General features: G+C 44.5%; 4 protein-coding genes across 4 annotated transcripts; 2 read left to right on the top strand and 2 right to left on the bottom strand.

Moving 5' to 3' along the window:
• Positions 1 to 12012: 12012 nt before the first annotated feature.
• LOC125544680 (probable peroxygenase 4) lies at positions 12013 to 15102 on the bottom strand. The gene is made up of 6 exons (XM_048708428.1): positions 14980 to 15102; positions 14756 to 14869; positions 14180 to 14265; positions 14000 to 14094; positions 12755 to 12877; positions 12013 to 12581 (listed from the first exon to the last, which is right to left on the bottom strand). Exons 1-6 carry the CDS (start codon positions 15059 to 15061, stop codon positions 12431 to 12433), a joined length of 651 nt encoding a protein of 216 aa, XP_048564385.1. The 5' UTR covers positions 15062 to 15102; the 3' UTR covers positions 12013 to 12430.
• An 18551-nt stretch (positions 15103 to 33653) lies between these two features.
• Positions 33654 to 36295, top strand: LOC125544679 (BURP domain-containing protein 3). The gene is made up of 3 exons (XM_048708427.1): positions 33654 to 33811; positions 34428 to 34542; positions 34630 to 36295. Exons 1-3 carry the CDS (start codon positions 33770 to 33772, stop codon positions 35991 to 35993), a joined length of 1521 nt encoding a protein of 506 aa, XP_048564384.1. The 5' UTR covers positions 33654 to 33769; the 3' UTR covers positions 35994 to 36295.
• Positions 36296 to 39671: 3376 nt separating this feature from the next.
• On the bottom strand, positions 39672 to 44855 carry LOC125544678 (NADPH-dependent diflavin oxidoreductase 1-like). The gene is made up of 12 exons (XM_048708426.1): positions 44456 to 44855; positions 44298 to 44375; positions 44101 to 44205; positions 43621 to 43712; positions 43304 to 43485; positions 43119 to 43207; positions 42119 to 42193; positions 41920 to 42030; positions 41437 to 41571; positions 41177 to 41296; positions 40805 to 41021; positions 39672 to 40643 (listed from the first exon to the last, which is right to left on the bottom strand). The coding sequence occupies exons 1-12, from the start codon at positions 44633 to 44635 to the stop codon at positions 40123 to 40125; spliced, it is 1905 nt and encodes a 634-aa protein (XP_048564383.1). The 5' UTR covers positions 44636 to 44855; the 3' UTR covers positions 39672 to 40122.
• A 2329-nt stretch (positions 44856 to 47184) lies between these two features.
• Positions 47185 to 50956, top strand: LOC125544677 (probable WRKY transcription factor 75). Its single transcript, XM_048708425.1, has 2 exons — positions 47185 to 47731; positions 50479 to 50956. Exons 1-2 carry the CDS (start codon positions 47241 to 47243, stop codon positions 50654 to 50656), a joined length of 669 nt encoding a protein of 222 aa, XP_048564382.1. The 5' UTR covers positions 47185 to 47240; the 3' UTR covers positions 50657 to 50956.
• The last annotated feature ends 20763 nt before the right edge of the window (positions 50957 to 71719 follow it).

Here is a 71719-nt window from a genome sequence, read left to right as displayed (position 1 = left end):
CCTGTCATAGTTTTCGTAGTGCTTAGGCGAAGCCCTGCGAAGATTGTTCTTCACCAACACCGTCACCACGCCGTCGTGCTGCCGGAACTCATCTACTACTTCGCCCCTCTTGCTAGATCGAGAAGGCGAGGACGTCACCGAGCCGAACATGTGCAGAACTCGGAGGTGCCGTGCTTTCGGTGCTTGGATCGGTCGGATCGTGAAGACGTACGACTACATCAACCGCGTTGATATAACGCTTCCGCGAACGGTCTACGAGGGTACGTAGACAACACTCTCCCCTCTCGTTGCTATGCATCACCATGATCTTGCGTGTGCGTAGGAATTTTTTTGAAATTACTACGTTCCCCAACACCATGTACATGCATTAAAATTAATAAACATTGGATGCAAGCATGAGTAGGATATAATCTACCATGAACATAAATATCGTGAAGGCTATGTTGATTTGTTTCAACTACATGCGTGAACATGTGCCAAGTCAAGTCACTTAAATCATTCAAAGGAGGATACCACCCCATCATACCACATCATAATCATCTCAATAGCATGTTGGCACACAAGGTAAATCATTATAACTCATAGCTAATCAAGCATGGCACAAGCAACTATGATCTCTAATTGTCATTGCAAACATGTTTATTCATAATAAGCTGAATCAAGACTCATCATATTTACAAAAACAAAAGAGGTCGAGTTCATACCAGCTTTTCTCATCTCAGTCAGTCCATCATATATCATCATAATTGCGTTTCACTTGCACGACCGAACGGTGTGAATAATAATAAGAGTGTACGTGCATTGGAATAAGCTAGAATTGTGATGAAGAAGAAGACTCTAACTGCCTGCTGACAGTCATATCTGGATCCCAAGAATAAACAGGTTGTCGTGGAGGCTCATCTTGTGGTTCCTGTTTCGGGGCTGGCGCAGGATTCTTGTAAGCTTGGATGGCAGCCCACGTAACGAGGTAGGGTCCTACAAAATTAAACAAGGAAGGAGCAGGCAGGATAATAGTCTCAGGATGATGTTTGTTAAAGAACAATTGATATTTAAGCTCTCTTGCCCTATTCTTAACAATAAAATCTTGTGCCACCATACTTTTATGATCTAGATAAACACGGGCAGCACCTTTTCTTCCTTCTCAGCATGCCTAATAGGTATGTTAAGATGTGCAGCTAGGCGTGTGGCATAGACGCCTCCAAAGATGGGACCCTTAGTACGGTTCATACTTAACCGTCTAGCAATAATATCGCCCATACTAAAAGTGTTATCACTGTATAAACCGTGGTGCAGAATAATTATATCAGGGATGCTAAGGTTTCCACAATTTCCGCGTCCAATTAAACAACGACTAGCAAATAATGCAAAGTAACGTAAAACAGGAAAATGTATGCTAGTGATTCGTGCATCGAAAACCTTCCTAGTTTCTCCTACAGTGATAGTATCAATAAACCCAGCCACATCATCATGATGTGGTTCTTCTGTCTTGCCCTCAAAAGGGACTAAACAAATCCGACAGAAATCATAAAGTGACATCTCTTTATGCTCATCATATAAATGAAACTCCACCGTAGGTGGTGAGTTCCTAGAATGAAAATGAAAGTTTTGCACAAAAGTATTTGTGAGTAAGAGATACTGATCGCATTGGTCGTGGAGGAAAGCGGTGAGGCCTGCATTGTGAGCCAATTCATGAAAATCTTCATAGATACCGGCTGCTCTCAAGAAATCATCAGAAGGCCATTCACACGCCTGAATCTCCGCGGTGCGCGGCAAATTATACTTAGGCTTCGGTGCCTTTTCCTTTGAGCTTTGGCTCGATGAGCCCCTCAAAAATCTCCTCATTATTTTTCTGAAATAAAATGAAATTTTTAGTAACTTCAAACAAAAGTGAACCAGCTTAAATAAAACTAATAGCAACTACTCCTACAAGTGCCTAGAGCCTATATCAAGCATTAGAACTACTTAGAACCATATAAATTTGACATGCAAGCTCAAGAACATGGTCACCTATGCAGCACAAATTTGCAAAGAATAAAGCACTAGAACAAAAACTAATTGGACCAATGGAGGAGTCACATGCCAAGGAACAATCTCCCCAAGCAGTTTTGCGAGAGGTGCTTTGAGCAAGGAGATCGAAAATCACAGTAAAAGTTGCTGGAACTCGTGCTTGAGTTGGTTTTTCGGGTTTGTGTGAGACAGAGGAAGAAGATGGGTGCTGGAATAAGTGGAGGAGGGCCACCGTGGGCCCGCGAGGCAGGGGGGCGCGCCCACCACCCTCGCAGCCAGGTGGCAGCTCCTCCCGCGGTAATTTTTGCACAGTAAATCCTCAAATATTCCCAAAAAAATCATATTAAATTGGCATGTCATTCTGAGGACTTTTATTTTCGGGATATTTTTATATTGCACGGATAAGTCAGGAAACAAACAGAAAAATACTATTTTTACTTTATTTAATATAAATTACAGAAAGTAAAAGTGGGGTACAGAAGGTTGTGCTTCTAGTTTCATCCATCTCATGCTCATCAAAAAGAATCCACTAACAAGGTTGATCAAGTCTTGTTAACAAACTCATTCCGATAATCATGAAACCGGAGAAATTTCGAATAACACTAAGTTACCTCAACGGGGATATGCACATCCCCAATAATAAGAATATCATATTTCTTCTTGACAGTAGGAAGAGGAAATTCAAAACCTCCAAATATAATCGATGGAATTTTTCCAATGGAGTTGATACTATGAACTTGAGGTTGTTTCCTCGGAAAGTGTACCGTATGCTCATTACCATTAACATGAAAAGTGACATTGCCTTTGTTGCAATCAATAACAGCCCCTGCAGTATTAAGAAAAGGTCTTCCAAGAATAATAGACATACTATCATCCTCGGGTATATCAAGAATAACAAAGTCCATTAAAATAGTAACGTTTGCAACCACAACAGGCACATCCTCACAGATACCGACAGGTATAGCAGTTGATTTATCAGCCATTTGCAAAGATATTTCAGTAGGTGTCAACTTATTCAAGTCAAGTCTACGATATAAAGAGAGAGGCATAACACTAACACCGGCTCCAAGATCACATAAAGTAGTTTTAATATAATTTCTTTTAATGGAGCAAGGTATAGTAGGTACTCCGGGATCTCCAAGTTTCTTTGGTATTCCACCCTTAAAAGTATAATTAGCAATCATGGTGGAAATCTCAGCTTCCGGTATCTTTCTTTTATTAGTAATGATATCCTTCATATATTTAGCATAAGGATTTGTTTTGAGCACATCAGTTAATCTCATACGCAAAAAGATAGGCCTAATCATTTCAGCAAAGCACTCAAAATCCTCATCATCCTTTTTCTTGGATGGTTTCGGAGGAAAAGGCATGGGTATCTGAACCCAAGGTTCCCTTTCTTTACCATGTTCCTAGCAACAAAGTCTCTTTTATCATAACGTTGATTCTTTGATTGTGGGTTATCAAGATCAACAGCAGGTTCAATTTCTACATCATTGTCATTACTAGGTTGAGCATCATCATGAACATCATCATTAATATTTTCATTAGGTTCATGTTCATTACCAGATTGTGTTTCAGCATCGGACATAGAAATATTATTTGGATTATCAGGTGGTTCAACAATAGGTTCACTAGAAGTTTGCACAGTTCTATCATTTTTCTTCTTCTTCTTTTTAGAAGAACTAGGAACATTAATATTATTTCTTTTAGAATATTGCTCGATTCTCTTAGGGTGGCCTTCAGGATACAAAGGTTCCTGAGTCATTCTACCAGTTCTAGTAGCCACTCTAACAGCATAATCATTTTTCTTACTATTCATTTCATCAAGCACTTCTTTTTGAGCCTTAAGTACTTGTTCTACTTGAGTGGTAACCATAGAAGCATGTTTGCTAACAAGTTTAAGTTCACCTTTAATATTAGCCATATAATCACCCAAGCGTCTAATCATATAAGCATTTTCTCTTAATTGTCTACCAAAATAAGCATTGAAGTCGTCTTGCTTAAACATAAAGTTATCAAACTCATCCAAACACTGACTAGCAATTTTAGTAGGAGGAATTTCAGCTTTATCATATCTATAGAGAGAATTTACCTTTACTACCTGCGTCGGGATATCGGGATCAGGAGGTTCTTCAGTAAATAAAGAATTGAGATCATAAGTTTCTTCAACAGGCGGTGAATTAAGACCATGTATTTCTTCAATAGGAGGTAAATTCTTAACGTCTTCAGCTTTAATACCTTTTTCTTTCATAGATTTCTTTGCCTCTTGCATATCTTCGGGACTGAGGAATAAAACACCTCTCTTCTTCGGAGTTGGTTTAAGAATAGGCTCAGTAATTGGAGCAGGAGTCGGCTCAGGAGCTGGCTCAGGAGGTGCCCAATTATTTTCATTTGTCAACATATTATTCAATAGAATTTCAGCTTCATCCGGTGTTCTTTCCCTGAAAAGAGAACCAGCACAACTATCCAGGTAATCTCTGGAAGCATCGGTTAGTCCATTGTAAAAGATGTCAAGTATTTCGGGTTTCTTAAGAGGATGATCAGGCAAAGCATTAAGTAACTTGATAAGTCTCCCCCAAGCTTGTGGGAGACTCTCTTCTTTAATTTGCACGAAGTTGTATATTTCCCTCAAAGCAGCTTGTTTCTTATGAGCAGGGAAATATTTAGCAGAGAAGTAATAAATCATATCCTGGGGACTACGCACACAACCAGGATCAAGAGAATTAAACCATATCTTAGCATCACCCTTTAATGAGAACGGAAATATTTTGAGTATATAAAAGTAACGCGATCTCTCATCACTAGTAAACGGGCGGCTATATCATTTAACTTAGTAAGATGTGCCACAACAGTTTCAGATTCATAGCCATAAAACGGATCAGACTCAACCAGACTAATTATAGCAGGATCAACAGAGAATTCATAGTCCTTATCAGGAACACATATAGGTGAAGTAGAAAAAGCAGGGTCGGGTTTCATTTTATCTCTAAGTGATTCTTTGTTCCATTTAATTAATAACCTCTTAAGCTCATATCTATCCTTGCAAGCTAAAATAGCGGCAGAAGATTCCATATCAAAAAGATAGCCCTCAGGTATAACAGGCATATTTTCATCATCACTATCATCATAGTATTCAGATTCAATAATTTCTTGTTCTCTAGCCCTAGAAATTTGTTCATCAAGAAATTCACCAAGGGGCACAGTAGTATCAGGCATAGAAGCAGTTTCATCATAAATATCATGCATAGCAGAAGTGGCATCATCAATAACATGCGACATATCAGAACGAATAGCAGAAGCAGGTGTAGTTGTCGCAAACTTACTCATAACAGAAGGTGAATCAAGTGCAGAGCTAGATGGCAGTTCCTTACCTCCCCTCGTAGTTGAGGGATAGATCTTGGTTTTTGGATCTCTCAAGTTCTTCATAGTGTCCAGCAGATATAAATCCCAAGTGACTCAAAGAATAGAGCTATGCTCCCCGGCAACGGCGCCAGAAATTATTCTTGATAACCCACAAGTATAGGGGATCGCAACAGCTTTCGAGGGTAGAGTATTCAACCGAAATTTATTGATTCGACACAAGGGGAGCCAAAGAATATTCTCAAGTATTAGCAGCTGAGTTGTCAATTCAACCACACCTGGAAACTTAGTATCTGCAACAAAGTGTTTAGTAGTAATATGATAGTGGTGGTAGCAGCAACAAAAGTAAAGACAGCAAAAGTAATGTTTTTGGTATTTTGTAGTGATAGTAACAGTAGCAGCGGAAAAGTAAATAAGCGTAAACCAGTATATGGAAAACTCGTAGGCACCGGATCAGTGATGGATAATTATGCCAGATGTGGTTCATCATGTTCATCATGTAACAGTCATAACATAGGGTGACACAGAACTAGCTCCAATTCATCAATGTAATGTAGGCATGTATTCCGTATATAGTCATACGTGCTTATGGAAAAGAACTTGCATGACATCTTTTGTCCTACCCTCCCGTGGCAGCGGGGTCCTATTGGAAACTAAGGGATATTAAGGCTCCTTTTAATAGAGAACCGGAACAAAGCATTAGCACATAGTGAATACATGAACTCCTCAAACTATGGTCATCACCGGGAGTGGTCCCGATTATTGTCACTTCGGGGTTTGCCGGATCATAACACATAGTAGGTGACTATAGACTTGCAAGATAGGATCAAGAACTCACATATATTCATGAAAACATAATAGGTTCAGATCTGAAATCATGGCACTCGGGCCCTAGTGACAAGCATTAAGCATAGCAAAGTCATAGCAACATCAATCTCAGAACATAGTGGATACTAGGGATCAAACCCTAACAAAACTAACTCGATTACATGATAAATCTCATCCAACCCATCACCGTCCAGCAAGCCTACGATGGAATTACTCACGCACGGCGGTGAGCATCATGAAATTGGTGATGGAGGATGGTTGATGATGACGGACGAATCCCCCCGGAGCCCCGAACGGACTCCAGATCAGCCCTCCCGAGAGGTTTTAGGGCTTGGCGGCGGCTCCGTATCGTAAAACGCGATGATTTCTTCTCTCTTTCTCTCTGATTTTTTTCTCTCCGAAAGCAAATATATAGAGTTGGAGTTGGCGTCGGAGGGCATCCAGGGGGCCCACGAGGTAGGGGGGCGCGCCCTAGGGGGGCCGCCCCCCACCCTCGTGAGAAGGGTGTGGGGCCCCCTGGTCTTCATCTTTGGCGAGGATTTTTTATTATTTTTTCTAAGATGTTCCGTGGAGTTTCAGGTCATTCCGAGAATATTTGTTTTCTGCACATAAAACAACACCATGGCAATTCTGCTGAAAACTCCGTCAGTCCGGGTTAGTTCCATTCAAGTCATACAAGTTAGAGTCCAAAACAAGGGCAAAAGTGTTTGGAAAAGTAGATACGACGGAGACGTATCACCTACCTGCCGTTCCAAGTAAATTTGTATGTGCCAAACTCTAAACCTTAAAATAAACATTCTGTTTTGTATGCTCGAATAGCTCATGTATCAACTAGGGTTGTCTGTATCTTCCATGCTAGGCGGGTTATTCTCAAGAGGAGTGGACTCTGCTCCTCACTCACGAGAAAAAGGCTGGTCACCGGATGCCCAGTCCCATGCTCAAATCAAATCAAAATAATTGCAAACAAAACTCCCCCAGGATTGTTGTTAGTTGGAGGCACCCGTTGTTTCGGGCAATCCATGGATTGATGCTTGTTGGTGGTGGGGGAGTATAAACTTTACCATTCTGCTTGGGAACCGCCTATAATGTGTGTAGCATGGAACATATCGAGATCTCTTGGTTGTTATGTTGACAATGAAAGTATACCGCTCAAAATATTATTCATCTCTCTTTCAAAATCGAGCTCTGGCACCTCTACAAATCCCTGCTTCCCTCTGCGAAGAGCCTATCCATTTACTTTTATGTTGAGTCATCATTCTCTTATTAAAAAGCACCAGCTAGAGAGCACCACTGTAATTTGCATGTATTATTGTTAGTTTACATTGAGTATGACTTGAGTGGATCTCTTTTACCATGAATTATAATGTCTAGTCAGTCCTTGATCTTTAAAGGTGCTCTGCATTTATGTTTTGCGGTCTCGGAAAGGGCTAGCGAGATACCATCTTGTTATATCATATTATGATTGTTTTGAGAAAGTGTTGTCATCCGAGATTTATTATTATTGCTCGCTAGTTGATTATGCCATTGATATGAGTAAACATGAGACCTAAATGTTATTATGAATAAGGTTAGTTCATAATCTTTGCTGAAAACTTGAATGTTGGCTTTACATATTTACAACAACAATAGCAAACAGAGTTTTTAAAAGTTTTTCTTTATCACTTTCAGTTTATCAACTGAATTGCTTGAGGACAAGCAAATGTTTATGCTTGGGGGAGTTGATACGTCTCCGTCGTATCTACTTTTCCAAACACTTATGCCCTTGTTTTGGACTCTAACTTGCATGATTTGAATGGAACTAACCCGGACTGACGCTGTTTTCAGCAGAATTGCCATGGTGTTATTTTTGTGCAGAAATAGAAGTTTTCGGAATGACCTGAAAACCAACGGAGATTATTTTTTGGAATATATAAAAAATGTTGGAAGAAGAATCCACATCAGGGGGCCCACACCCTGTCCACGAGGGTGGGGGCGCGCCCCCTGCCTCGTGGGCCCCCTGACGCTCCACCGACCTCAACTCCAACTCCATATATTCGTGTTCAGGGAGAAAAAAATAAGAGAGAAGGATTCATCATGTTTTACGATATGGAGCCACCACCAAGACCTAATCTCTCTCGGGAGGGCTGATCTGGAGTCCGTTCGGGGCTCCGGAGAGGGGAATCCGTCGCCCTCGTCATCATCAACCTTCCTCCATCACCAATTTCATGATGCTCACCGCCGTGCGTGAGTAATTCCATCGTAGGCTTGCTGTACGGTGATGGGTTGGATGAGATTTATCATGTAATCTAGTTAGTTTTGTTAGGGTTTGATCCCTAGTATCCATTATGTTCTGAGATTGATGTTGCTGTGACTTTGCTATGCTTAATGCTTGTCACTAGGGCCCGAGTGCCATGATTTCAGATCTGAACCTATTATGTTTTCATGAAAATATGTGAGTTCTTGATCCTATATTGCAAGTCTATAGTCACCTATTATGTGTTATGATACGTTAACCCCGAAGTGACAATAATCGGGATACTTACTGGTGATGACCATAGTTTGAGGAGTTCATGTATTCACTATGTGTTAATGCTTTGGTCCGGTACTCTATTAAAAGGAGGCCTTAATATCCCTTAGTTTCCAATAGGACCCCGTTGCCACGGGAGGTGGGACAAAAGATGTCATGCAAGTTCTTTTCCATAAGCACGTATGACTATATTCGGAATACATGCCTACATTACATTGATGAACTGGAGCTAGTTCTGTGTCACCCTATGTTATAATTGTTGCATGACTGATCGCATCCGACATAATTATCCATCACCGATCCAATGCCTATGAGCTTTTCATATATTATTCTTATCTTATTTACTTTTCCGTTGCTGCTGTTACAATCAATATAAAACCCAAAAATATTACTTTTGCTAACGTTACCACAAGTATAATATTACTTTGCTACTAAATTCCTTGCTGCAGATATTAAGTTTCCAGGTGTGGTTGAATTGACAACTTAGCTGCTAATACTTGAGAATATTCTTTGGCTCCCGTTGTGTCGAATCAATAAATTTGGGTTGAATACTCTACCCTCGAAAACTGTTGCGATCCCCTATACTTGTGGGTTATCATCTGGTGTTGTCCGCAAACATGCCATGGTGCATCCACGGACGTTCAGGGGGGCAGATGTGTGAAATCCAACTATAGATGCTATAACCGCATGTGGGAGGGGGGAGGGGTGGTTCTCGCCACTCAACTACCTTTCGAATGGTATGAAAGCCACTAGAAAGAAGATGGCACAGTAGGTCCACATCCACCAGGATGTCATGAGATACATGCTTACCCATGCTCATTAGTGGATCTTAGCACGACGAGTCTGCTCCTCTTCCATCCAGGTACCTAGCTCCGACGAGGGGAGAAGTGGCAACTTGTGCTCATCGTCTACCAAGAGAAGGTTGTGGACTCACGAGCGTGGCGTGATGGAGATCTGTTCACAACAAGTACTTTGGTTTCATTCCCATGAGTACGATTAAACTAATCAGTTCCTGGATCATTGATTCTCCATTTTGCAACTAAGGGGGGACAAAAGGTGTTGGTGCCGGTGGAAAAAGTAATAGAACAAGTAGCAAGTGTAGTGTCCCGAGCGTCAAGTGATTGGAGACCTGTAGTTCTTTGAATTGGTGGCTAACATGTTCTTATGATTGGAACCATTAGCAAGCATATGAAAATATTAAATATCCATGAAGGTAAACCCAACCATAGCATTAAGGTTTATGGTCCTCTTTATCGCATGTCCATCAACTCTAATACTCAGGCACGATAATATCTATCACTCCGACCCTCTTTGCATATTCATCTCAAAATACTGCTAAGCCTAAAGTGTGATCCAACATACGCACATGCTCATACATCAGGTATCGAGGGATAGCAACATATGATAGCATATAGATCATATAAATCAAAGTAGATCACAAATAAACCACATGACTAAAGAAAACTACTCAGAAATAATAGTACTACAACAAATCATTGGATAATAATTTATAGCATGAAACACCATTTTTCAAGTAGGGGAGGGGATTACAAAGGTTTATGAATGTGTGGACCACCGTACAGAGGGAGGAGATGGTGCCGGACGCAATGGAGACGATGGCGATCATGATGGTTCCCTAGGGACACTCTAACATTGTTGGAAGAGAGGGGAAGAGAGGCCTCCTCCCTCTTATTCTTCCTTGCCCTCCTCATAGGTGGGAAAAGGTTTTCCCCTGGTCCATGGCACTCATTCCCCCCGAAGGGCGAGAGCCCCCTTTCGAGATTGGATCTCTCCTTGATAAGATTTTATTCTGGATGCTGACATCTGAATCTCGTCACCTTTTTATTCGCCATAGGAGTTCCAAATCAGAAAAAAAATAAGATGGCGGCATGAAAAATTCATGCATATTCGGAGTTAGGGTTTGGGGATATATATAAAAAAAACCCAGGACAAAGATCTGCCAATGGGAGCCCTCTGGGCCCCACCCAATGACGTGGCACGACCAGACCCTTCGTCGCTGGGTGGGTCGTGTGGGCCCCTGGCTCACATTCCCTAGTCTATTTTGGCCCAACTAATCTCACGGTGCTTCTTTTAGGTAGCATATGTTTACTTTTTGGTCCTGGAATATATAATATTTCCGATGCACAAAAACAAAAACAACAATTATATACAAATGACCCGAATATAGCAAGAACATAACAAAAATTATAGATATGTTGAATATTTATTAACGAAGACCTCAAATCATAGAACATGGTCCTAGTCACAGTGAGATCACCAAGACTAGTTCCAAAACGGTCACTAGTTTGGTTACTAGGGTGTTGGGTTGGAGCTGTAGTAGTAGTCGTCGTAGTCAACACGCGGGTGCGGCTTTTGTTTACAACACATCTTGGATAGTTGTGTGTATCACGATAGCAACAAGGGATAGAGGAGAGAGACGATGAGGTGGCGAGATAAACTCAACTTGCATGATTGTATAGATCAACAAGGAGGGCTTATAAAGCCAATTACAACATTGACTTAAAAACAACTCTAACATAATTTGGAGATAGCAGGAAAACATTCTTCGAGATGAATCTTTCCATATCTAAACTCTTGCTCCAAACTAATATTGTCTAGGATAACTAGAGATGTAGTACACATCTCAAATTGGTTGGTTACCTAGAGCGACCTAAATTCCTAGTGTGGTCGGATTGCGCCTATTCCATCACTGGCATGTCACCCCCCCCCCTCTCCCACATTACATCAAGTTCATCACATATCACATCAAGAAGGGTTCCTCTTCTTCTCCTGCCTGGTAAATGACCTTCCATCATGTATACCTTATAAAATTGTCCTTGTGTAGAAATTCAAGCCTATCACTTGCCAGCGTGAATATTAGCCCCCACTCTACCCCGGTGGCGCCCTACAAATATAAGAGAAAATGCAGACTGGGACAACTTCAAAGCTCCTTATATGATTACTGCACCCATTTACTGAATTCCTTTGAAATTATTCTAAAAGAAATTATTGTCTAATTTATATGAGAAACTAAAATTTCTTCAAGAATGTTAGTGATGATGTTCAAAGACAATACAAATAACTCGTCAATACGTAGAGAAATATTATCATTGTCTAATTTATATGAGAAATTAAAATTTCTTCAAGGATCTTAGTGATGATGTTCAAAGGCAATAAAAATAACTCGTAAATACATAGAGAAATATTATCATCACAATATCACATGTAAGGAATATTTCAAACAGTAGTTGTGGTGAACTGGTGGACGAGGCTGGATAGGCGCCTAGGGCGTAATAATAACAAGGGGCACATTAGAGAGAACACACGGTAGGAAAATGTATTCAACTTGCCTGATCATATTGATCGACACTGGGGGGGGCTTATAAAGCAAATTACAACTTGGAGGAAAAGAAAAAACTCTAGTTGAATTTGGAGATAGTAGGAAAACCTTCTTCGGGACGAACCTTTCCATATCCAAACTCTTACTCTAAACTAATACTTCCTCCATCCCAAAATAAATGTCTCAACTTTGTACTAACTTTAGTATAAAGTAGTATTAGAGTTGAGACACTTATATTGAGACGGAGGGGGAGGGTATTAACTATGGTAACTAGAGATACAATATGTATTTCAAATTGGGTGGTTGCCTGCAGTGACATGGTCTCCTGGTGTGGACGAATTGGGCCTTCTCCGTTGCTTGTATGTGGGTCCCACATTACATCAAGTTCATCATATATCACTTTGAGAAGGGTTCCGTTTCTTCTCCAACTTGGTAAACACGCTTCCATCGTATATACCTCTAACACTGTCCTTGTGAAGAAATCCAAGCCAATCGCTTGCAAGCGTGAATAATAGCCCCCACTCTATCTCGGGTGGCGCCCTACAGAATATAAGAGAAAATGCAGACTCAGGCAACTTCAAAGAGTCTTAAGCGATCATTGCACCCTTTACTGAATTCCTAGTTATTCCGAAGGAAACTATAATCAAATTTATATGTGATATTCTACTTCGAGAATGCAATTTTCACAAACAATTGGTAGACTAAAAACTTACCATGATATCGGGTCTAGATCTCGTTTAGCAAAGAGCATCGCATGCATCTCTGCAAGTGTCAACGCATCTGGACGGAGTATTGCATATGTTTTGAATAATTGCTCAAACTTTTGGGGAAGAAACCTGCAGCTTGTGATGTTAGAACATGTATGAACTTGAAATTTTCAAAACACACACAAAAACTTTAGCATTTCATCACTAGAGTAACATAATAAAAAGGGAAGTATATCATAAAACCAAATGACAAAAGCCAACTCATATTTTTTTGTTGACGAAACCAACTCATGTATATCTAAGTAAGAAACTACAGTAGGTGTTACTTACTGAGAATGGCGTTTTGGAGGCCGAGCTCCATGGAGGCCTTTATTTTTCAAAAAGTCAAATTCAAACTTTTATGTTTCAAAAAATTCTGAAAAAAATATGCATGTATGTAAGGATGTAACCCACATGTGTGTAAAATTTCATGATGAAATACGTTGAAATGCGACCTGTACAAAAAAGACAAATTCATGGTCTGGGAGGATGAATAGTATCATGTGTTTTGCACAGCCCTCATTTCAATGGGTTTTGCCCTGAAAATTTACACACATGTGTGTTATGCCTTCATGTATATCTGTACTTTTTCTCAGAATTTTTTGAAATGTAAAAATATGAATTTTGATGAAATTTGAATTTTGAATCTGGAGGCCTCCAGTGAGCTCGGTCACCAAAGGCAATTTCCGTTACTTATGCATGTCTATATATGTTTCTAAAAGAGTCCATGGCTATATAGAGGTATAATTCCTTTGATTTGTAATATAAGTAGCTTCAGGCATTGATGCATGTGGTCTCTAAAGCATCAATTTAACCATTGTTATTTTCTAAAAAAAATGTGTTGTTCCAAATAAAATAATTTACACCCCATAAAATGAGGAGGTCGATGCTGTGAGGAAAAGGGAGGGGTCGGGGTGGCAGCAGCTAGGGTTCCGCTTAGCCTCCCGCGAGGAACAATGCGAGCGGTCCATCTCCTTATTTTTGGGTTGACAGATGGTCATAAATATTGCAAATATATGTAATTTCATATGGTTTATGAGATGATGAACTTTTATAAAATTTGACTATAGTTAAACTCCATACATATTAGCAAAAACCAAAGAAATTCGAGCTGCCACCACTGTTTTCCCTTCAATTTTCAGCATGCGTGGGCTGATTTTACTAGATATGAAACCGGACATGCACTTAGGTAAAGCAAGTGATTTTAACTACCTTCCTTTAGGATCGTATACACCCGAATCACTTCCATGCATAGCTTTGTGGATATTCTCCACGTATATTGTCAAGTGAGGCAGTGGTGTACCAGCCTGAATTGAATAAGACATCATAACACATCCGAATTAGTTATCTGCAGGCCCACATGTTTCTGTATGTGTAAGACAGATGGGCTACCGGGGTTGTTTGAGGAGCAAGGGCACCATGAATGGAGGCTGAGGCAGCAGTAGCAAATGCATACTCGCAACCGATTGCAACAAACCCTGCAACCTCAAAGATATGTTTAATATATACAAATAAAAAATAAATTATTATACGTAGGATTCCATGTGAAATTGTAGACAAGCTTTATCATTTGTTGCTACTCCGAAAGCTATCAGAAAATGGTCTTGCATGTAATTTTGGCATTTTGCTTGAGATCAATTAATCACTTTTGAACATTGGCAAAGTTACCTAACATATTGACTGATATTGTGGCAAAAGAAAAAAAGGGAAATGTTTCACTTAATTAAAAGAAATGTAATACAGTTAGTACAAAGAAGTTGTAAGCACACATAGCAAATCAATACTAGTATAATAAAAGGTGTATTATTCTTCACATGTACCTCAATCTAAAGTTAGAAGCTTCAGATGCATCATTTGAAAAAACAGTGCATATGCATGACATCTACTGAAGTAATAAGCTTGCCTAATTTCCTCACAAAAGGGGAAAAAATAACGATCTTGCCTAATTTGTTGGATAAGCACAGTCACCTTGGATGGTTTCCACAGGAGTGATGAAGCCATCCTTGTTGCGGTCGAAAAAGGAGACATGTTTCTGCAGTTCCGTCATGTTTGCAGGATCAAAGTGCGCGACGGCATGCCCCCCTTACAAAGATAAACAGTAACAGCATGCATCAACTCCTGGAAGTTCTCATGGTAACTCGGTACGGAACAAATCTCGTTAGCTGCAGCCCGCAGGTGCATCGGGGACTTACAGTTCAAGCTAAAGATCCACAGAAGCAGAAGAGCTGGGAGCTTCAGAGAAGCCGCTGCCAACGATTGTCGATGACCGGCCATCGTTGCCTCAACGATGCTCGTGAGTGTACGGCTCTGAGATGCATCGCATGGCCCTGCTTAAATAGATCCGGGAAGAGCTGCCTGCCAACTTGCGGAGCGTGGAACACACCAGCGCCAAGACACCCCCGGAAGAAAACGAAACGGAGCTTGTCGAGCACTACAACGTGAATGGTCATGAGCGTCTGACGCTGGAATGCAGACGCAGACTACCAACTTGTAGTGCACCTTGGAATGTGGGCCTCGGGCCGGTTCGAGAAATCGAGGGTGTAAACAAAACTTCTGTAAATTGCACGCATTCTTGGTGTGAATGGTCATGACTGTCTAAAGGTTACAGATTGGTTTCCAGGAGTCATGAGTGGCTCCATATTGCACACTCGGAATCTACGGTATGTGATCTGCTTTTACCAAAATCGGGAATACTGTTAATGCTATAATTGGCCATGCTGATAAACTCAATTGCAATCTGAATCGACTGCATGTTAAGTCGCAAGAACCATTTTGACCATGAGCTATCGCTATTGCTAAAGCCCATCGTGGTGTTTCGTCCTGGGGGCGCAGCTAGCGGCGGCACGGGCGGAACTCTCTCTTCCATCGGTGCGAGAGCGCGCAGGATTCCGAGGGAGCGACGCCTTCTCCGCCGCGGCGTAGTGGGAAGATGCGTGGAGGCGGAGCTACCGGCGGCGCTCCGGCTGCCGATTGCCTCGCCCAGTCGCCATGATGGTCGCTGCATGGCGTGGCCCCGTGTGGGCGACGTGGTAGTGTTTTTTCCCTAGCGGAGATGTGGATTGATGTGAATTGGACGTAGGTTTTGTTGGATAGCCCACGCATCCCACATAAATTTGTCGCAATTCCACATGTGTCCAAGAACATGGTATTTTTAGGCGCGCGGCGGACATCTCACATCATGATACTCCGGTTCTGGACTAAATGTCTAATTCTGAAAGAAAGGAAAACTAAATGTCTGGTTTTTGTTTTGAGAGAGATAGATGTTTAGGCGCGCGGTGGACACTACTCAAAAAATGTTGAACATGATCTGGATAAACTCCGAGAGTGTTGTCTGTCCTGATCACACCACTGCCTAAGCGGGTATGATCTTCTCAACAAAATATATCAAATACTTAAACATTACTATATAACTAATCTATGATGTTAATATATTTTTATATCAAGAGTGTATTATCTTTTAGTTGCATTGCACAAAATAACTAATCGAAATGAAGTACGCACAGATGACTTCTTCACCGCACTACTTATCAGATTTTAAGGTGAACCAATATCAATTGATAATTACTTGTGCATAACTAAGTTTGATTGCATTCAAGATTATCAGAATTGCGATTCTCTTGTACAATTCTACGACTTAACGATCCAAACTAACCACTCGGATTCTACAATTTTGGTTTGTAGAATATACATTTTTGTGATTCTGATTGTTAAGATTCTACGATTTGCGCTCCTACCATCGGAACTCTGATCCAATTCAAAATCACGATTCTAAGCACCTTGCTTGCATTTGATTTCAAATAAGTTGACCATGTTTTCCATATGTAGATCAACTTTAGTCGCACTACACAAAATGAACGGATGGTTAGTCGGAACTGTGCCAACTATTGGCCACACATTTCCGCACCCCAACCATTGCATTTGCATTGGATAGAATTATGAAGGGAATACTCAACCATAGCATTAAGATAATTTGGTCCCCATCATCTCATATGTATCAATCCCTACACTCAGCCAAGGTAATATCTATCACTTCGATCGGCCTATGCATAATTTTCTCAACATACAACTAACCTTAAGATGTGATCCACATACTGAGCACTCATATGATGGGCATCAAAGGGCAACAACAAAATAAAACATGCAACTCAAGCCAACCACGATTACCAAATAACCATTGTACAAAAGGGATCTACTCAAACAAATAGAAGATGTTGATGAAGACGGTGGAGTTGATGGAGATGATGGCGGTGATGACGATTCCCCCGGTGACATGACGGCACCACCGAAAGAGAGGGGGTGAGAGCCTCCCCCCCCCCCTCCTCCTTCTTCTTCTTCTTGTTGTCATCTTCCCTAGATGGGTAGAGGTTTCCCCCTTTGGCCCTTAGCCTCCATGGCTGTCGAAGGGCGAGAGCCCCTCTAAGATTGGATCTGCTCTCTCTCTCTCTCTCTCTCTCTCTCTCTCTCGTACTTTTCTATGGCAGATCACTGTTTCTAAAATATCCGGAGATCCATAACTCTCATCGGACTAATTTTTAAACAATATTTTAGGACCTTTCTTGAAGTAAAAGTAGAGCCCAAAACGACTTACACGGGCCCCATGCCCCCTCATCACGCTCCCCCAGGGGGCGCTTGGCCCTGCTGCATGCCTAACTAGTGGGCCCCTCACCTTCACCTTTTGGCCACGGGAGTCTTTTGACTTAAAAGATTTTATGATTTTTTTTTATTTTTTGGCTCCATAAAATTTTGACCTAAAAAGCCAGAAACTGGCCTCTAGCATTGGATTAATAGGTTAGTCCAAATAAAAAGATATAAGTTTGTGCCAAAATTATGCAAAATTTATTTAACTATAGCATGCACATAAACAAATATATACATACATTGAAGACGTATCACACGTCCATCCTGTCGCGACCGAACCAGCCTGGCGAGGTTCGAAGACGCTGATAGGTGGCCTGGCCACCCCCACCCCCCCCCCACCCCACCCGCGGGCGAGGCAACACACGGGAGGGTTGTCGTGGGTGCGACCGAAACCGCCCCATGACGGTGGCCCCGGACACGCCCACGGTCCACCCATCATGGACCCCCGAGGCGGGTCGACCGGGTGTGCGTCGTTCAGGCAGATCAGACGGCATGGAGATTCCCCGAAAGGCCCCTGCGGCACATTGCCGGCAAACGGACAGCGTGAAGGGCACTCTCGTCCGTGAAGCTCCTCGGGAGGCGGGTACTCCAGCGTAATTTTAAGCAGCAAGTGCCTATTGCAGTTTTTAAAATCTGATATGACGAGGAGGTTTGTAAGTGTTTCTTTTATTTATTGTTGCCTTTGTACAATTTTCAATCTCCTGGGGCTGCATTCAATTGGAGTAAGGAGACTAGTATAATCGCCTTTTCATTGTACTGGTCATTTTTTTTATAATTATTAGATTAAGATAACTTTTGGGCGTCTTTCTTAAAAAGGTTTTTTTGAATGCCTTACGGCATCTTCAATGCAACAGTCAAACCGCTTGCAATCGTTTAGGCCGAGCGGTCCAGATGCAGTTTGTCATTTAACGTGGTACCCCATTTGTATGTGTATCGGCCTGAAATTCACATAAGCAAATTTGTCTTGAAATACGTTATGTTATTATGTAAGTTACTTTCAAGAAAAAGTCCAAAACAAACCTTAATGTTAGAGACATACTGTCCGACGGCTCATGATAACCTTGGCGTGCAAGTTAAACTCCCACCAAATAGATAGTTTCCTTATTACAGTCTCATTGTATTTATACCAAACTCTGTAACTCTCCTGTATATTATATAAGAAGGGGCTGAACCGAGGCAGGCATCAAGCCGCCCAGTTTTATCAATCTTACATGGTATCGAGCACTCCGATCCTCCTCCTCTAGACCCCAGCCGCCGCATCTACCTTGCCCTAGCAACAGCAGCCGTCGTCCTCTCCCTCCACCATACCCTGCCGCTGCATCGCTCCAACACCCCAACCCCTCCCACCTCGCCATGGCGTCCGCTGATGAGCTCAAGAAACTTGAAGAAGAACTCAAGAACCGTGAGTCCCTCCTTCAGGCTCGCGAGGAAGAACTCCAGCGCCAAGCCGATGAACGAGGAAAGGCCGTCCATCCCCCTGCTGCCTCTACATATGCTGCCTCCGTCAAGACGTTCGTCCCCATCACCCTCGATCTTCAGGACTCCAACTATGCCAAGTGGCGCGAGCTCTTTCTCGTTGCTCTCGGCCGCTACGGCCTCTCGGCGCACGTTCTCTCCGAGAACAACCCATCGGACACCTCCTCCAATTCTGATTGGGGCCGCGATGACTTCACTGTCCTCTCTTGGATATATGGCTCGATCTCTCTCGAGCTCTTCGGCACCATCATGAAGCCCGGCTCCACGGCAAAGCAGATTTGGGATTCCATAGCCAACCTCTTCCGCGACAACAAGAAGAGTCGTGCCCTAGCTCTCGATGCTGAATTCCACAATACTGCTCAAGGGGACATGACGATCTCCGACTATTGTGCAAAGCTCAAGTCTCTCTCCGATGCTCTCGATGATGTTGGTCAGCCGGTCACCAACGACACTCTCGTCCTCACCTTGCTCCGTGGACTCAACGAGTAGTATTCCCATCTACGCTTGTTCCTGCCGTTCCAAGTGTCGTTCCCGTCCTTCCTTCAAACTCGCTCTGCCCTCATTCTTGAAGAAGCCCAGAAGAAAACCGACGCCAAGAATTCTGCCGCTACCGCCTTGTGGGCCAGTGGCAACAACATCCTTCCCAACGCCGGTGGCGAACGCGCTCCACCTCCCAGTGATGGACGCAACTTCTCCAATGATCGTTGCGGCTCCCCATCCTTCTCTGTTGGACGTGGGGGAAGCAACACCAGCAGTCGTGGCCGCGGCCGGGGCAGCCGAGGCCGCCGTGACACTCCCTGGATGTACAACCCTTGGACCGGCCAGCCTACTCGCCTTCATCTTCAATAGCAGTCGTCATCATCTCATCAACACCTCCAAGCATCTCCTCTAGCTTGGTCGCCTCGCCCCTGGCTCCCCTCAGCTCCGGGGGTCCTCGGTCCTCGACCCACCATGCCCTCGCCCCAAGCCTATGCGGCCTACGGTCACGGCCACGCGGCAGCACCTTCCGGCTACAGCATGAGAAACCATGCAACACCCTACAACAACTTTAATCAGCAGCAGCTCGACCCGGCTCTCATCACCGCGCTCAACAACATGCAACTCCCCGGCAACCAAGAGTGGTACATGGACTCCGGTGCATCCTCCCACATGGCATCTAACCCTGGTATACTCTCCACTTACACCCCTTCTAATGCTCACACAATCACCGTCGGTAACGGTGCTTCCTTACCTATCTCTCATATTGGTTCCCACACTCTACCCTCTCTGTCTCAACCTCTCTATTTAAATCATGTCCTCGTTGTTCCTCACATAATCAAGAATCTTATCTCTGTTCGTCAACTCACAACTGATAATTATGTTTCTATTGAGTTTGACCCTTGGGGTTTTTCTGTGAAGGCACTTCCTACTCGGATCGAGATTCTTCGATGCAATAGCTCCGGACCACTCTACTCCGTATGTCCACCATCACCACCCGAAGCCCACATCATCACCGTCTCCCTCGACATATGGCATCGTCGTTTGGGTCATCCCGGTTATCACACCATGAAGCGTCTCCGCCACCATCAGAATGTTCCATCTTCTAGAGTTACACCATCTATATGTCATGCTTGTCAACTTGGACGTCATGTTCGATTGCCCTTTTATCCTTCGACTTCATATACTGTTAAACCCTTTGCTTTACTACATTGTGATCTTTGGACATCTCCTGTACCCAGCACTTCTGGTTATCTATATTATCTTGTGATAGTTGATGATTGTACTCATTACTTTTGGACGTTTTCTCTTTGAAAAAAATCCGATGTCTATGCCACATTTCTTACTTTTCATGCCTATGCCCGCACCCAGTTTGACCTACCCATTGTTGCCATCCAAAGTGACAATTGTAACGCCCCGAGACTGATGTGCCAGTTGTCGTCCAGTTATTCGCCGTCGTTGCCATGTCATTCGCTTGCGTGTTGCATCTTGTCATGTCATCATGTGCATTGCATCATCATGTTTTCAAAACTTGCATCCGTCCGGGTCTCCCCGTCCCTTCCGTTGTCCGTTCTGAGTCCAACCGCACTTGCACGTGCCCGCGGCATGTCCGAAATAGTATTTTATAAGTGGCCAGAAAATGTTCTCAGAATGGGATGAAAGTTGGCGTGCGGTGTTGTTATGTTGTTAGTAGGTCGCCTGCCAAGTTTCATCGCATTCGGAGCTCGTTTAATAGCCCAACCGTTAAACTATAGCGGCAATATAGCCGGTCTAACGTCGGACGTTTTCGGTCTATGAAAACAGTCGTCGGGCCTTCCCCTCTCTTCTCTTCTCTCAGCTCGAGACCGCCTACAAAGCTCACTACCTACCGCTAGGCCCAACCTAACCTCTCTCGTCAGCCCGCAGCCCCCCCTCGCGCGCGTCCGAAAGTTGTCCCGGACCCGACCCGGGCAGTCGACACCGTTGTGTCCGGGTCATCTCCAAACGTCTACAAGACGTCACCGTTTTCTTATTTGGACTCCCTAGCTATTGTATTCGTGACCGTCCGATTACGATCGTAGGGGTCCGATAGCCCCTAACTGTTTCCACCTGCTATATATATACGGATCCAACCCTAAAAACTAGGGGCTTGTCCCTGCCGCCGCCGCCACACTTATCTCCCAAATCCTCATCGGGATCTCCCCGATCCACCTGCCCAACCAGCGCTGTCCCCTTCCCCTCCTCGTGTTCACTGCCACACCAACCAAAAGCCTCCACCTCCTCCTTTCGATTCGTCGTCGTGCCCGTCTACAGATCGAGCAGGAGGCTCGATCCCCAGCCACCTCTACGTCCGAGCCTCCCCTGCGCTGCCTCCCATGCCCTACGCTGTCCTGCACCGTCGTCGTTGACCAACAGATGAGCTTCGCACCCATCTCTTCTCTTGTCCCTCCTCCTATTCTTCTCTCCATCTCTCTCTGACCTCTCTCTCAACCATGTGTTCTTCGCACAGGAGCCATGATCGTTCGGAGCTTCAACAGTTGCCGGCCTCGTCTCCATCCGACGTCGTCGTCCTGGCCTCGGATCTGTCGGGTCTCGGCCATCCTCATCGTTGCCGGACCTGCTACCTCTACCTCGCCCCAAGTCGCGGTCCCGTTCCCGCCCTCCGCTGCCCGTTCCTCGCCGGAGATGAGTCCCGCCAGCGCCACTCGTTACCTGCTTCGAATAACAGCACGGGCGCCATGTCAACCTCCTCTGAATCGCGCCTTCCCGAGCTCGACCTCGCCCCTGCCTCGACACTTCGCCGGAGAACACTGCCGTTCCGCGAGTCGCCGTTCCTCACCGGAGTACGCTGCGAGGCAACTAAGGCCTCCTCTGCATCATGCGCACACTGCCGCGGGTTCCCTTCCTCCTGGTCTCCAGCCAGCCCCGCCAGAGATGGGTTCTTCGACGCCCAGATCTATGTCTCCGACCATCCTCGTTATTTCCCGCCGCCGGCGCGCCGCCCGTTGATGGAGCGCTCGCCCCCTGCCCCTGCATCGCGCCTCTGCGTCCTCTGCTTCGCCGTGGTCGAGCGAGACGACCACAAACACTACGCCCGTTGACCACGCCCCTGTATCGTCCCCACGCCTGGGCCACGAGAGCACCGAGGTCCATCAACATCTTCTCATCACCACAACCGGCCCAACTGCTTCTCCACTTTTGTCCCATGGCCCGATGTGAGCATAGCCCAGCCCCTCCGCTATTATGTGCCTGTGCGTTTGATAGTTATGTTGCGCCTATTGCCTTACTGGGCCTCTCCTTAGATTCAGCCCAGTATAGTTTTTTTTTCCTGTTCTGCGAATTTGTCTATTTATCCAGAGTTGACAGAATTGCAGAAAAACCCTCTTACTTCATGCATTTAATAACTCCTCAACCGTGCATCGGTTTAAAATAATTTATATATGAAACTTGCTTAAAATTATGTGTAGATTAATAATATGCCACTTTCTTGCCATGTTAAAATGTTTAAAATGATGTTTGCATTATTTTGCTCCTATGCCATGTTAAAATGATTTATTTCATAACTAAATAACCGTAACTCCGAATTAAATAAACTTTATATGTAATTGGGGTGGAAAAATGCCTAGTTTAACATGGTGACCTTTATTTGCATGTTAAACAACTCTAAAATTGTGTTTAGGGCAGAACAGTACCATAACCAAAGCATGCTCATGAGGAGTTTCCGGAAATATTGTTCGTTGCTTCCGGCCTCATTTAAACTTGACTAGATGGGTAGTTTTCTTTTGCTTCACCCTCTTGCCATGTTTAACAACATTTAATATTGTTGGGTACATAAACGAGATCGAACTAAATAATTGATGTGGTGCTCCGTCAATATGCAACTCGTTGCATATTGAGCTCCACTTAATTTGTAGTTTTGGTTGTTGCACTTTGCCATGCCATGCCCTCTTTAAACCGGACATGCATCATTCTTGTTTGCGCATCATGCCATGTCTATGTGGTGGTTGTTTACTAGGTTGTTTGCTCTTTTCCGGTGTTGCTTCTTCGGGTTGGTTCCGATAATGTCGCGTTTGTGAGGAACCGTTCGACTACGTCCGTTTGTCTTCTTCATGGACTCATTCTTCTTCCTTGCGGGATCTCAGGCAAGATGATCATACCCTCGAAATCACTTCTATCTTTGCTTTCTTAGTTGCTCGCTCTTTTGCTATGCCTATGCTGCGATACCTACCACTTGCTTATCATGCCTCCCATATTGTTGAACCAAGCCTCTAACCCACCTTGTCCTAGCAAACCATTGATTGGCTATGTTACCGCTTTGCTCAGCCCCTCTTATAGCATTGTTAGTTGCAGGTGAAGATTGAAGTTTTGTTCCTTGTTAGCACATGGAGATGTTGTTTCTGGTTGGAACATGTTTACTTGTTGGGATATCACTATATGTCTTATTTAATTAATGCATATATATACTTGGTAAAGGGTGGAAGGCTCGGCCTTATGCCTGGTGTTTGTTCCACTCTTGCCACCCTAGTTTCCGTCATATCGGTGTTATGTTCCCGGATTTTTGCGTTCCTTACGCGGTTGGGTTATAATGGGAACCCCTTAATAGTTCGCCTTGATTAAAGCTTTTTCAGCAATGCCCAACATTGGTTTTACCATTCGTCGCCTAGCCTTTTCTTTTCCCTTGGGGGTCGCGCGCCCAAGGGTCATCATTATTTTAAACCCCCGGGCCAGTGCTCCTCTGAGTGTTGGTCCACCTGTCAGCTGCCGGTGGCCACCAGGGGCAACTCTGGGCTGGCCTACCCGTACCTAAGACAATCTGAGTGTGCCCTGAGAAAGAGATATGTGCAGCTCCTATCGGGATTTGTCGGCACATTCGGGCGGTGTTGCTGGATTTGTTTTAACTTGTCGAAGTGTCTTGTTGTACCGGGATACCGAGTCTGATCGAAATGACTCGGGAGGAGGTCTATTCCTTCGTTGACCGTGAGAGCTTGTGATGGGCTAAGTTGGGACACCCCTGCAGGGATTTGAACTTTCGAAAGCCATGCCCGCGGTTATGGGCAGATGGGAATTTGTTAATGTCCGGTTGTAGAAAACCTGAAGTTGACCTTCATTAAAATGAATAAACTGCGTGTGTAACTGTGATGGTCACTTTCCAGCGGAGTCCGGGAAGTGAACACGGTTGTTGGAGTTATGCTTGACGTAGGTTGTTCTAGGATCACTTCTTGATCATAGTTTCTCGATCGTGCTTTGCCTTCTCTTCTCGCTCTCTTTTGCGTATGTTAGCCACCATATATGCTAGTCGCTTGCTGCAGCTCCACCTCTTACCTTTACCTTTCCCATAAGCTTAAATAGTCTTGATCGCGAGGGTGCGAGATTGCTGAGTCCCCGTGGCTCACAGATACTTCCCAAACCAGCTTGCAGGTGCCGATGAGTCCGTGCAGACGACGCAACCAAGCTCAAGGAGGAGCTCGATGAAGATCTTGTCATTCGTGTTGTTTCGTTCTAGTTGATCAGTAGTGGAGCCCAGTCGGGTCGATCGGGGACCTTTGTCGCATTTGGGGTTCTTCTTTTATTTCGGTTCTGTAGTCGGACCTTGATTGTATCTGGTGGATGTAATGCTTTATTTATGTAATTGTGTGAAGTGGCGATTGTAAGCCAACTATGTATCTCTTTTCCCTTATGTATTACATGGGTTGTTTGCGAAGATTACCTCACTTGCGACATTGCTTTCAATGCGGTTATGCCTCTAAGTCGTGCTTCGACACGTGGGAGATATAGCCGCATTGAGGGCGTTACAACAATGGTCGTGAATTCGACAATACCAAGTTAGACTCTTTCTGTGCTTCCCAAGGTATCACCTTTCGATTTTCTTGTCCCTATACCTCTCAACAAAATGGCAAAGCTGAACGAGCAATTCGCACCACCAATAATGTCATCCGCACACTTCTCATTCAAGCCTCTCTCCCACCATCCTTTTGGGTCGAAGCTCTTCACACTGCCACCTTCCTCATCAATATTCGTCCCACTTCGTCTACCAATTTTCTCACTCCATATACTCTACTCTTAGGTACTACACCACCATACAACAGCCTCTGTGTCTTTGGCTGCCTATGTTATCCAAATGCCACCTCTACATCCGCTAACAAACTCTCCACGTTCCACAAAATGTGTCTTCCTTGGGTATCCCTCTCGACACAAAGGTTATTGGTGTCTTGATCTCACCACTCGTCGTATCATTATTTCTCGCCATGTAGTTTTCGACGAGTCCACTTTTCCATATGAACCATCACCATCTCCTACTCCACCCCGTTGCACTGAAATTTTTGATCCACCCATTATACATACCTCTTCTCCATCCACATCTGATATGCATGCACCTATACCCACGATGCTGTTGGGGAACGTAGTAATTTCAAAAAATTTCCTACGCACACGCAAGATCATGGTGATGCATAGCAACGGGAGGGGAGAGTGTGATCTACGTACCCTTGTAGATCGACAGCGAAAGCGTTAGCACAACGCGGTTGATGTAGTCGTACGTCTTCACGGCCCGACCGATCAAGCACCGAAACTACGGCACCTCCGAGTTCTAGCACACGTTCAGCTCGATGACGATCCCCGGACTCCGATCCAGCAAAGTGTCGGGGAAGAGTTCCGTCAGCACGACGGCGTGGTGACGATCTTGATGTACTACCGTCGCAGGGCTTCGCCTAAGCACCGCTACAATATTATCGAGGATTATGGTCGAAGGGGGCACCGCACACGGCTAAGAATATGATCTCGTGGATCAACTTGTGTGTCTAGGGGTGCCCCCTGCCCCCGTATATAAAGGAGCAGGGGAGGTGCGAGAACAATGTAGACATGACCGAGACATGTCTCCGGTCAATAACCAATAGCGGAACCTGGATGCTCATATTGGCTCCCACATATTCCACGAAGATCTTTATCGGTCAGACCGCATAACAACATACGTTGTTCCCTTTGTCATCGGTATGTTACTTGCCCGAGATTCGATCGTCGGTATCTCAATACCTAGTTCAATCTCGTTACCGGCAAGTCTCTTTACTCGTTTCGTAATACATCATCTTGCAACTAACTCATTAGTTGTAATGCTTGCAAGGCTTATGTGATGTGCATTACCGAGAGGGCCCAGAGATACCTCTCCGACAATTGGAGTGACAAATCCTAATCTCGAAATACGCCAACCCAACATGTACCTTTGGAGACACCCGTAGAGCTCCTTTATAATCACCCAGTTACGTTGTGACGTTTGGTAGCACACAAAGTGTTCCTCCGGCAAACGGGAGTTGCATAATCTCATAGTCATAGGAACATGTATAAGTCATGAAGAAAGCAATAGCAACATACTAAACGATCGGGTGCTAAGCTAATGGAATGGGTCATGTCAATCACATCATTCTCCTAATGATGTGATCCCATTAATCAAATGACAACACATGTCTATGGTTAGGAAACATAACCATCTTCGATTAACGAGCTAGTCAAGTAGAGGCATACTAGTGACGTTTGGTTTGTCTATGTATTCACACAAGTATTATGTTTCCGGATAATACAATTCTAGCATGAATAATAAACATTTATCATGATATAAGGAAATAAATAATAACTTTATTATTGCCTCTAGGGCATATTTCCTTCAGATGCATGCACCCCCTACACCCGCTACGCATGCACCCCCTAGTCCCCACTCTCCAACGCTGGACCCTCCCTCCCCCCCCACGCCGGCTACCCCTCCTGCCATGCCGGCTACTGCCCCTGCCACTCCAGCCACCCCTCCTACCACATCTTCGCCCCCAGCTCCACCGCCGCCACCTCCTGCACCTCTTCATCGCACACGCGCCACTACCGGTCACCTCCCACCACCCATTGACCGCCTCAACCTTTAAGCTCTAGCCTCTTCCCCTCTTCCTCATAACTATCTTATAGCCCTTCGGGACCCCAATTGGCGCCAAGCCATGCAGAAGGAGTTTGATGCTCTTACACTCAATAAAACATGGGTCTTGGTTCCTCCGCCATCTGGGGCAAATATTGTGAGTGGAAAGTGGATCTTCCGTCATAAATATAATGCCGATGGCTCTCTCTCACGTCACAAAGCTCGTTGGGTTGTTCGTGGCTTCTCTCAACAACCGGGGGTTGATTTCGATGAAACATCTAGCCCTGTCGTCAAACTGACCACTATTCGTATTGTTCTTTCTCTAGCCATCTCACAATCTTGGCCTATCCACCAACTTGATGTAAAAAATGCCTTCCTTCATGGTCATCTTGATGAGGTAGTCTATAGCCAGCAACCATCTGGTTTCATTGATCCTCGTCATCCCACTCACATTTGTCGTCTCCTCAAATCCTTATATGGGCTCAAACAAGCGCCCCGTGCCTGGTTCCAATGCTTTGCATCCTTCGCTCGTTCCATCGGGTTCACCGAATCCAAATCTGATGCTTCTCTTTTCATCTTCCGTCAAGGTCCTTCCACGGCCTATCTTCTTCTCTATGTCGATGATATTGTTCTCACTGCATCCTCCTTATCTTTCCTTACTACCATCACCAATTCCATGGCTTGTGAGTTTGCCATGAAGGACCTTGGTCCCATTCATCACTTCTCGGTATCTCAGTTACTCGTTCGGCTTCTGGTCTTCATCTCTCTCAACGGTAATATATCCTTGACATCTTATCTCGTGCTGGTATGCGCGACTGTCACTCGGTTACTACCCCTATTGATACTAACGCCAAACTTCCTTCCTCTACCGGTCCTCCGGTCCCCGATCCTTCTCTCTATCGTAGCCTCGCCGGTGCACTCCAATATGCTACTCTCACTCGCCCGGACATTGCTTACGCTGTCCAGCAAGTCTGTCTTCACATGCATGACCCTCGTGAACCTCACTTTTTTCTCATTAAACGCATCCTTCGCTATCTTAATGGCACCCTCGATCATGGTCTTTCTTTACACCGCACTTCTACACATTCTCTTACCGCCTACTCAGATGCTGATTGGGCTGGATGCCCGGATACACGTCGCTCCACTTCGGGATTTTGCATGTATCTTGGAGATAATCTCGTCTCCTGGTCCGCCCGACGGCAGACGACAGTCTCTCGATCTAGCGCAGAGGCCGAGGTACAGAGCTGTTGTTGCGGCCGTTGCCGAGTCCTGCTGGGTTCGTCAGTTATTACAGGAGCTTCACAGGCCCATCTCGACTGCTAGAATCGTCTATTGCAACAACGTAAGCACGGTATACTTGTCAGCTAACCCGGTACAGTATCGTCGCACGAAACATATCGAGTTAGACATTCATTTTGTCCGGGAGAAGGTCGCCCTCGGAGCAGTTCGTGTTCTTCATGTTCCGTCAGCTCTGCAATTTGCGGACATCTTCACCAAGGGTTTACGTACGGCTCTCTTCCGCGACTTTCGGTCCAGTCTTCAGGTTAAGACTGCGGGGGCGTGTTAGAGACCTACTGTCCGACGGCTCATGATAACCTTGGCGTGCAAGTTAAACTCCCACCAAATAGATAGTTTTCTTATTACAGTCTCATTGTATTTATACCAAACTCTGTAACTCTCCTGTATATTATATAAGAAGGGGGAGCAACTAGTTAACGAGCGCTCCTTCGAGAGCCTCGCAACGATCAGCGCCACTTGGCGCGCTCTCAGTCATTCACCACATGTCGCGCTCTGGACGCTTTCTTCGGATTTTGTTTTTTTATTTTTCCACACGCGTTTTCGGCTTTTTAAACGGTTTTTTTTCTGGGTTTTTTCGACATTTTGGTTTTCCCCTGGTCTTTCTTAGCTTTTCGATAAAAAAAATTGAAAAAAAAAATTTGCGCGAAAAAACACGTTTTCTTTTTTTTCCCTTTCGCAAAAGTCACGGTTTTTCTTCCGCGAGAGGCACGGTTGTGCTTTATCGAGAGTCGCGGCCGTGCCTTTCGAAAACGAAAAAAAAATGCGTTTTTTTTGTGAGAGTCACGGTTTTTCTTCTGCGAGAGGCACAGTTGTGCTTTTGCGAGAGTCACGGCCGTGCCTCTCGGAAAGTGAAAAACAAAACACGTTTTCTGTTTTTTTTCTTTCGTGAGAGTCACGGTTTTGCTTTCGCGAGAGGCATGGTTGTGCTTACGCGAAAGTCACGGCCGTGCCTCTCGAAAAACGAAAAAAATACGCGTTTTCTGTTTTTTTTTCTTTCACGAGAGTCACGGTTTTGCTTCCGCGAGAGGCACAGTTGTGCTTTCGCGAGAGTCACGGTCGTGCCTCTCGAAAACGGAAAAAAAAACATGTTTTCTGTTTTTTTTTCCTTCCACAAGAGTCACGGTTTTACTTTCACGAGAGGCACGGTTGTGATTTCGCGAGAGGCACGGACGTGCCTCTTTCGGAAAGGAAAAAAAACCGTGCTCCCGGTTCGGTTTTTTCACCTGATTTTTTTCGTCCAGTTTTTTTGTGAAAAAAAAGTTCGTCAAAACCTATCAACATGGGATCTAGTTTTGAAGATCTCGACGCGAGGAATCCAATGGTGAAAACGGTTCGAGATTTGGACGTTCGGTTTAAGAGATAAAACGTTTTGAATAAACGGATCTACAAAAAAAGAAAAACTCTCAGGTTGCGACAAGTGGCGCGCTGCATATGCGCCACTTGTCGCAATCTGGGAAAGTGAAGTGTTCTTTGCAACGAGTACTCCTTAATTAATGATTTCGATAAGAAGGGGCTGAATCGAGGCAGGCATCAAGCCGCCCATTTTTATCAATCTTACACTTAAACTTGTACTCCCTCCATCTCAAAATAAGTGACTCAAGTTTATACTAACTTGTATTAAAGTTAATACAAAATCGAGTCACTTATTTTGAAATAGATGGAGTAGATGAAAGCTAAATCAAACGATGAACTTTCAATCCGGAAATTGGCACATAGGACTCCCTGATCCCGGTCTATTTTAAACTTGAGAGTGTTCCAAAAAGGGATTGTGGACGTGGCAGGTCAAATCGTGGGATTGTTGACTGCGGTTGTGAATGGGCCGGCCCAACAGACGCGAAGCTTTTTTTTCTGTAACAGGCGAGGTAAAAATACTATATAAAAGAGGATCACTGCAACTGGGCCGGCCCAACTGATGCGACGTTATTTTTTACTTTTACGTAACTGGCGAAGTGATAAAAATACTGAAAAAAAGAGAAACTCTGCTATATTCGAAACTTGTGATCTGGAGATGCTAAACTCCTCCCGCCAGCCACTATAAACATTGGCTGTTACAGCAATAAAAAGAGGCGTGAACTATTTAACCACACACTGCAGCGTCGAGATTTGAATTTTTTGTAAGGCCAAACAAATATTGAAACAGGGCAGGCCCGAACTATTTTTGAATTATCCAATTTTTTAAAGTGCGTGCACTTCTGAAAATTTTGAATGATTTTTTATATAAAAATGAACATTCTTGTGAAAACACAATCAATTTTGGAAAAGTGAACATTATTTGAAACGTTTTTTAAGGGAACAAACATTGAAACCTGAGTAAATTTTTTAAAATATTTAAACAATGTGAAGAAAATGTCCGTATAGTTTTCTAAAATGTAAATAATGTATTTGGAAAAACATAACGTGCCATATTTTTCAAAAAATATTTTTAGAATTTCGTAAATTATTATTGCAAATGTTTCAAAAAAACAAAAAAAATGATTTCATATATGAACACCTCTATATGTTCTTATATACAATGCGTGATATATAATCACTAGCAGCCTTCAGGGCGATTGGCTAGTTCCGGCCGCTGCGAGTGTGCGGTCACGATTTCGTGTCCTCTCAAACTCTGGGATATATAATCACTAGTAGTTTTTGCCTGATCCTAATAGAGGACAGCTCAGGGATATAAAACCACTAGTATTTTTTGTCGCTCCTAATAGAAGATAAATGGGTTCTTGTATTTTGAAAAATATTTATTTTTATTATAAAAATATAAAAAGAAAGAAAACAAAAAGAAAAAAGAAAGAAAAAAACAGAACAGAGCGAGGGCACGAGCAACTGCTCTAATGGGCCCGGCCGATTAGTCCTAATGTCCTTGCCACGTCAATGAATACCAACGAAATTCCTTCAAGCTTCAAAATAGACCGGAATTAGAGAGTTTGGTGTGCTGATTTTCGAAATTGTAAGTTCAGGGTTCTAGCTTTTGTCTATATAAGTTTAAGGTTTGCTTTGGACCTTTTCTCTGCCACTATGACCAGCCTAACGACGTGATGTTGCCACGGAACCACATCAATGGCTTGAAAAGGTGCTCTGCGCTGCGTGGCGATTAAACTTTGTACGTGACGCCTACCAGTTGACACCCAACGGCCAACCGTGCTCAGCAACCTTTAAGACGGGCCCTGCGACGCCCCCGCCAAATAAGTGCGCGTACCATCATTTTGAGCTCCACTCGTACACGTTTCGGTGAGGACCGTGCAAAGCCAACGAGTATCAAATCAAACGGCCATACTTACGTACGGCGGAGTCCACCAAACATGAACGGTGCCTTGTTAGTCCAAAAAATGCGTGGGCGAGATCATTTATGGGCGCCATCACAAGCATTCATACGTCGCCGGTCTGCACTCTCGTCAGACTCGGACCCGGGTGGTTTGAAGATGTGTCGGCCTTTTTGAAGGAGCAGTGCAAGTTAATACTCTGCTGTGCTCTGCGGCAATACGAAATCAGTAATGGCCACCCGTCCGTCCGTCATCACCATCCGTTGCCTGATCTTCTTTGCTTGTGCAGCAGCTCGGGTACTGCTTTCAGCGGAGCTGCACTGTGTATGGTACGGAAAAACATGGCAAGAAAACGCACCTCGTGGCACCGAACGGAAGGGGAAGGAGATGGGTGCAAAGTGCAAACCACCAGAAAGAGCAAGGTGTCGAGATAAAGATAATTCCTCTTGAACCTTGATCACTTTCGGGGCTGGTGGCAGTATACCAGGACAAGTGGGAGACAGCGGTGAAGATAGGGATGGCAAAGATTAACCCTAAATTAATGACGGTACATTTAACGTTCCGGTCATACACATGTCAAGATCGCACATAGTTCCCTGGAGAAGAGCCATGCTTACGATATCGGCCATTCCCATTACCACCACAAAGACCAGCAAACTAAACATCCGATCGATGTGTCACTGGATGACGAAGCCTTTCGAAACCAGGGGCAAGCCATAAATCTAGAAGCACTGCTAGGTACGTAGAACCGATCGATGTACTACGGAGTATGAAAACTGAGAAAACCTAGAAGAAAGCAGTACTAAAACATAGCAGAAAGCAGTACTAGAATGGACTGGACAGACGTCATTTCCTCTTGTCCGTAACCATGTTTCAACACATGGTCCGGCCGGCGGCCGGAAGGTGGTGTCCTGAAGCACGTAAAGCGGCATGCGGTGTCAAGTTCGCGCTTGCCCCCAACCAACTCCCAACTATCAGCGCGACGGGGCGACTGTGCCACCATTTTCCACACTCCATTAGTGCCCCCGGCCCCTTCCGACTTGCCACGCTCAACGCTGCGACCGCGATTCGTACATGTGTCTGCCATGGCCCATGGGGACGGCTACCACACTGCTCCTGTTCACCGATCTTGACGGGCAGCAACCCGGCAACGTAGCCTAGCTCGTAGCCGCCCCGTGCAGCGTATGTACACTGGCCAGCATGGCTGCTACAGCCCTCAATAAGTGCTTTGGGCAATACACAGGCATCCAGCAACCACCGGAGATGGACGACCATTATGGGGGCCGGTGCGGTCCATGGACCGGCAGTTCGGCGTTCCGGTCGGAAATCGGCATCGGAAAAACTGATACTCGATCCTACCTTACCCTCTCTAGCATGCGTAGCAGGCTAGGGCTAGCACGTGTGAAGTGGTCAGGCGGCGAGCGAACGACCGACCTCGCAGTCACGCTCGCCGCCCGCGCAACCGTCCGCTGCCGGAGAAGAAGACGTGGAGGCGCGCGCCACGCTGCCGGTGGAGCCGTATCGGCATGGGGCGCGACGACGGCGACCGACATTCAATCCCATCGCGCGCGCGAGGCGGGGACGGTTGATCGACTCCATCGACCACGTCGTTTTTCGTATGCAGGGCAGGTGCAACTCTGGCTACGTACGTATGGCCGGCGTACAGCCAGTTCTGCACCGTACTGTACTTACGTATTTTACGTACCTGCACCCGGCGGCGACTCAGTGATGCATTGCTGCTACACTCCTCCACTGTAGGAGTGGTGCATTGCTTGCGTCGGGGCAGTTAATAGATCGAGCTGTGCAAATTAATTCCCCGCAACCACCTACATCTATTCTCTGACCTGGTTCTATAAATATCGGCGTTCGTGCTCGGTACAAGGACACATCTCCTCTTTGTGGCAGTTCCAAGTGAGCAGATCATCCTCACATTGCGAGCTGTCGTCAGTTTCCTCATTGGTGCCCTCCATGGATAGGCTCGTCGCCGCCGGCATCCTTGGCTTTCTACTGGTCAGTTCCTCACTACCATGCCCTTCGTTTTCCGTCCCTAATTTATCTCCAACACACCTGCATGTAGACGTGGTTGTGTTCTTCATTTCTCCTACTCTACTTCTCGTGGGAGGCATATTGCTCTGCTCTATTGTTCTTCCTAGCTAGTTCCATGCTTATTCGAGTAGCAACCAAAACATATGGTGCTCTACATCTGAAAAAAAGGAAAAGAACAACATAGCGATTTATACTAATTTAAAGAGTATAAAATGGTGTTTACATGAAGAAGAATACCCAAAATAATAGTGTGCTATGTGCTATGCCTCGACTGAGATTTAGCAATCTCGTTCCTATTAAGCTAGTACTATGTGCTAAAAAGTCGATTACGTGAAAATCAAAAGCTTTATGTGTGACATATACAAGGTGTTCAACCTGTAGGCTACTGTGATTTTGCTAGATTTGTTAAGCTGATATATGTTTCTACCAGTCCCGTGATAGAGCAAAGGGATCAAGGTTCGAGAGTGACAGTACACTATTATGTGTATACATCATGAGAGGAGCAATTTTTTTCATCAAAGTGTTAATCGCTGATGATCTCAAATACTCCGTCGAAACTGACCATATAATTTGCATGCAGATTGCGTCGGTAGGAAGCCATGCCCATGCAGCTCGTGCTCCGGAGCAATACTGGAAGTCTGCTCTTCCCAACACCCCTATGCCAAGCTCCCTCTCTCAACTCCTAAACAATCAAGGTATACTAAACTCTACATCTCTTAAGCAAACAGCTTCGGTACACGGGAAAGCATTGACCCTTCTCCGCCTCTCCCTGCTTTCCACAGCCGGAGGCACGTCGGTGAACGTCGGCTGGGGCGGTGTCCATGTCGACGCGGGTCATGGGATGCCCGGCGGCACGACGGTCGATGTTGGCAAGGGTGGCGTCGGCGTCAACGTCAAGCCTGGCAGCGCCAAGCCCGGCGGGACTACGGTCGGCGTCGGCAAGGGCGGCGTGGGTGTCAACGTCAAGCCTGCCTACGGCAAGCCCGGGGGCACAACCGTGGGCGTTGGCAAGGGCGGCGTGGACGTCAACGTCAAACCTGGCAGCGGCAAGCCCAGCGGCACGACGGTCGGCGTTGGCAAAGGCGGCGTGGGCGTCAACGTCAAGCCTGGCTACGGCAAGCCCGGCGGCACCACGGTCGGAGTAGGGAAGGGAGGCGTCGGCGTGAACGTGAAGCCTGGCGGCGGCACCACCGTCGGCGTCGGGAAAGGTGGCGTCGGCGTTAACGTGAAGCCTGCATACGGCAAGCCTGGTGGCACCGGCACCACCGTTGGCGTCGGGAAGGGCGGCGTCGGAGTCAACGTCAAGCCCGGCTACGGTAAGCCAGGCGGCACCACCGTTGGCGTCGGGAAGGGCGGCGTCGGCGTCAACGTCAGGCCTGGCTACGGCAAGCCAGGCGGCAAACCCCGGGGCAAGCCTGTCCACGTCAACGTCTCGCCTTTCATATACAACTACGCCGCGACGGAGACGCAGCTGCACGACGACCCCAGCGCCGCGCTCTTCTTCCTGGAGAAGAATCTGCACGCCGGGAAGAAGATGAAGGTCCATTTCATGGCCACCCCGGGCGCCGGCGAGAAGTTCCTGCCGAGAAGCGAGGCCGACGCCATCCCGTTCTCGTCGGAGAAGGTCCCCGAGATCCTCAGCCGCTTCTCGGTGGCACCGGACTCCGCCGAGGCGGCGGAGATGAAGCAGACGCTGCGCGAGTGCGAGGCGACGGCAGCCAAGGGGGAGAAGAAGTCGTGCGCCACGTCGCTGGAGTCCATGGTGGACTTCGCCACGTCCAGCCTGGGGACCAGCCACGTGAGGGCCGCCTCCACGGTGGTCGGGAAGGAGGGGTCGCCGGAGCAGGAGTACACCATGGCCGGCGTGAGGCGCGCGGCGGGGGCCGACCAGCTGGTGGCCTGCCACGCGGAGCCGTACGCGTACGCCGTGTTCGCGTGCCACCTGACGCGGGCGACGAGGGCGTACACGGTGTCGATGGTCGGCAAGGACGGCACGGCGGTGGAGGCCGTGGCGGTGTGCCACGCCAACACGGCCGGCTGGAACCCGAGGCACGTCGCGTTCCAGGTGCTCAAGGTGAAGCCCGGCGGGGCGCCGGTGTGCCACTTCCTGCCGCAGGACCACGTCGTCTGGACCCGCAGCGGCTGAAGAAGCCCCCGGATCTGTGCCGTTCGTTCGTAAGCACCATACAGTTCAGTGCTTTGCTATTTGAATTTGGATGATGCCTGCGTTCGTTTACGTTCTAGCTTCTGCAGACGCTGCTGTGTCCTATATTATGACTTTATGAGTATATGGTATCTTGCATCCTGGCATACATTTCCGTTGTTGTTGCCTATTGTATTTGGATGGCGTTGCCAGTATCGCCAGCTTGTACGGAGTGTGGGCTGTTTGCTGTATAGTTTAGCACGTTGATGCAATAAACAGACCGGTACTTATTTACCCTTCTTTCATCATCGTCGATCTATGCTATTTCTCCATTTCAAAATCGATCAATGATGTAAGAAAAACTTCTCTTGATCGTCAACTTAACCAGACAGAGCATGGGAATTCAAATATGGAAGGCGCCAACTAAGGCCCTGTTCAGTAATAACTCTGGAATCCTGGAATAGGAAAATTGCAACTTCGTCGTTTTGAACTGCAGCTCCACCAACTCCGCTACCGGAGTTGTAGAGCAGAGCGGTACCAAGCAGGCCCTAAGGGCATTTCCAACAGGCGCCGGACGCGCGGCGCGCAAAAAACAGATTTGCCGCGCGCGCATCGCCTGGTTTGGCGCGACGCGCAGCGCCTGCTCCAGCAGCGCGCAAAAATGCAGCGCGCGCGACTCGCCGGTGCATTGCATATGGCATTTTCAACATAAAATGATGAACATTTTCAACACAAAATTTCACACAAACAAGTTGATGAAAAAAAGTTCATGCCCACAAGTTTAAAATCATGCCCATAAGTTCATCCAACCAAGTTCAAAATGCAAATCAAGTTCAATACACAAATGAAAGACACATCATTCCTCGTCCTCGTCTTCGTCCTCGTCCTCATCTTCGGAAGACGATTCTTCCGCCTCCGAAGATGAATCTTCCTCCCTCTCTTCATCGCGCACCGCATCACGTGAAGCTCCGACGGTGTTGGCAAGATCTTCAACGGCATCTTCATGGGAATGTGTGCGAGGAGGCACATTGAAAGACATTCCGCCCATGGCGGCCGGAGGTGCACCATGCCTCCCATGAGAGAAGCAAAACTCATGCCTCCCATGGTGGCCATAGCGTCGGCGGGAGCTCCGAAGCCACCCAAGCCACCCATGCCACCCATGGCGCCGAAGCCACCGCCACCCATGGCGCCGAGGCCAACGCCACCCATGGCGCCAAAGCCACCGCCACCCATTGCACGAACCATGGCTCTTTTTTGGATCAAGACTTCTTCACGGGCTAGATTGACATACTCCATTTGCGCCACATTGAGGTTAGATGTGTCCAAGAAGAACAAGTGCTTCTCCCATTCCAACAATTTAGTACGCTCCTCATTGCTCACCTTCCTCTCCTCCAAAGCCACCTTTCTCTCCTCGGCCGCCACCCTCCTCTCCTCGGCCGCCAACCTCCTCTCCTCGGCCGCGGCATCTTGGTTCCTTGCCATTTTCCTCACCTTGTTGGCTTCTTTTCTTGCCTTCACAATTGCTTTCATAGCATTTTTGAGCTCATCATCTCCTTTCCTCTTCTTCTTTTCGGTTTTGTCTTTCTTGCACCCATCCGGTCGCTTTGGCTTTGAATATGAAACCGAGTTGGGTGTGGGGCTTCTCTTGCCGTCATCACTTGATGCATCCTCCTCCTCATCATCATCATCCAACTTAATTGTTCGCTTTCGTTTGTTGCTCAAATGCAAATCATCCAAATCTTCACGCTTCTTCCATTTCTCATCATCCTTCAACACTTCATAGCAATGAGGCAAAGCAAATACCCTTCCTTTCTTGATCTTCCCCTTCTTGGTTTTCCTCTCCTCTTCTTTGAACAAGTTTTGCGCAATGTTGTACTACATGAAAACAAAACAAGTTAGCACCACCAACAAGTAGATGAACATGTATGAAATGCCACTTACTCTATCGCGTCATTTGTGCCACTTGGGTTCAACGTGTCAACCGCCTTTTGACAGGCCGCCCACCTTTGACAATCCGAGTTGATTGTCGACCACCGGGACCTAAGTGATCGGCCGGAGCGGTCAATTCCACTCACGTTGCGAACATCAAAGTGTTCCTTCATCCGAAGCCAATAATCATCTCTACTTTGATGACCTCCAACGGATGGATCCCTCGACACTTGCAACCAAGTATTGCATAGTAAGATGTCATCGGCGTTGCTGTAATTGCCCGCTCTTCCTTTCGGTGCGTCGACAATGCCCTCACCCTCCTCGTCCACCTCGAACTCATGGTTTTCGAAATGCATGTCATTGGTTTGAGACCAATGCGAATTGTTGGAGCCAACACCCATCGTGGACATGTATGCATCATCATTGAGACTACAAATTTTTTTGCACAATACAAATAAGCTATCTATATGTGAGTGCATTCAAAAAATAACAAAAAAAATGAAAAGTTAGAATTTTTTTACCTTGGAGGCATTTCGTCGAACATGTTGTGCGCGCCGGCCGCCGGCTCAACGAGTGAGCTCGCCGGCGCTTCGGCGGCCGCCGCGCTTGTCGCACGCCCCACAAGCTTCTTCCTCCTCGCTTTGGAGGTGCCGGAGCCGTCCGCCGCCTTGTTTTTCTTCGCCGATGTCTTGCCCTTCTTTGGCGGCGCCGCATTGGGGAGCTTTGAGGAGGAGGGGGCGGCGGCTCGGGCCGGCGCCGGCGCGACGCCACCCGCCGCCGAGGTCATCCGCGGCGGCATGAAGAGGCCGCGCGCGAGGCCGATGGTCGGAGGAGCTCCGGCGGAGGCGAGGCCAACGCCACTGGGGCTAGGGTTTGCGGCGGCGGCGACGGCGGGGGCGGGGGGGGGGGGGTCGCGGCTATAGGACGGAGTGAGCGGGGTGCCGGCGCGTGCGTCCATGGGTGCAGGTCGCCGGCGCCGGCGCGCGCGGGGCTTTGGAGCAGGAGAAGACAGAGCGAGCGAGTGTGCCGCGCGCGGAAGCGGGGGTCGCAAATACACCGCGCGGGGTACCGCTTCCTGCCGCGTGCCCAACTGCTTATACCACGCGCGTGGTTATTGCGCGCCCGCTGAAGCCATCCGCCGGATTGTGCGCGCTAAAGTGAGTCTATTTACGGCGAGGCGCCTGTTGGAGATGCTCTAAGACTCGTCTGTAGAGCTGAAATAGATCTCGCCAATGAACCAGACAATCAAGATGCCACCGTTTTATTCAATGTTATCTCACCCTATTCCATGGCCACAGCCAGGAAAGCAATTATGAGAAGAAAAGGTTAAGGCCTCTTTTGGTTCATAGGATAGGATTATCATAGAAATAGGAATTTTGTAGGAAATGAGATGGCATGTATCTCAAATTCTATGAGTAGGAATAGGAAACAAGATGTCATTTGGTTGACACCAAAGGAATTTTTTCATTGAGTCTAGGCTCATTTTTATTTTCCTATGAAATGTGGAGGATAGGAACCAATCCTATGTAGGAATAAAAATCTATTCCTATGAACCAAAGGGCTCTAAAGGAAAAAAATCCTATAAAAATCCTATCCTCTAAAATTCCTATGAAATTACTCCAAACCAAAGGAGGCCTAAAGGTGTAAGAAATTAATACCAAGGAAAACAAAGACAGAAGAACCAAGGACAAACATATATGCAGATGGCTGAACGGGCATTCAGCCTGTCTCGAATGATACTGCAAGTTTAACTCTTCAAACGGAAATCCTGAATGATCATAGGGCGTCATAGTAAATATTCAAGACTGGCCACTGAGTACAGATTAGATAATACTCCTACATCATAAGGTCGACAAATTGAACAGAGTGTCACAAATTAAAACCACGTCAAATACAGCAACTACTGCTCTCACCTGATTTCACTTGTTTTCATCCCACTTCATAAAATTAAGTCACCACTCTTCATCTTTGAACCAAACCTACATCATCCCGAATACAGATACAACAGTGAAACAGGGGATGTGTTTGATTTCCCTTGTGATTTTTACTGTCGAAGAATAAATGATTGTTTATCTGTATTTATGTGCAGATATACATCTACTTTCTTGAAATCTTTGATCTACGCTGAATTGCTACCCCATAAATAACTGCAGAGCACGATAGATTGTTCGCACATACTTTCTTGCCCTGTTTGACTGAAAAATCACGACCACGTTTCAATGTTAAATTTACCAGCCCTTTCCAGTTTCCTGAGCCATCCTGAAGCAGCCTCACCACCTTTTTGGCGGATAACTTCTTCTAGTGCAGCTGTAACATCAGCAGGCATTTTGGTAGAAGACCCTGCAACGTATATTGCAGCCCCAGAGCATAATATGTTCCACACTCTTGCACTCTGCTCCTTTATCTTATGTTGTACATAGACCTTTTGAGGCTGATCCCTGGAAAAGGCAACAAAGAAACCACCGCCCTCTTTCAGGGACAGCACTCCCTTGTCCTGGGCATGCTTCAACCAGAAGTCCTTGTACAGAAAATCGTTGTCTTCATTTCTACAGCCAAAAAAGAACAGAATGGGAGCTGTTGATTCTCTCGCACTCTGTGCAGCCCTTTCCTCCACAAATGCTCGAAATGGTGCACATCCTGTTCCTGGTCCAATAAGTACAAGAGGAATCGATGGCTTGGGAGGAGGCAGGGATCCTTTGTGTACCCAACATGGTATAAGATTTTCTGCACATAAACAAAGTGACAATTAAGAGAGGTCAATGTTTTTTTTTTCTTCAGGGTGAATGGGTACATGTACTAAGTTAAAGTGAAAGTAAATGTTATTACAGCAGGAGCAGGAGCAGTGACATCCAGGAAAAGAACAGAAGGAAAGAAACAATGCATACCTTCATTTGGACTGAGACCTGCCAGCCATGTGGAGCAGAGACCCTGCCTTGTCCTCTTGAAAGGAGTAAGCCATGATACAATACTAACAGTCAAGTGTATCTGATTTGGATGTACTAATGGCGATGATGATATGGAAAAGGCCCGTTTCTTCAATGGAGGAGTTAGTTGCACCAGCCATTCAAAAGGCATGTGCACCGAGGGAAAATCCTCCAGTACCTAAAAGTAGCACAAAACCATATCTCACGGTTCAACCATGAAAAAAATTCCAAAGACAATGGCCTATTGTCATATAAATGGTATAACTTGCACACACTAATTTTTTGTATTGCAAGAACGGCATATAGAAAATCTCCAGTTAAGACATAACTTACTTCTAGAACAGTCCGACTCTCCTTTTGATTGTACTGGTAGAGGTCATCTCTACCTTCAGGAGAAGCAAAATACTGAAGCCTTTCCTTTTCATGTTCAGCTGTTGCAAAATGGCTCATGATCTACAACAGAAAATTGAAGTTGTGTGAACATCAAAGATGACTCATTAGCCATATAAATCAGGATATCACTGGCATCCATTAGCTATCAACAGCTAGAAAGGAAGTGCATGGGATAAAGCATTCAGGGTAGCTGTTCTTGCCTCAAAGAAATACCGACGAGGGGAAGCTGATGCAACATCCATTGTCAAAGCAACAAAGGTGCTTAACTTGATGCGACCCATCGAGCCATTCAGAAGTGAACCGTTGGGAACTTCATCCCCTCCCTTTGCTCTAATCTGGGCAAACAAAATAGTCTCTTTTTTAGTTAGCTAAATAACTGCAACAGGTTGACTAGTTGATAAGATATAAAAAGGCACAAGTATCTCTAGTTTTCTCCCCTTTATTGATAAACTTAATAATCATGTATTCGAGAAAGAAAGAAAAAGGATGTAGGAAATATAAACCATAACTTGCTACAAAAGCAATGACCCAGTTAAAGCAGTTGTATTTAATTTTGCAACAAACAATGCGCAGACAGATACTACTATGGACCGAGATACTAAAGGAAGTTAAGTCAGTGCCGGAGGAAACACAAACGTACAAGAAACTAAATCAAGCAGATAAAACAAAACAGATCAACCTACCGTTATGTAACAATCTGGATCCAAGTTACAGCGTTCAATGAAAGCATTAACAGCTGATGGATTCTGACTTGGTAGAATTTCTAACGCATCGCCAACTTGATAGCTGATCCCCTAACATGGCAAAAAATAAACAATCTTACAACCTCTTCACATTAACAAGATGACTGTGAGCTAACATCATATGGAACAAAGAACGCACTGAAGATGGATCTTCCAATTCAAAGTGGCGCACATCTTTCTCATAATCCTCCTTAGTCAAACGCTGATTTGTTACCTAAAAAGGTAAGCAGGATCATCAGTGACATGAACTAAAAGAATAAAGATGGATCGACTAAATTACAACAATTTTTACATCAACAACCTATTATATACTCACAGAACAGGAGGAGCATCCCCACAATGAACCATAACTATCCCCAGTCTGTTGTTTATCATACTACCACCCATAGATTATTCATTACTCTTGTTTAATAAGGTTCGACTTTTTTAGCATGGTAAATATCTCCCCGTGCAAGCCGAACCTCCTGAGCAAAGGAGCATCACGTTCATGACATAGAACTGCAACTTGAGCTTGGCATGCACAGTTAGTGGCAAGCTTCTCGCAGCAGAATGGACAGTTTAAGTGTCTACGGAACAACAGGGCATCAACTAGTGCTATAGAGCTTGCCTTTGCAATCAGAGCTTTCCTATGGTAATGAAAAAGAAAAAAATTGTGTATGGTCGACTGTTGTCCAGTGTCCACTCTTTTTTCCCCACAAAAAAGAGCTTGTCTATGGTGAAAACTGCCCACTGAAAATATAAATGGTCAAATAAGCTAAATCCAGCATAAGGTGCCTTGCCAGCCAACAGGAAATCTACTCCAGTCTTATGCATACATAAATACTAATTCAGTGTAAGTTCAGGAGAGTTAAAACTCCAAAATACCCAATTAAATTATAGCTGACGAAGTCTACTTTATACAAGTAAGTTCAAACCCTTTAAATAGTGTTATTCCCAGGAGCAAATACTATATTCAGTAATGACACAAGAAGGGGATAGTTTTATATGTAACTAAAGAAGATTCCCTAGAGATGAATGTGTGCTAATATTTAGAACTGCTAGATCATCTGAACCTGAAATAACCAACCATAAATGGGCGATAAAAGTAAAATAAAAATGGGTATAAACTGTTAAACACTTGGAGAGGGTACAGAACGTGCCATCTTTAACATGTATTGTGGCTCTCCATCACTATGGAACTTCAGAGCAGGGGACATTAAGCGTGCTCTCTTGATTAATTTCTTGGAGTCTGATGAAAAAATGACAGACATAATCTTTAGAAGAGACATTATACAACTGTTTACAGGTTATCGCTAACATTAGAATGATTGACGACAGCTCAGACCTGAAACAATGGAATCTGGAGGGGTATCATTGCAAGAGTAATATATGACTTCGATCTTTGAATCCCCCAAATAATTCAAATTAGGATTAATGATATCAGTTATTCTTGGTAGAAGTGACGGATTTGCTTTATTCAGCGATTCCCACAAAGACAGCAACCAAGGATCTAGAGCTCCTTCATATCTGACATACAACAAAATAATCTCAGGTGACTTTGAGAATTTATTTCCAATACGAAAAAATAATGCTTAAGATTTAGATAACCAGCAAAATATGACATTAGACTTCCCCAAAACATGCAAATGAATATCATCATACCCTGAAGGGTGTTGGTCATCTCCCAAGCCTATCTCTATGATTATTTCTGCACCAAGTTGTAAAAGCCTTCTATCGATCTTCTTTGCAGGTAACTGCAGTGTGTATGCAACAGTGAGCAGGAAAACAGAGACAAGAAGCCAGTAAGATTTTAAGAAACAGAAGTCATGATGCATGAGCAACAAAGGGCAAAACCTACTACTACTGTTTAGAACATGCAGCATACAGCATGCAGCAAAGTAGCAATGAGAAATGAGCATGGTTGAGCATGCAGCAAATGCCAGTTCAGAACACATAGCCGTCATGTACAGTTTTTCATATCCGTTTCTTACATGGCGCAAACGAGTGTTCTACTTCTATTCATAATTAAGTTAAATCCCCGAAAACATGAACTACAGATAATTTTAACAAATCACGGCACATCATCATTATCTTAAAAAGCAAAATAGCAAGCTACAATATCCTTGTCATCAGAAGACTAACATTGTACTTCTGGTAGCCCGAATCGCCGAGCCCAAATACGGCAAAACGGAGCCCTTCCAGCCACCTGGCACCAAGGTCCTTCTTAAGAAGGTATCTCCAAAACCCCTGTCACATGCGAAACCCAATGTAAAAATGCTCAATTAACAAACCAAAATTGACAAACTTGCAAACAAAAATGTATTCTCAATTTCCCTTACCTTCATGGAATCCGGGGGATCGCCCTGCCCCGTGGTGGACACGACGAACACCACGGACCTTTCGCCCGGCAAGCAACTCTGCACAGAGAAAGAAGAAGGCTTCAGATGACCTCAGATGGAAGGGTTGCGGGGTGAGTTTTCTAGGGTTAGGAGCTTACGGGGTCAAAGCTGTCCATGGAGAGGACGTCGACGGCCGGGCAGCCACCGCGCTCGGCCTCGCGCACAACACGTTCGGCGGCGTCCATGGCGTTGCCGGTCTGCGACGCGTAGAGCACGAGGAGGCGGCCGGTCGCCGGAAGCGGCGGTGGCGGCTGCGGCGGCGACGGAGAGGGCCCCATGAGTCAGAAAAGGTTATGCGTGGAGTTTGGTTTGGCTTCAGGGGCCCTTCGGGAGTGCTCCACGGACCACGGCCGCCAACTTCCCGACTCTTCCGCGGCCTGCCGGCGGCCAGCTTCTCGCGTCAAACCAGATTTTCGAGCGCAGAGATGCTAGACTTACGGACGTATTTCCGCAGAATTTCGGTTACGGACGCACGGAAGAGTTATGGTTGGAGAAGATTAAGGAGGAGAGGTCCCACCAGCGAAAATCAAGAGGGTTGATTGGCGAGAGAGCAGTCCGTGAAGCCAGTCCGTACTAGAATCCCGTAAGTGTAGCATTTTTGTTTCGAGAGCGCCCCCTATCTCGCTTACCGCGAGACCTACGGAAGCCTCGTTACTTGGTTAATTTTCACGTTTTTCAATTTTTTACTTCTTTTTTTTGCAAGAATTCAATTTTTTACTTCTTTTATACTTCCAAGTATTCTAAATAAATATAACACAGAAGAAATTTTACATAAAACATTTTTAAACAATTTTAACCAAGTATTTGAAAAATGTTAAATGTTCTCATGTATACAGAAAATGTATACAAAAAATATACAATGTGTGTGAAAAAATATGATCATGTATTTTAAAAAAATTAATCAAACATTTGAAAAATGTTAAAATAAGTATTTGAAAAATGTGAATCAATCATTTCACAATTTTCTAATGTGTATAGAAAAAATGTTGACCATGCATTAAGAAAAAATAATCTTGTATTGTATATTTGTATTTAAAAATGTTAAAATTGTATTCTAAAAATGTGAATCAAGCATTTCACAATTTTCTAATGTGTATAGAAAAAAATTTGACCATGTATTAAGAAAAAATAATCTTGTATTGTATTTTAAAATGTTAAAATTATATTCTAAAAATGTTAATCAAACATTTGAAAAACTTAATGTATATAGGAAAATGTTGATCACATACTAAAAACTATTAACATTGTATTTCAAAAATGCTTATCAAGTATTTGAAAAATGTTAAATATGTAGAGAAAAATTTTAATCCTGTATTTGAAAAAATAATCAAGCATCTGAATGTTTTTTAATGTGTGTAAAAATGTTTACCGTTTTGTTAAAAAAAGTATCCTATATTTGCAAAATGTTAATCAAGAATTTAAAAAAAAGCTAAATATGTGTATAGAAAAATATGACCTAAAAAATTGTATTTGAAAAATGTTAAACATATATTAGAAAAAAAATCTTGACAGATACGAAAAATGTAGAATGGAAACCAAAAGATACAGATAAAAATAAAAAAATAATAAACAAAAAATACAATAAAAATCTATAAATGGAAAAATTATGGAAAATAGTGAAAAACGATAAAGAAAACAAAAAAATGAAAACAAAGAAAGAAACAAAATCCGAAGACAGAGGGAAAATGAGAAAGAAACACAAACCGGTAAAAACCATGAAAGAAACAAAGAGAAACCAAAGAAAAATGAAGTATAACAACGAAAAAAACAAAAAACAGAGAAGGAATAAGAAAACCAAACAAAAAAACTAGAGAAAAACGTAAAAAAACAAAAAGAAAAGAAAAGAAAAGGAAAAAAAGAGATCGAAAATGTGTAGAGAGCGAGCGAACAACGGCAGATCAATGGACCTGTAGGGAATAACATCCTGGTCACCATGTTCCCGCGTGAAGGCATAACAAGGGGTTCCTCAAGCACCATTGTTGCTGATGTTGACAATCATATCCATCTCAATGACAAGAAACAAGCACCATTGTTGCTGATGTGCTTCGATCCCACATCTAGAACCTAACCGATACATCGAGGATAACAACGCCGCCGGTGACTACACGAAGCACACAGAGATTTTTTATGAGAGAATTTCATTTCTCTTCAACCCCAATATCAATTAGGGATGCATGTATCCTTTCAAATACAAATACTAGAAATTACAATCCTCGTAAAAAATAAAGGGTACGGTACCTATGCAACATGAGTCGTGAAACAGAGCCGGATGCCCAGGTTAATTACACGGCTGCATGCCTAACCACTGAGCCATGGAAATACCGGTGTACCCGCATACTCAAAGTAGAAGAACAGTACAGACAGTTTATACATGACATCGATGGTGAGAGTAAGGATCTAAAAACAAATCAGTGTAACCTTGTGTGCTCGAAAGTAAACGGAAAGATTAGCGTCGTGAACTTGTCATTTTCAACGTTTCGTTATACTACGTAGTTTACGGGTACTACGTGGATCGATTGGGGTGCTACTCTTCTTTTACGGGGACAGTATTCGGCAAGCTTCCGCCATGCATATGCATTTTACAGGGACGGACGGGGCGGTTGAACCAATTTTGTTAGTTGGGATATGGTTGCATGCTCATACTGCTCTCTCTCTCTCTCTCTCTCTCTCTCTCTCTCTCTCTCTCTCTCTCTCTCTCCCGGCTTTGAGCGTGCACGTTTGCACAACTCCCTCTCCGCATCGAGTGTCTTCTCTTTCACATATTCACACGTACGTGCACATCTGCAAGGCAGAGCAGTAAACCCTACACCTTTATAAATCGAAGACGCACACTATGTACCAAGTCTCACCCAGCCGACCTTTGAGATCACGCGTAGCTTGGAGATGGATGGTCTCCACGGAGACGACGAGGCGCACACGTTCCCTCCCTTCCCCTACTTCTCGGCGCCGTCGACACCGCCGCCACTCGCGTCACCGCTGGCCTCGTCGTCGGACGGTCAGCACAGCCCGCTCGCCGCAGCGCTCCAGCAGCTGACCCCGCCCCCGTGGCCGTGTACTCCTCCTGATCTGACCCTTCAGCCGGCGATGGGGGACGTGAACTGGTCGTCCCTGTTCCAGACGGGGCCGGTGGCTCCGCCGGAGCAGGAGGAGGAGGCCGTGCAGGCGGATCAGAGCGGGGAGAACGACGGCGAGGCGGGTGGGAGCGGAAGTGGTAACAAGGAGAAAGCGAAGGGAAGCGCCGGGAGATCGGGGAAGAAGAAGGCGAGCAAGCCGCGGTTCGCGTTCCAGACGAGGAGCGAGAACGATATCCTGGACGACGGCTACCGCTGGAGGAAGTACGGGCAGAAGGCCGTCAAGAACAGCTCCAACCCTAGGTATGGTTCGTCCAATTAAGTTTCTCTGTACTATTATTAATCCTGATAGTCATGCGCGTGTCTGCGTCTAAGTACTCATATATGCACTAGATTACATGCACCGATGCCAGGATGAATATTCATGCACCCTAGATTTGCATGCATGCATCGATCATGCGTCTAAAGGCATCTTCAACAGTTGTAAGATAGGTGTTGGTAAATTTGCCACATAGGACATAGTGATGATGTAGCATGTATTAAATGTGGAAAGAGAGCAAAATTGTATGTAGATTAACCAACAACCTTTGTACAAGCTCCAAGGTGAAGTAGAGAGCAACCACATTTATTTTTTCATCATCTATTGGATAGCTTGCATACAACCCATTGAAATAGATGTATGATAGCTTGTTGGTTGATGACATAGACATTTTACCAACAAGACTAACATATAACCTGTTGGAGATGCCCTAACTGGTTAGGCATAGCCATATTCGGCTCTACACTACCGAACTACTCCGGTACTTATTCATATAATTGTAAAGAGTTTAAACATACATGTAAACTGTCTTCCATGTAAATAAGGGAGTTGTGCAAACGCGCACGCTCAAATAGACACGGCGATCATGAGTACTGAATCTTCCATGCATGTAAACTTTACATGCATGAATGGATGCGCATGACGTATCCGTTGTAGGTTAGTCTCGGGTGCGCCAACAATCCGGCATTGATTGTTTGAATATGGTTGACCTGCAAAATGTTTATCGACTGGAAACCAATGGTCGCCGCAACCATCGCCTACCCTCTCTCTCTCTCTCTCTCTGGATTTTCCTGAATTTTTGCAATTACAACCATGTATAGTCCTCGCCGCCCGCTAACGAATACGCCAAAGCCTATAAAAAATGCAAGAAAATACGATAACTGGTTTCAAGTTGTTGCTACCCTCCTTCATTATCTAATGCTGGTCCACTTGCTACAACATCTACAAAAAAAAGATCATAGATAAGAACATAGCCTGCATAGGATTATTAGGAACATTCTTCTTTTTTTCTTGAATACGCACGAGTGTGCGTATCATATATTAAAGAAAAAAGGGAAAGAGCCCTCCACAGTTATATTACATCCTTACCGGCGTTTCATCGTCATCCGCCTACACACTAAACCGACTACTCGTCATGTGCCCACTCCGGTGCCTCTATGAAGGCTGCTGCCAGGTCTCCTCTCAAAATGCCCGCCTGCATCCAAGCTCTACTCACGCTTCCTATTCGGTCCATAAGGCGTGTAACGCTTACATTCGCCCCGTCGAACACTATGGCGTTCCTGTGCTTCCATAGCTCCCACAGGGTGAGCAGACATACGGTGCGGATTGTTTTCGCGTTACGCCCGGACGAGCCGTGCCTAGTGCACCAGTCCTGCAGTGTCTCTCCTGCCTGCGGCGCACCCGCTGGCATGTTGAAGGCTGAGAAGATGCGGGCCCAAACCTCCCGTGCCAGCACACACTCCACAAGTAGGTGGCCGATCGTTTCGTCGTGCTGATCGCAAAATGGGCAGGCGTCTTGGTGTGGTAGCCCTCGCCTCGCCAATCCTGAGCTAATTAACACAAGGTAGCATGGTGTATGGTGTGGTAGCCCTCGCCTCGCCAATCCTCGCCAATTCGATTCTTTTTTATCAAACCAACATCAGTATGGCAAAACCAAACACAAGGTGCTAATTAACACTAATGTGAATAAGTGATCCTAGTGCATGCTCACGGGATCCCATCAAGCCAGCTCCCAAACATACGACGGTGATTGACCAATTAAGAGAAGCAAAATGAGAATCAAGAAAATGTCCTCGTAATACATACCACACAAAAATATTAACTTCCATAGGTGTACAAAGTTTTCAAATGTGCCTACTTCAACACCTAAAGCCAGAGGTAATCAACACATTATATATCGAGCTAATCGGTGAATTTCATATATTTATGAAATGACATCTAAAAGACATTTTCGTATAATTGTAAAGAGTTTAAACATACTGACACAGCAATTTTGTGAACACTCCCTTATTTACACTTACAAAAAAACTAGAAATAGTTTGGTAGAGCACACAATATCATTGGCCTTCCTGGCTGCCCAAGCGACCACCACGGGGACAACTAAAGGGTGATCCGCAACATGTCTGTCAAGGAATAGTCAACGCCATTAAGGTACAAAATCTTCTAAATAAACTATGATGATATACATGTATATCACTCACAAGTGTGAGCATGACAATCATCATAAGATCCGTTTCGGGAAAAAAATCATCATAAGATCTTCTAGATTCACCACATGCACCAGCGCCGGTGCCCTGTTCATCAACTTATAGTCCCGCTGTCTTCCAGTGTTAACTTGCCCTCTTCGTTTTGTAGACCTGCCCAAAATAAAAGAAACAAGCACATAACACAAACTACTTCCGAAGGAGATCTCGGCACACATTTATCAAAGACGGTGTGTTCCTAGCAGCAGTTCTTTTTTAGTGCGAGCATTCCTACTAGATTTCTTGTAAATAACATTGTATCTTTGCTGTACAAGTAATGGAAAGGGGTTAGCCCGGTTGGATGTAGATACCGAGATATAGATATTGTTGCATATTGAGTATTGACACACGACATGCGTTGACATGCATTATTTGTGCCTGGTCCACGTTACACACGTCATCACTGTGATAAAACATCGCATTAACCCACTTACTATCATGTCACTTCCTATACTTACCTCTTCGAGTTTGTACCACTGACCGTGAAGGAGCTACTACCGGTGCACCCATCCCACATGCAACGTGAAGAAGCAGGTGCAGCGCCTGGCCAAGGACACGGCCATCGTGGTGACCACGTACGAGGGTGTGCACAACCACCCCTGCGAGAAGCTCATGGAGGCGCTCGGCCCCATCCTGAAGCAGCTCCAGTTCCTCTCCCAATTCTAACCATCCACATCCGGCCAGCAAGCTTCCATAATAACCTGGTCAAGCCACAAAAATACATGTATAATACGTATGTACCAGTTGCTGCCAACTTGTAGCCTTGTAGGGGGGGGGGGGGGGGGGGGTGGGGGGGGGGGGGGGGGGGGGGGGAGTAAAGGAGAAAAAAAAAGTGCCTACTTCCTCAATTCAGTGCGTACTACAACTGTATGTATGCATGATGTTTTTATCTTATCGCTCTGTCTGTTACGTTCTTCATAATGATACATTCAAAATAAGACACAAAATGGATATGTTTTGACAGTATTTGTTATGCTTTAGTTGTCCAGAATATTTTTCTCACTACTATCTAAAATTTGTTTCACTGATGAGTGACTTATCTTGTCATCGGATGTCCCCCCAATAGTACGCAATTTTGCATGGCGAGTCGCTACTTGGCAATTCACTGCCAACGTGGAGGAATAAGCACGTCCTGGGACTTGAGACAAGCGACCTATGCCCAATATGAATCTGAGGATGTTTACATGCCCTCTGTCGCTGCACCTTTGTCATGAGTACTATGGGATACAATGGCTGGAGTTTGGACATTGCCAAGTATTACTATGATGCTGGATACTGAGAAGAAGTGGCTTCTACATACGTTAGAGCCTCTACCAGAAGTTGAACATTATTCAATGCTTCTCATGATGTCATTGACAGGCATGGCACACCCGTAATGAGGTGGTTCATAAATAAAAAAAATCAAGAATACATCAATGGCGTACCATATTTTTATAGAAGAGAGCAAAATAATTACAAAAATCCGTTAGTCGATGCGAACATCAACCGCCGGGACTCCCACACCAACCATTACACATAGATCAATGTCTCACAAATCTATCTAGTCCTCCTACTCCCACACCCGCTTGCCTCCATTCGAGGATTTCCTCTAAGATCCAGCTACCTAGATCCCGTGGTCCTTTGCATTGCTCTGGCCGGTTGAACACTCTCGCGTTCCTCTGCTTCCATAGGGACCAAGCCACTCCGATGACAAGAGAATCAAACCCCCTCCCATCCTTCCCCTGATATTCTGTTCTTGCAGTGCATCACCAAGCCTCCCAAGTATCCTGTGCACCCGGTGCATGACTGTTCAATTGTAGTGTGTCGAAGCAAGTGTGCCACACTTCCCTTGCGTAAACACATTGCACCAAGATGTGCTCTACGTTGTCCTCCTCCTGCGAGCATAGGAAGCACTCCGATGTCTCATCCTGCAAGCCGTGTTGTGCACGTCTGTCAGAGGTCCACAACCGATGTTGTCCGGCCAACCAAGCGAAGATTTTACATTTTAGAGGTGCCCAACTCCTCCAAATCGCCTCAACTATCGGGGCACTAATCCCGCCTTGGCAAAGTTGCTTGTAAGTGGATTTTGCAGTGTATTCTCCTGATTTGTCGTGAGGCCAGGTGAACTTGTCATTTGCCAACTCGTCTCTTGGCAAAGTGGCGATTGCGTGCCTGAGATGCTCAGATTGCAGCAAGGCGCCCATGGAGGTTTGCGGTGGCACATCATGAATCCATCTTTCACCGATCAAAGCCTGCTCTACCGTTCTTGCGTTCCTCGTTTTAGTGTTAACGACATTGGCCAGAGTAGGGGCAATGTCTTGAACTGGAAAACCGTGAATCCATCTATCTCTCCAAAATAGAATCTTGTTCCCCTTGCCTACTTCGATCTTGACCAAGCTGTCGGACACCATCCTCGCGTCCTCATCCACCAGATACTGGAGCCCCTACCATGGTCTTTGGTCATCCGTGCGCCTCAACCACTCCCAACGCACCCTCAAGGCGAGGGCTTGCATCCCCAAGTTCTTCACTCCGAGGCCGCCAAATGTCAGCGGTTTGCATATAGCATTCCAAGCCACAAGGCACTGGCCTCCGTGCACTCGATCTTTGCCAGCTCAGAAAATGCGCGCATCCAACTACCCATGTCCTCGAGCACCCAAATTGGCGGCTTCATCACGAGAAGTTGGTGTACCGGCCTTGTTGCGATGACAACTTTTACTAGGATGAGCCAACTGTTGGAAATATGCCCCAGAGGAAATAATAAAATGGTTATTATTATATTTCCTTGTTCATGATAATTATCTATTGTTCATGCTATAATTGTATTAACCGAAAACCATAATACATGTGTGAATACATAGATCGTAATATGTCCCTAGTAAGCCTCTAGTTTACTAGCTCGTTGATTAATAGATGGTTATGGTTTCCTGACCATGGACATTGGATGTCATTGATAACGGGATCACATCATTAGGAGAATGATGTGATGGACAAGGCACAATCCTAAGCATAGCACAAGATCGTATAGTTCGTCTGCTAAAGCTTTTCTAATGTCAAGTATCATTTCCTTAGACCATGAGATTGTGGATACCGTAGGAATGCTTTGGGTGTGCCAAACGTCACAATGTAACTGGGTGGCTATAAAGGCACACTACGGGTATCTCCGAAAGTGTCTGTTGAGTTGGCACGAATCGAGACTGGGATTTGTCACTCCGTGTGACGGAGAGGTATCTCTGGGCCCACTCGATAATGCATCATCATAATGAGCTCAATGTGACTAATGAGTTAGCCACAGGATCATGCGTTACGAAACGAGTAAAGAGACTTGCTGGTAACGAGATTGAACGAGGTATGGGGATACTGACAGTCGAATCTTGGGCAAGTAACATACCGATAGACAAAGGGAATTGTATACGGGATTGATTGAATCCCCGACATCGTGGTTTATCCGATGAGATCATCGTGGAACATGTGGGAGCCAATATGGGTATCCAGATCCCGCTATTGGTTATTGGCCGGAGGTTGTCTCGGTCATGTCTGCATGGTTCCCGAACCCGTAGGGTCTACACACTTAAGGTCCGGTGACGCTAGAGTTGTTATGGGAAACAGTATGTGGTTACCGAAGGTTGTTCGGAGTCCCGGATGAGATCTCGGACATGACGAGGAACTCCAGAATGGTCCGGAGGTGAAGATCGATATATTGGACGAAGGGTATTGGATTCCGGAATTGTTCTGGGAGTACCGGGTGACGACCAGCGTGACCGAAAGGTGTTTCGGAGGCCCCGGCAAGCGTTGGGGGCCTTATGGGCCAAGGGGGGGGGCACACCAGCCCACTAAGGGGATGTGCGCCCCTCCCACCCCCTCTCACGTAAAGTGGAGAGGTGGGGGCGCCTCCCCTAGGGCAGCCACCCCTCCCGGCTTGGGGGGCAAGTTTCCTAGGGGTTGGGGGCGCCCAAACCCATCTAGGGTTTCCCCTGTGGCCGCCGCCCCTCCCCTAGGGAACCCTAGGGCGCCTCCTCCACCCCCCTTCCCCCTATATATAGTGAGGTAGATAGAGGGCAGCCGCACCCCTTCCCTAGCGCAGCCCCTCCCTCCTCCAACTCTTCCTTCTCCTCCATAGTGCTTGGCGAAGCCCTGCCGGAGAACCACGAGCTCCACCACCACCACGCCGTCGTGCTGCCGGAGCTTTCCCTCAACTTCTCCTCTCCTCTTGCTGGATCAAGAAGGAGGAGACGTCCCTGGGCTGTACGTGTGTTGAACGCGGAGGCGCCGTCCGTTCGGCGCTAGATCGGATCTTCCGCGATTTGAATCGCTGCGAGTACGACTCCATCAACCGTGTTCTTGTAACGCTTCCGCTTAGCGATCTTCAAGGGCATGAAGATGCACTCCCTCTCTCTCGTTGCTAGCGTCTCCTAGATTGATCTTGGTGACACGTAGGAAAATTTTGAATTTCTGCTACGATCCCTAACAGTGGCATCATGAGCTAGGTCTATGCGTAGATTCTATGCACGAGTAGAACACAAAGTAGTTGTGGGCGATGATTTGTTCAATTTTCTTGCCGTTACTAGTCTTATCTTGATTCGGCGACATTGTGGGATGAAGCGGCCCGGACCGACCTTACACGTACACTTACGTGAGACAGGTTCCACCGACTGACATGCACTTGATGCATAAGGTGGTTGGCGGGTGTCTGTCTCTCCCACTTTAGTCAGATCGGATTCGATGAAAAGGGTCCTTATGAAGGGTAAATAGCAATTGGCATATCACCGTTGTGGTTTTGCGTAGGTAAGAAACGTTCTTGCTAGAAACCCATAGCAACCACGTAAAACATGCAACAACAATTAGAGGACGTCTAACTTGTTTTTGCAGGGTATGCTATGTGATGTGATATGGCCAAAAGGATGTGATGAATGATATATGTGATGTATGAGATTGATCATGTTCTTGTAATAGGAATCACGACTTGCATGTCGATGAGTATGAAAACTGGCAGGAGCCATAGGAGTTGTCTTAATTTATTTATGACCTGCGTGTCAATGAAAATGCCATGTAATTACTTTACTTTATTGCTAACCGTTAGCCATAGTAGTAGAAGTAATAGTTGGCGAGGCAACTTCATGAAGACATGATGATGGAGATCATGATGATGGAGATCATGGTGTAATGCCGATGACGATGGTGTTCATGTCGCGCCTCAAAGATGGAGATCAAAGGCGCAAGATGATATTGGCCATATCATGTCACTTTATGATTTGCATGTGATGTTTGTCATGTTTACATCTTATTTGCTTAGAATGACGGTAGCATAAATAAGATGATCCCTCGCAATAATTTCAAGAAAGTGTTCCCCCTAACTGTGCACCGTTGCTAAGGTCCGTTGTTCTGAAGCACCACGTGATGATCGGGTGTGATAGGTTCTAACGTTCGCATACAACGGGTGTAAGCCAGATTTACACACGCAATACACTTAGGTTAACTTGACGAGCCTAGCATGTACAGACATGGCCTCGAAATACGGAAGATCGAAAGGTCGAACATGAGTCGTATAGTGGATACGATCAACATGAAGATGTTCACCGATGATGACTAGTCCGTCTCACATGATGATCGGACACGGCCTAGTTGACTCGGATCATGTATCACTTAGATGACTAGAGGGATGTCTATCTAAGTGGGAGTTCATTGAATAATTTGATTAGACTAGTAAGCGTGCACGTGCAACGCACGTCGCAATCAAACCATGTCAAATTCATGCGAGTATACAATTTTGAATTCATACTATAGGATGACCCTTTCTCTATAAACAAAAGAATACCTACAAACCATAAATTATCTTTTCACGATGCCAATCATGCCACCAAGAAATCAGAAGAAAATGTCACAAATCAACTGGCTGAACTTCTCCACAGAAAATGTAAGGGCATAGCCTATTGAGTCTATTGTATATGACTTGTTCATCGGGAAGTGATCTAGCTCCTGAGATATATGACATTCTTTATCCTTATCTTTTCCTGGTCTTCTCGGCTGGAATCTACAATCTACACCTCTCCAAACACAAACGCAATATCTTGAGTACCCGGAACCATGTTCAGTGCTGCAAAAATGGAATCAAATACCCTATGAAGATTTTAGAGTTTTTACTGTCTTGGGTGAAAATCAAAGGAACATATAAACATTGTCCAAGCATACATGGTGTCAATGCAAAGTTGGAACAAAGATACACAAAAAAAACAGTAGTCTTGGCATAACTAAATTAGTTTTCTTCTTGGATTTGGGCTGCTTGTTATCTTTAGAATTTGAAGGTTTGATGGATGTGGTAAAACCACCCATGGGAGTCATAACGGGCACCGCCTGCGAGTAGGAAGAGTCAATTTTTTGCCCCATTCTCAGTTTATCTCAGCTTCTCATCGAGTGAAACTACAATTCAGACAAACAATATCTACTGTGTATATAGTTGCAGAACATCTAGAAGCTAAAAACAGATCAATAAAGCGTTAGATTCATGGTAAGGAAATGGAGAGAGGGAATATAAAAAGAATCCACACAAAATTTAGGATGACCAAATCCACTCAAAGACCTTCCTAACTAAGATGAATATACCAAAGATACATAAGTAAGTTTAATGGCTAAAATGATGAAAATGCGTACTGTCCTGGCACTTTTAGTTATTCAAGTGCAAAGCCAACAGTAAGCATGATCTGATGAAAGACTGAAAGATTCAAAGTTATCAGTTCTACAAAATGTGTTGAATATATATATATATAGATGCACCTTGTTAGAGGAAAAGCAACTACATAAAATCCTGGTAAGTTTAAAAGAGATACGTCGCAAAGATCTGTAGAAAGATCTTACCGGTTCTTGGAAAGGACTCAATTGCAGTAGCAGTTGCGTAAGAGATTATGCACTGATCTCTTCAGAAGCTTTCTTGCTTATTCACATTTCTTGAGTTCAGCCTAAAACACATCAAGATTTAACAATCTGGTCGGTTGTATATAATTTTCTGTGTGATGTTTTAACAAAATGTTGAAGCTCAGCAATATTGTTTCATGGTTCGGTAGGTCAGTGTAAAATAATTATGTGGCCGTCAAGTCTCTATCCCGGGTTATTTACAATGTCGATGATGAAAGCTTGCTTTCTCCGGTTCACCAAAGTTTCTAATTTACTACTTTTTACTCAAAGACATGTTATCTACAGATCTCTCTTAATCTACTTTTTACTCAAATACATGTTATCTACAGATATCTCTTAATCATATGGCTGAGATTAACATAATTGTAGAAATCAACATCAACTCAAATTTTAGTCTGCATTGGATAGCACCAAACAATTTCTAGTAAGATGATATTTGAAGAACAGAGGGTATATATGACTTCCATTTGTCTAGGAATAATGTAGGTAAACCTATACAGAGAGCACACGTATATACATCCGGGCCTGGTAATCTCTAACTGCTCATGACTTGAAACCAGTGGCAGAGTATACAAGGTAGAATTCCCATATATGGATGAGCTTCTCATCATAGCCCAGTTTCAAAACTTGACTGCAAGAAAAGGGAAGTGATAAGAAATTAATACTAAATGACCAACTGAGTGGACACATACATATATAATCATCACAACAGTATTCTTCCGATAGGGAGTGTCAAGTGATACTCTTTGTTGGCCATGAGTTAAACATGACAAGTAATACTTACTCTTACCCCCACGGCGCCACCTGCACCTGCTTCGCGTTGTTGATCGTCCATTGTGGCCATGCAGCCGCTGCCACTGCGCGCTACACATGCATTGCAGTTTGCCGATGTGTCGCTGCTCCCCATCGTCGCCGCCTCCCCGACTGACCCCATAAGCCACAACCATTCATATCATGCACCTTGTTATCTTATTTTTTTTAGCAAAAGTGCAATTCACACACTTGAAACATCATGCAGTTTATTCACAAATTTTACTTCAGAATTTTTTTTAAAATAAATGGTGCCTCAGCTTATGCCAAAAGTGAAATATTTGGAAATATAACTTCATAGACTTAGTGATAATATAAAAATTACACCCCAAATAACTTTTTGAAACACATAACTGTACCATAAAAACTTCGTGCCCTTCTTCCACCCCGGCTTCACATGGATAGTCGGGATCTCCTCCATTGGGATCATCTTTCTACACATGTAGTCGCCATGAGGAAGTAGCCTTTAGTGTTTATTTTAGCACCTGAAATCACTTTATTGTTCTATTGAAGACATGCACCCAAAACAGAAACTAAACAATCCAAAATGACCGAGCAGGCTAAAAATTGAAGCTGGCTGAAGTATTTGATTAAACCAACAAATATGTTGCACTGCTAATATTCTATCTTCAGAATATATCATGAATAATGGTGGTTGTCATTGCATGTACTAAAGAAATCAAACATACCCAACTGGCCTTGCAGAGGAGGGCCTGGGTAGGGGAGCCCGCTTCCATGGACAACACACACTTGGTCATCAAATCGATTGTGTTCGCATGCCTATTGGATCAAGCAAGCCGACGGCTGCAGTTTCCATATGTGCATGTGCTCCTCCAAGAAAAAATCCATCCAGCTAGCTGTTTTTTGTGGGCGTAGAGGAGAAGAGGGCGCCAGATCTTGAACCTGCTACCGCCATCACCGTCAGACTGCTATCTTCGCGTCACCCCCTGACTGTTGTGGCATGTGAGTCGGCGGCGGGGAAACCCTAGCGCCCTGATCCAACTCTAAGCGCCAGGTGGCCTCCGGAGCCCGCTCGTCGGCAAGCATCTCCTCGGCCGCCGCCAGGCCTCTCCTTCTCCTTCCCTCTCCTCATCAACCGAAGATGCGCCGCTGCCCCGGCTTGACCCACAACCATCGGTTGGGACCCGCCACTGCCCGCGACCGGTGCATCCTGGGCGACCCGCTGCTGCCTGTGACCGTCGCATCGATGCATCCCAGGCGACCCACCGCGCGACGAAGCTGGCCGCCACCGCCCAACAGCTCGCTCGTGTGGAGCGGACGGGTTGTTTCCCGTATATATTGTGCCTTTTTTCTGTTGCCTAACAAATGCGGGTGCGGGTGCGGGTGGCAGAGTTTTCGTCCGCCCCCGCAAATTGCTAACCATACTTTTGATGACGGTGAGTTGTTATTTGGACAGCTAGATCTAAATGGATAGGCATAATCATGAGGCTCTAACTATCCTGTGTAGTTATGTGTACGTTAGCGGGGTGCGTTTAGGGAAGAAAATGTTTGCTTGTTTAATAGTAGTAGAGATGAACTTAATTATCATGAACATAGTCAAAAGGTCTTTGCAAATCATGTCGTAGCTCATGCTTTGGTTCTACTGTTTTAGATATGTTCCTAGAGAAAATTTAGTTGAGAGTTGACAGTAGCAATTATGCGGACTGGGTCCGTGAACTGAGGATTGTCCTCATTGCTGCACAGAAGGGTTATGTCCTTAATGCACCGCTCAGTGTGTTGAACCTCGAGCATCGTCTGTAGATGTTGGGAAACATCTGACATACACGTTTTGATGACTACGTGATAGTTCAGTACGTAATACTAACGGTTTAGAATTGTGGCACCAAAGACGTTTTTGAAACGTCGCAGAACATATGAGATGTTCCAAAGACTGAAATTGGAATTTCAGACTAGTGCCCACGTCAAGAGGTATGAGACCTCTGACAAGTTTCTTAAGCCTGCAAACTAAGAGAGAAAAACTCAATCGTTGAGCATGTGCTCAGATTGTCTGAGTACTGCAATCGCTTGAATCGAGTGGGAGTTAATCTTCCAGATGAGATAGTGATGGTTCTACATAGTCACTGCCACCAAGCTATTGGAGCTTCATGATGAACTATAACATATCAGGGATGGACATGATGATCCTTGAGCAACTCGCGATGTTTGACACCGCGAAAGTAGAAATCAAGTAGGAGTATCAATTGTTGATGGTTAAACCACTAGTTTCAAGAAGGGCAAGGGAAAGAAGGGATACTTCATGAGACGGCAAATCAGTTGCTGCTCTAGTGAAGAAACCCAAGGTTGAACCAAACCCGAGACTAAGTGCTTCTATAATGAGGGGAACGGTCACTGAAGCAGAACTACCCTAGATACTTGGTAGATGAGAAGGCTGGCAAGGTCGACAGAAGTATTTTGGATATACGTCATATTATTGTGTACTTTACTAGTACTCCTAGTAGCACAGGGTAATAAATACCGGTTCGGTTGCTAAGCGTTAGTAACTCGAAATAAAAGGCTGCGGAGACTAGCTAAAGGTGAGATGACGATATGTGTTGGAAGTGTTTCCAAGGTTGATGTGATCAAACATCGCACGCTCCCTCTACCATCGGGATTGGTGTTAAACCGAAATAATTGTTATTTGGTGTTTGCGTTGAGCATAGACATGATTGGATTATGTTTATCGCCACACGGTTATTCATTTAAGGAGAATAATGGTTACTCTGTTTATTTGAATAATACCTTCAATGGTCTTGCACACAAGATGAATGGTTTATTGAATCTCGATTGTAGTGATACACATGTTCATGCCAAAAGATATAAGATAGTAATGATAGTACCACGTGAAGGAAATATGCCCTAGAGGCAATAATAAATTTATTATTTATTTCCTTATATCATGATAAATGTTTATTATTCATGCTAGAATTGTATTAACCCGAAACATAATACTTGTGTGAATACATAGACAAACAAAGTGTCACTAGTATGCATCTACTTGACTAGCTCGTTAATCGAAGATGGTTATGTTTCCTAACCATAAACAAAAGAATTTTTATTTGATTAACGGGATCACATCATTAGGAGAATGATGTGATTGACATGACCCATTCCATTAGCTTAGCACCCGATCGTTTAGTATGTTGCTATTGCTTTCTTCATGACTTATACATGTTCCTATGACTATGAGATTATGCAACTCCCGTTTGCCGGAGGAACACTTTGTGTGCTACCAAACGTCACAACGTAACTGGGTGATTATAAAGGAGCTCTACAGGTGTCTCCAAAGGTACATGTTGTGTTGGCGTATTTCGAGATTAGGATTTGTCACTCCGATTGTCGGATGGGTATCTCTGGGCCCTCTCAGTAATGCACATCACATAAGCCTTGCAAGCATTACAACTAATGAGTTAGTTGTGAGATGATGTATTACGGAACGAGTAAAGAGACCTGCTGGTAACGAGATTGAACTAGGTATTGAGATACCGACGATCGAATCTCGGGCAAGTAACATATCGATGACAAAGGGAACAACGTATGTTGTTATGCGGTCTGACCGATAAAGATCTTCGTAGAATATGTAGGAGCCAATATGAGCATCCAGGTTCTGCTATTGGTTATTGACCGAAGACGTGTCTCGGTCATGTCTACATTGTTCTCGAACCGTAGGGTCCACACGCTTAAGGTTTCGATGACAGTTATATTATGAGTTTATGAGTGTTGATGTACCGAAGGAGTTCGGAGTCCCGGATGAGATCAGGGACATGACGAGGAGTCTCAAAATGGTCGAGACGTAAAGATCGATATATTGGACGACTATATTCGGACATCGGAAAGGTTCCGAGTGATTCGGGTATTTTTCGGAGTACCGGGTAGTTACGGGAGAAGCAATGGGCCTTGATGGGCTTTAGTGGGAAGAGGAGAAAGGGCCAAGGGGCTGCTGCGCCCCCCTCCCCTCTGGTCCGAATTGGACTAGGGAAAAGGGGGTCGACCACCTTTCCTTCTCCTCCACTTCCTTCTCCCTTCCTTCCCTCTTGGTGGACTCCTACTAGGACTTGGAGTCCTAGTAGGACTCCACATCCTGGCCGCACCAATTGCCTTGGCCGGCCTCCTCGTCCTCCATCCTTTATATACTGAGGCAAGGGGCACCCCATGAACACAAGTTGATCTTCGTGATCGTTCCTTAGCCGTGTGCGGTGCCCCCCTCCACCAGATTCCACCTCGGTCATATTGTAGCGGTGCTTAGGCGAAGCCTTGCGACGGTAGAACATCAAGATCGTCACCACGCCGTCGTGCTGACGGAACTCCTCCCCGACGCTTTGCTGGATCGGAGCTCGGGGATCGTCATCGAGCTGAACGTGTGCCAAGAACTCGGAGGTGCCGGAGTAACGGTGCTTCAATCGGTCGGATCGTGAAGACGTACGACTACATCAACCGCGTTGTCACAACGCTTCCGCTGTCGATCTACAAGGGTATGTAGATCACACTCTCCCCTCTCGTTGCTATGCATCACCATGATCTTGCGTGTGCGTAGGAATTTTTTTGAAATTACTACGTTCCCCAACAGTGGCATCCCAGCCTAGGTTTTATATATTGATGTTATATGCACGAGTAGAACACAAGTGAGTTGTGGGCGATATAAGTCATGCTGCTTACCAGCATGTCATACTTTGGTTCGGCGGTATTGTTGGATGAAGCGGCCCGGACCGACATTACGCGTACGCTTACGCGAGACCGGTTCTCCCGACGTGCTTTGCACAAAGGTGGCTAGCGGGTGACAGTTTCTCCAACTTTAGTTGAACCGAGTGTGGCTACGCCCGGTCCTTGCGAAGGTTAAAACAACACCAACTTGACAAACTATCGTTGTGGTTTTGATGCGTAGGTAAGATTGGTTCTTTCTTAAGCCCGTAGCAGCCACGTAAAACTTGCAACAACAAAGTAGAGGACGTCTAACTTGTTTTTGCAGGGCATGTTGTGATGTGATATGGTCAAGACATGATGCTAAATTTTATTGTATGAGATGATCATGTTTTGTAACCGAGTTATAGGCAACTGGCAGGAGCCATATGGTTGTCGCTTTATTGTATGCAATGCAATCGTGCTGTAATGCTTTACTTTATCACTAAGCGGTAGCGATAGTCGTGGAAGCATAAGATTGGCGAGACGACAACGATGCTACAATGGAGATCAAGGTGTCACGCCGGTGACGATGGTGATCATGACGGTGCTTCGAAGATGGAGATCACAAGCACAAGATGATGGTGGCCATATCATATCACTTATATTGATTGCATGTGATGTTTATCTTTTATGCATCTTATCTTGCTTTGATTGACGGTAGCATTATAAGATGATCTCTCACTAATTATCAAGAAGTGTTCTCCCTGAGTATGCACTGTTGCGAAAGTTCTTCGTGCTGAGACACCACGTGATGATTGGGTGTGATAGGCTCTACGTTCAAATACAACGGGTGCAAAACAGTTGCACACGCAGAATACTCAGGTTATACTTGACGAGCCAAGCATATACAGATATGGCCTCGGAACACGGAGACCGAAAGGTCGAGCGTGAATCATATAGCAGATATGATCAACATAGCGATGTTCACCAATGAAACTACTCCATCTCACGTGATGATCGGACATGGTTTAGTTGATTTGGATCACGTAATCACTTAGAGGATTAGAGGGATGTCTATCTAAGTGGGAGTTCTTAAGTAATATGATTAATTGAACTTAAATTTATCATGAACTTAGTCCTGGTAGTATTTTGCAAATTATGTTGTAGATCAATAGCTCGCGTTGTTGCTTCCCTGTGTTTATTTTGATACGTTCCTAGAGAAAATTGTGTTGAAAGATGTTAGTAGCAATAATGTGGATTGGATCCGTGATCTGAGGTTTATCCTCATTGCTGCACAGAAGAATTATGTCCTTGATGCACCGCTAGGTGACGGACCTATTGCAGGAGCAGATGCAGACGTTATGAACGTTTGGCTAGCTCAATATGATGACTACTTGATAGTTTAGTGCACCATGCTTAATGGCTTAGAATCGGGACTTCAAAGACGTTTTGAACGTCACGGAGCATATGAGATGTTCCAGGAGTTGAAGTTAATATTTCAAGCAAATACCCGAGTTGAGAGATATGAAGTCTCCAACAAGTTCTATAGCTAAAAGATGGAGGAGAATCGCTCAACTAGTGAGCATGTGCTCATATTGTCTGAGTACTGCAATCGCTTGAATCAAGTGGGAGTTAATCTTCTAGATAAAATAGTGATTGACAGAATTCTCTAGTCACCATCACCAAGTTAGTAGAACTTCGTGATGAACTATGATATGCAAGGGATAACGGAAATGATTCCCAAGCTCTTCGTAATGCGGAAATTGACGAAGGTAGAAATCGAGAAAAACATCAAGTGTTGATGGTAGACAAGACCACTAGTTTCAAGAAAAGGGCAGAGGGAAGAAGGGGAACTTCAAGAAGAACAGCAAGCAAGTTGCTGCTCAAGTGAAGAAGCCCAAGTCTGGTCCTAAGCCTAAGACTAAGTGTTTCTACTGCAAAGGGACTGGTCACTGGAAGCGGAACTACCCCAAGTGATTGGCAGATAAGAAGGATGGCAAAGTGAACATAAGTATATTTGATATACATGTTATTGATGTGTACTTTACTAGTGTTTATAGCAACCCCTCAGTATTTGATACTAATTCGGTTGCTAAGATTAGTAACTCGAAACGGGAGTTGCAGAATAAACAGAGACTAGTTAAGGGTGAAGTGACGATGTGTGTTGGAAGTGGTTCCAAGATTGATATGATCATCATCGCACACTCCCTATACTTTCGGGATTAGTGTTGAACCTGAATAAGTGTTATTTGGTGTTTGCGTTAAGCATGAATATGATTTGATCATGTTTATTGTAATACGGTTATTCATTTAAGTAAGAGAATAAATTGTTGTTCTGTTTACATGAATAAAACCTTATATGGTTACACACCCAATGAAAATAGTTCGTTGGATCTCGATCGTAGTGATACACATAATCATAATATTGAAACCAAAAGATGCAAAGTTAATAATGATAGTGCAACTTATTTGTAGCACTGCCGTTTAGGTCATATTGGTGTAAAGCGCATGAAGAAACTCCATACTAATGGGTTTTTGGAATCACTTGATTATGAATCAGTTGATGCTTGTGAACCATGCCTCATGGGCAAGATGACTAAAACACCGTTCTCCGGAACTATGGAGCGAGCTACTGACTTATTGGAAATAATACATACCGATGTATGAGATCCTATGAGTGTTAAGGCTCGCGACGGGTATCATTATTTTCTGACCTTCACAGATGATTTGAGCAGATATGGGTATATCTACTTAATGAAACACAAGTCTGAAATATTTGAAAAGTTCAAAGAATTTCAAAGTGAAGTAGAGAATCATCGTAACAAGAAAATAAAAGTTTCTACGATATGATCGCAGAGGTAAAATATTTGAGTTACGAGTTTGGCCTTCAGTTAAAACAATGTGAAATAGTTTTACTACTCACACCACCTGGAACACCACAGCATAATGGTGTGTCCGAACATTATAACCGTACTTTATTAGATATGGTGCGATCTATGATGTCTCTTATCGATCTACCACTATCGTTTTGGGGTTATGCATTAAAGACAGCTGCATTCACGTTTAAAAGGGCACCATCTAAGTCCGTTGAGATGACACAATCTGAACTGTGGTTTGGCAAGAAACCAAAGTTGTCGTTTCTTAAAGTTTGGGATTGTGATGCTTATATGAAAAAGTTTCATCCTGATAAGCTCAAACCCAAATCGGAGAAATATGTCTTCATAGGATACCCAAAGGAGACTGTTGGGTATACCTTCTATCACAAATCCGAAGGCAAGACTTTTGTTGCTAAATTCGGAGTTTTTCTAGAGAAGGAGTTTCTCTTGAAAGAAGTGAGTGGGAGGAAAGTAGAACTTGATGAGGTAACTGTACCTGCTCCCTTATTGGAAAGTAGTTCATCACAGAAATCTGTTCCTGTGACTACTACACCAATTAGTGAGGAAGCTAATGATGATGATCATGTAACTTCAGATCAAGTTACTACCGAATCTCGTAGGTAAACCAGAGTGAGATCCGCACCAGAGTGGTACAGTAATCCTGTTCTGGAAGTCATGTTACTAGACCATGACGAACTTGCGAACTATGAGGAAGCGATGATGAGCCCAGATTCCGCGAAATGGTTTGAGGCCATAATATGATCCATGTATGAGAACAAAGTATGGACTTTGATGGATTTGCCCGATGATCGGCAAGCCATAGAAAATAAATGGATCTTCAAGAGGAAGACGGACGCTGATAGTAGTGTTACTATCTACAAAGCTAGAATTGTCGCAAAAGGTTTTCGACAAGTTCAAGGTGTTGACTACGATGAGATTTTCTCACTCGTATATATGCTTAAGTCTGTCCGAATCATGTTAGCAATTGCCGCATTTTATGAAATCTGGCAAATGGATAAACAAAACTGCATTCCTTAATGGATTTCTTAAAGAAGAGTTGTATATGATGCAACCAGAAGGTTTTGTCAATCCTAAAGGTGTTAACAAAATATGCAAGCTCCAACGATCCATCTATGGACTGGTGCAAGCATCTCGGAGTTGGAATATACGCTTTGATAAGTTGATCAAAGCATATAGTTTTATACAGACTTACGGTGAAGCCTGTATTTACAAGAAAGTGAGTGGGAGCACTACAACATTTATGATAAGTATATGTGAACAACATATTGTTGATCGGAAATAATGTATAATTTTCTGGAAAGCATGAAGGAATATTTGAAAGGAGTTTTTCAAAAAAAGACCTCGATGAAGTTGCTTACATATTGAGCATCAAGATCTATAGAGATGGATCAAGACGCTTGATAAGGTTTTTCAATAAATACATACCTTGACAATATTTTGAAGTAGTTCAAAATGGAACAATCAAAGAAAGAGTTTCTTGCCTATGTTACAAGGTGTGAAATTGAGTAAGACTCAAAGCCCGACCACGGCAGAAGATAGAAAGAGAATGAATGTCATTCCCTATGCCTTGGTCATAGGTTCTATAAAGTATGCCATGCTATGTACCAGATCTATTGTATACCCTAACACTGAGTTTGGCAAGGGAGTACAATAGTGATCTAGGAGTAGATTACTGGACAGCGGTCAAAATTATCCTTAGTGGAATAAGGAAATATTTCTCAATTATGGAGGTGACAAAAAGGTTCGTCGTAAAAAGTTACGTCGATGCAAGTTTTGACACAGATCTGGATGACTCTAAGTCTCGATCTAGATACATATTGAAAGTGGGAGCAATAAGCTAGAGTAGCTCTGTGCAGAGCATTGTTGACATAGAAATTCGCAAAAATACTTACGGATCTGAATGTGACAGACCCGTTGACTAAAATTATCTCACAAGCAAAACATGATCACACCTTAGTACTCTTTGGGTGTTAATCACATGATCACACCTTAGTACTCTTTGGGTGTTAATCACATAGCGATGTGAACTAAATTACTGACTCTAGTAAACCCTTTGGGTGTTGATCACATATCGATGTGAACTATGGGTGTTAATCACATGGTGATGTGAACTATTGCTGTTAAATCACATGGTGATGTGAACTAGATTATTGACTCTAGTGCAAGTGGGAGACTGAAGGAAATATGCCCTAGAGGCAATAATAAAGTTATTATTTATTTCCTTATATCATGATAAATGTTTATTATTCATGCTAGAATTGTATTAACCGGAAACATAATACTTGTGTGAATACATAGACAAACAAAGTGTCACTAGTATGCCTCTACTTGACTAGCTCGTTAATCGAAGATGGTTATGTTTCCTAACCATAAACAAAAGAGTTGTTATTTGATTAACGGGATCACATCATTAGGAGAATGATGTGATTGACATGACCCATTCCATTAGCTTAGCACCCGATCGTTTAGTATGTTGCTATTGCTTTCTTCATAACTTATACATGTTCCTATGACTATGAGATTATGCAACTCCCGTTTGCCGGAGGAACACTTTGTGTGCTACCAAACGTCACAACGTAACTGGGTGATTATAAAGGAGCTCTACAGGTGTCTCCAAAGGTACATGTTGGGTTGGCGTATTTCCCGGGTAGTTACGGGAGAAGCAATGGGCCTTGATGGGCTTTAGTGGGAAGAGGAGAAAGGGCCAAGGGGCTGCTACGCCCCCCCTCCCCTCTGGTCCGAATTGGACTAGGGAAAAGGGGGCCAGCCACCTTTCCTTCTCCTCCTCTTCCTTCTCCCTTCCTCCCCTCTTGGTGGACTCCTACTAGGACTTGGAGTCCTAGTAGGACTCCACATCCTGGCCGCACCAATTGCCTTGGCCGGCCTCCTCCTCCTCCATCCTTTATATACTGAGGCAAGGGGCACCCCATGAACACAAGTTGATCTTCGTGATCGTTCCTTAGCCGTGTGCGGTGCCCCCCTCCACCAGATTCCACCTCGGTCATATTGTAGCGGTGCTTAGGCGAAGCCCTGTGACGGTAGAACATCAAGATCGTCACCACGCCGTCATGCTGACGGAACTCCTCCCCGACGCTTTGCTGGATCGGAGCCCGGGGATCGTCATCGAGCTGAACGTGTGCCAAGAACTCGGAGGTGCCGGAGTAACGGTGCTTGAGTCGGTCGGATCGTGAAGACGTACGACTACATCAACCGCGTTGTCACAACGCTTCCGCTGTTGATCTAGAAGGGTACGTAGATCACACTCTCCCCTCTCGTTGTTATGCATCACCATGATCTTGCATGTGCGTAGGAATTTTTTTTGAAATTACTACGTTCCCCAACACCACGTACTTGTGGCACTGCCATTTGAGTCATGTTGGTATAAAACGCATGAAGAAGCTCCATGTTGATGGATCTTTGGACTCACTCGTTTTTGAAAAGATTGAGGCATGCGAACCATGTCTATTGGTAGATATGCATGAAGAAACTCCATGCAGATGGATCGTTTGGACTCACTTGATTTTGAATCACTTGAGACATGCAAATCATACCACATGGGCAAGATGACTGAAAGGCCTCGTTTTCAGTAAGATGGAACAAGAAAGCAACTTGTTGGAAGTAATACATTTTGATGTGTGCAGTCCAATGAGTGCTGAGGCACGCAGTGGATATCGTTATGTTCTTACTTCACATATGATTTGAGTAGATGCTGAGTATATTTACTTGATGAAACACAAGTCTGAATTATTGAAAGGTTTAAGTAATTTTAGAGTGAAGTTGAAGATCGTCGTGACAAGATGATAAAATGTCTATGATATGATCATAGAGATGAATATCTGAGTTACGAGTTTGGCACACAATTAAGACATTGTGGAAATTGTTTCACAACTAATACTGCCTGGACCACCATAGTGTGATGGTGTGTCCGAACATCACAACTGCACCCTATTGGATATGGGTGCATACCATGATGTCTCTTATCGAACTACCACTATCGTTTATGGATTAGGCATTAGAGACAACCACACTCACTTTAAATAGGGCACCACACAATTCCGTTGAGACGACACCGTATGAACTATGGTTTAGAGAAACCTAAGTTGTTGTTTCTTAAAAGTTTGGGGCTGCGATGCTTATGTGAAAAAGTTTCGGGATGATAAGCTCGAACCCAAAGCGGATAAATGCATCTTCATAGAATACCCAAAAATAGTTGGGTATACCTCCTATTTTAGATCCGGAAACAAAAGTGATTGTTTCTAGAAACGGGTCCTTTCTCGAGGAAAAGTTTCTCTTGAAAGAATTGAGTGGGAGGATGGTGGAGACTTGATGAGGTTATTGAACCGTCACTTCAACTAGTGTGTAGCAGGGCACATGAAGTTGTTCCTGTGGCACCTACACCAATTGAAGTGGAAGCTTATGATAGTGATCATGAAACTTCGGATCAAGTCACTACCAAACCTCATAGGTCGACAAGGATGCATACTACTTCAGAGTGGTACGTAATCCTGTCTTGGAAGTCATGTTGCTAGACAACAATGAACCTACGAGCTATGGAGAAGTGATGGTGGGCCCAGATTCCGAAGAATGGCTCGAGGCCATAAAATCCGAGAGAGGATCCATGTATAAAAGAAAGTATAGACTTTGAAAGAACCACTTGATGGTCGTAAGGCTGTTGGGTGCAGATGGATTTTAAAAGGAAGACAGACAATGATGGTAAGTGTCACCATTAAGAAAGCTCGACTTGTCGTTAAGATGTTTCCCGACAAGTTCAAGGAGTTGACTACGATGAGACTTTCTCACTCGTAGCGATGCTAAGAGTCTGTTGGAATTATGTTAGTAGTTACTGCATTATTTATGAAATCTTGCAGATAGGATGTAGAAAACATTGTTTCCTCGACATTTTTCTTGAGGAAAGGTTGTATGTGATACAACCAGAAGGTTTTGTCAATCCTGAAAGATGCTGACAAGTATGCAAAGCTCCAGCAATCCTTCTAAGGACTGGAGTAAGCATCTCGAAGTTGGAATGTATGCTTTGATGAGATGATCAAATATTTTGGGTTTATACAAAGTTTATGAGAAACTTGTATTTCCAAAGAAGTGAGTGGAAGCACTATAGAATTTTTGATGAGTGTATGTTGTTAACATATTGTTGATCAAAAATGATGTAGAATTTCTGGAAAGCATACAGGGTTATTTGAAAAGTGTTTTTCAATGGAAAACCTGGATTAAGCTACTTGAACATTGAGCATCAAGATCTATAAGGATAGATCAAAACGCTTAATAGTACTTTCAAATGAATACATACTGTGACAAGATTTTGAAAGAGTTCAAAATAGATCAGCAAAGAAGGAGTTCTTGGTTGTGTTACAAGGTGTGAGTATTGAGTAAGACTCAAGACCTGACCACGGTAGAAGAGAGAGAAAGGACGAAGGTCGTCCCCTATGCTTTAGACGTAGGCTCTACAATATGCTATGCTGTCTACCGCACCTGAAGTGTGCCTTGCCATGAGTTAGTCAAGGGGTACAAGAGTGATCCAAGAATGGATCACATGACAGCGGTCGAACTTATCCTTAGTAACTAGTGGACTAAGGAATTTTCTCAATTATGGAGGTGATAAAAGAGTTCGTCGTAAAGGGTTACGTCGATGCAAACTTTGACACTAATCCGGATGACTCTGAGTAGTAAACTGGATTCGTATAGTAGAGCAGTTATTTGGAATAGCTCCAAGTAGCGCGTGGTAGCTGCATCTACAAGATGACATAGAGATTTGTAAAGCACACACGGATCTAAAAGGTTCAGACCCGTTGACTAATAACCTCTCTCACAAGCGAGATATGAACAAACCCCATGGGTGTTGGATTCGTTACAATCACATAGTGATGTGAACTAGATTATTGACACTAGTGCAAGTGGGAGACTATTGGAAATATGCCCTAGAGGCAATAATAAAATGGTTATTATTATATTTCCTTGTTCATGATAATTATCTATTGTTCATGCTATAATTGTATTAACCGGAAACCATAATACATGTGTGAATACATAGATCGTAATATGTCCCTAGTAAGCCTGACCATGGACATTGGATGTCGTTGATAACGGGATCACATCATTAGGAGAATGATGTGATGGACAAGACCCAATCCTAAGCATAGCACAAGATCATATAGTTCGTCTGCTAAAGCTTTTCTAATGTCAAGTATCATTTCCTTAGACCATGAGATCGTGGAACTCCCGGATACCGTAGGAATGCTTTGGGTGTGCCAAACGTCACAACGTAACTGGGTGGCTATAAAGGCACACTACGGGTATCTCCGAAAGTGTCTGTTGAGTTGGCACGAATCAAGACTGGGATTTGTCACTCCGTGTGACGGAGAGGTATCTCTGGGCCCACTCGGTAATGCATCATCATAATGAGCTCAATGTGACTAATGAGTTAGCCACAGGATCATGCGTTACGGAACGAGTAAAGAGACTTGCCGGTAACGAGATTGAACGAGGTATGGGGATACCGACGATT

Source organism: Triticum urartu, chromosome 3, assembly GCF_003073215.2.
Source record: "Triticum urartu cultivar G1812 chromosome 3, Tu2.1, whole genome shotgun sequence".
Lineage (NCBI taxonomy): Eukaryota > Viridiplantae > Streptophyta > Magnoliopsida > Poales > Poaceae > Triticum > Triticum urartu.
The sequence above is the reverse complement of the archived record's forward strand: the minus strand, read 5'-3'. Positions and strand labels throughout refer to the sequence as shown.

Excerpts from the sequence above, each read along its gene's own strand:
- LOC125544679 (XM_048708427.1), top strand. The coding sequence starts at position 33,770 with ATGGATAGGCTCGTCGCCGCCGGCATCCTTGGCTTTCTACTG. Across the intron at positions 33,812-34,427 it reads GCATCCTTGGCTTTCTACTG|ATTGCGTCGGTAGGAAGCCA; the intron begins GTCAGTTCCTCA and ends ATTTGCATGCAG. Across the intron at positions 34,543-34,629 it reads TCAACTCCTAAACAATCAAG|CCGGAGGCACGTCGGTGAAC; the intron begins GTATACTAAACT and ends TGCTTTCCACAG.
- LOC125544678 (XM_048708426.1), bottom strand. The coding sequence starts at position 44,635 with ATGGGGCCCTCTCCGTCGCCGCCGCAGCCGCCACCGCCGCTTCCGGCG. Across the intron at positions 44,376-44,455 it reads CCATGGACAGCTTTGACCCC|AGTTGCTTGCCGGGCGAAAG; the intron begins GTAAGCTCCTAA and ends TTCTCTGTGCAG. Across the intron at positions 42,031-42,118 it reads AATTGGAAGATCCATCTTCA|GGGATCAGCTATCAAGTTGG; the intron begins GTGCGTTCTTTG and ends TTGCCATGTTAG.
- LOC125544677 (XM_048708425.1), top strand. The coding sequence starts at position 47,241 with ATGGATGGTCTCCACGGAGACGACGAGGCGCACACGTTCCCTCCCTTC. Across the intron at positions 47,732-50,478 it reads AAGAACAGCTCCAACCCTAG|GAGCTACTACCGGTGCACCC; the intron begins GTATGGTTCGTC and ends CTGACCGTGAAG.
- LOC125544680 (XM_048708428.1), bottom strand. The coding sequence starts at position 15,061 with ATGGCCGGTCATCGACAATCGTTGGCAGCGGCTTCTCTGAAGCTCCCA. Across the intron at positions 14,870-14,979 it reads GTGGATCTTTAGCTTGAACT|GGGGGCATGCCGTCGCGCAC; the intron begins GTAAGTCCCCGA and ends TATCTTTGTAAG. Across the intron at positions 12,878-13,999 it reads GTATACGATCCTAAAGGAAG|GTTTCTTCCCCAAAAGTTTG; the intron begins GTAGTTAAAATC and ends CACAAGCTGCAG.